Source organism: Primulina tabacum, chromosome 15 (genome assembly GCF_025594145.1).
Source record: "Primulina tabacum isolate GXHZ01 chromosome 15, ASM2559414v2, whole genome shotgun sequence".
NCBI classification, from domain to species: domain Eukaryota; kingdom Viridiplantae; phylum Streptophyta; class Magnoliopsida; order Lamiales; family Gesneriaceae; genus Primulina; species Primulina tabacum.
The window spans coordinates 434620-506708 of record NC_134564.1 but is presented as its reverse complement, the minus strand read 5'-3'; the positions used below and the strand labels follow the sequence as shown (position 1 = coordinate 506708).

At 35.1% G+C, this 72089-nt stretch overlaps 2 protein-coding genes across 6 annotated transcripts; one reads left to right on the top strand and one right to left on the bottom strand.

The window, feature by feature from the left end:
- Positions 1 to 16766: 16766 nt before the first annotated feature.
- LOC142527111 (protein BIG GRAIN 1-like B) lies at positions 16767 to 18102 on the bottom strand. Its single transcript, XM_075631826.1, has one exon. It carries the CDS (start codon positions 18026 to 18028, stop codon positions 16949 to 16951), a length of 1080 nt encoding a protein of 359 aa, XP_075487941.1. The 5' UTR covers positions 18029 to 18102; the 3' UTR covers positions 16767 to 16948.
- A 22878-nt stretch (positions 18103 to 40980) lies between these two features.
- LOC142527741 (mitochondrial carrier protein CoAc1) lies at positions 40981 to 66731 on the top strand. Of its 5 annotated transcripts, none has more exons than XM_075632655.1 (9): positions 40981 to 41175; positions 41274 to 41660; positions 42573 to 42658; positions 42751 to 42958; positions 44276 to 44408; positions 44611 to 44795; positions 44979 to 45107; positions 45266 to 45356; positions 66514 to 66731. In XM_075632655.1, the coding sequence occupies exons 2-8, from the start codon at positions 41478 to 41480 to the stop codon at positions 45353 to 45355; spliced, it is 1014 nt and encodes a 337-aa protein (XP_075488770.1). In that variant the 5' UTR covers positions 40981 to 41175; positions 41274 to 41477; the 3' UTR covers position 45356; positions 66514 to 66731. The 5 variants fall into 5 exon arrangements, with proteins under 5 accessions (XP_075488770.1, XP_075488769.1, XP_075488768.1 ...); XM_075632654.1 differs by having other exon boundaries at positions 66449 to 66731; XM_075632653.1 differs by lacking the exon at positions 66514 to 66731 and adding an exon at positions 45902 to 46180.
- The last annotated feature ends 5358 nt before the right edge of the window (positions 66732 to 72089 follow it).

Here is a 72089-nt window from a genome sequence, read left to right as displayed (position 1 = left end):
CAGATGCTTCAATGTCAAAGTTAAGCTTTTTCACGGCCCAAAAAGCTCTGTGTTCCAATTCCAGTGGTAATTGACAAGCCTTACCAAAGACCAACCTATAGGGTGACATCCCAATAGGTGTCTTGTATGCAGTTCTGTACGCCCATAAAGCATCATCCAACTTCAGTGCCCAATCCTTACGGTTTGTCTTCACCGTTTTCTCTAATATCTGCTTAATCTCCCGGTTGGATACTTCAGCTTGTCCATTTGCTTGTGGGTGGTATGCCAGGGTCACCTTATGCTTTACATCATATTTAGTCAAAAGTGAGTTAAATATTTTATTACAAAAATGTGTACCTTCATCACTAATTATGGCTCTTGGTGTCCCAAATCTTGTGAATATGTTCCTGTGAACAAACTTAGCAACCACTCGAGCATCATTAGTATTGGTGGCAATTGCTTCCACCCATTTTGACACGTAATCCACAGCAAGCAAAATATAAGATTGACCAAAGGAAGATAGGAATGGTCCCATGAAGTCAATACCCCAAACATCAAAAAGTTCCACTTCCAAAATATTGGTCAATGGGAACTCATGGCGTCTAGAAATATTTCCAACCCTTTGGCATCTATCACATGACTTTGCTAAGGTATAACTATCTTTGAACAAAGTAGGTCAATAAAAACCAGACTGTAATACCTTTGCTGTTGTTCTTGATGCTCCAAAGTGTCCACCATATGGCGAAGAGTGGTATTGTTCAAGAATAACTTTCGCTTCTTCCTCCGCTACGCATCTTCTAATCATCTGATCGGCACATCTCTTGAAGACATATGGATCATCCCATAGGTAAAACTTTGCATCGTGAAAGAATTTCTTCTTTTGATAATAAGTTAAATATGGAGGAAGAGCACCACAAGATAAGAAATTAGCTATATCAGCAAACCAAGGGAGTATAGAATTTACCTCAAACAACTGTTCATCTGGAAATGCTTCTTTGATGATTCCTTCCTCTTTTTTCTCTTCAAGTTCGAACCATGGCAAGTGGTCGGCTACTTGATTTTCACACCCCTTCCTATCCTTAATTTCAAAATCAAACTCTTGGAGGAATAAAATCCACCTTATCAAGCGTGATTTTGCATCCTTCTTGGTAAAAAGGTATCGAATAGCTGCATGGTCAATGAAAACAATTACCTTTGTGCCGACCAAGTAGGGTCTAAACTTGTCAAATGCAAATACTACTGCAAGCATCTCCTTTTCAGTAGTTGTTTAATTTTGTTGTGCAGCATCCATGGTTCGACTTGCATAGTAGATTGATCTAAAATATTTATCACGCCTTTGGCCCAACACCACACCTACTGCATAATCACTAGCATCGCACATCAATTCGAAGGGCTCCTTCCAATCTGGTACTATCATGATTGGTGCTGTCACCAATGCCTTCTTGATCTTCTCAAATTCCTGCAGACAATCATCATCAAAAATAAAAGTAGATTCTTTTTCAAGCAAATTACACAAAGGTTTAGTAATCTTAGAAAAATCTTTGATAAATTTACGATAAAACCCGGCGTGTCCTAAGAAACTTCTTATCCCTTTGATGTTCTTCGGTGGTGGAAGCTTTTCAATTGCAACCACTTTGCCTCTGTCTACCTCTAATCCCTTAGAAGACACTTTATGTCCAAGAACAATACCCTCTTGGACCATTAAAATGACATTTTTCCCAATTAAGAACTAAGTTCTTTTCTTGACATCTCTGCAAAACAAGGGAAAGGTTATGTAAACAGTGATCAAATGAAGAGCCAAATACCGAGAAATCATCCATGAAAACTTCCATGATGTCTTCCACCATGTCTGCAAATATGGCCATCATACACCTCTGAAAAGTAGCAGGTGCATTACATAACCCAAAAGGCATCCTCCTAAAAGCAAACGTGCCATAGGGGCACGTGAAAGTTATCTTCTCTTGATCCTCCGGTGCTATAGCAATCTGGTTATAACCTGAATAACCATCTAAAAAAAGTAGTGACAATAACCAGCAAGTCTATCAAGCATTTGATCAATAAAAGGTAATGGAAAATGATCTTTCCATGTGGCGTTGTTCAACTTCCTATAATCAATACATACACGCCATCCAGTTACAGTACGAGTAGATATTAGTTCATCATTTTCATTCTTTACCACAGTCATTCCACCATTTTTAGGCACTACTTGCACAGGAGACACCCAACTGCTGTCAGAAATAGCATATATAACTCCAACATTTAACAATTTCAACACTTCATTTTTACTACCTCTTTCATGGCTGGATTTAACCTTCTCTGATGATCCACATAAGGAGCGTATGACTCCTCCATTAAAATCCTATGCATGCATATGGTGGGACTAATCCCCTTGATATCAGAAATCGACCACCCAAATGCAGTTTTAAATTTCCTCGACACTCCCAACAATTTCTCTTTTTCATCTAAAGTAAGAAAGGAAGAGATAATTACCGGATATGTCGACTTCTCACCCAAGAAAGCATAGCAAAGATGACTTGGGAATTCCTTCAAAACAGGGGATGAATGTATAATCTCTGAACATTTTTCTTCATCCAACTTCTCCTTTGCGGCTTCCTTCACCTTTGGCAACTCCTCAAGAGCCAAAAGTTGCTCTCTCAATTCTCAATCATCATCATCAACTCTACCAACAGTACTAGAAAGGCATCTTTCTAATGGATCTTTTACTGTATGACTTATACCAATCTCAGCAACACAAGAGTCAATTATATCAATGCTTTTACAAGTACTCACCTCGTCATTACCTTTAATAGCCTTATAGATGTTGAATATCACAACTTCCCCACCAACTCTCAAGATGATTTCTCCTTTGTGTACATCTATCAATGCTTTCCCAGTGGCTAAGAAGGGTCGCCCAAAAATCAATGGAGCATCTTGATCTTCCTCCATGTCAAGTATTACAAAATCAGTAGGGAAGATAAACTTGTCAACTTTTACCAAAACATCTTCAACAATTCCAGGAGGATAGGTGAGTGACCTATCTGCAAGTTGCAAAGTTATAGTGGTTGGTTTTACCTCCCCAAGCTTCAAGTCCCTATAAGTAGAAAATGGCATAAGATTAATACTTGTTCCAAGATCACATAAAGCTTTATTAATATTAGTACCACCAATAATGCAAGGAATAGTAAAAATCCCTGGATCTTTCAGTTTTTGTGGTAACTTCTTTTGGAGAATGGCGCTACACTCTTCGGTCAATTTCACTGTCTCGAATTCTTGCAACTTCCTCTTCTTTGACATCACATTTTTGATGAACTTTGCATAGTTTGGCATTTGCTCTAAAGTATCAGCAAATGGAATGTTGATGTGAATCTTCTTGAAAATTTCCAAAAATTTTGCAAATTGATCATCAATAATCTTCTTCCTAAATCTCTGTGGGTATGGAAGAGTCGGCTTAAATACTGGAGGTTGTTCAACTTCAACTTCAGCTTTGGATCCCTCGGTTTCAACTTCTTCAACTGTCTTCTCGCTTTCCTCATTCTCTTTGGATTTTTAAACCTCAAGTTCTCTTCCACTTCTCAAAGTTACAGCTTTGCATTGCTCCTTTGGATTCACTTCAGTATTACTTGAGAATTGACCTCTATTTTGATCTCTCAATGCATTAGCCAACTGTCCAATCTGTGTCTCCAATGATTTCATTGTGGCACCCATATTTCCCATGTGAGTTTCCATGCCATCAAGATGAGATTCAGTCCTAGCCATCCTTTTACTAGATTCAGCAACAAATTTCCCAACTAGATCCTCAAGTGAAGGTTTTCCTTCCCCCTTTGATGTATTGAACCCCGGTGGAGGATTCAACACATTCTTATTATTAGCATATGAAAAATTCTCATGATTTCTCAAACCAGGATGATAAGTGTTAGGGGGAGGGTTACCTCGATATCCTCCGTAGCCACCGAAATTCCTATTGTTGATATAATGAGCCTCATCAGGAATATGTGGTTCTTCAGTAACAACCGATGCATTTTCAACCTCTGTTGTACTAGCTTTATTCATAGCTGCAATTTGAGTTGTTAAAGCTGAAACTTGTGCGGTGAGTGATGTAATAGGATCTATGGCATAAATCTCAGCTGGCTTCTTTACTCCTGACCTCTCAGATGGCCACTGATAACTGTTAATGGTCATCTGTTCAAGCAAATCATATGCTTGATCAGGTGATTTTGCAAACTTCGTGCCACCAGCTGCTGCATCTACAGTGCCTCTTGTTTGTCCATTCAAATCATTGTAAAACAATTCAACCTATACCCAATCTTCAAAACCATGGTTTGGACACCTCCTCAACAACTCCTTATACCGTTCCCATGCCTCATATAATTGCTCAAAGTCAGTCTGCCTAAAAGTACTTATCTCAATTTTCAACTGTGCAGACTTCGCAGGTGAAAAATATTTAGCAAGGAACTTGGTTGCTAACTCCTGCCAAGTAGTGATACTCCCCAAAGGAAGCGATTGGAGCCATCCTCTTGCTTGGTCCCTAAGAGAAAAGGAAAACAAGCACAATCGAATTATATTATCAGGAACACCATTTATTTTTACCGTGTCAGTGATTTCAAGGAATGTTCTGAGATGTAGATGAGGATCTGCGGTAGCTGCTCCCCCAAACTGATTCTGTTGAACCATGTTTATTAATGCAGGCTTGAGTTCAAAGTTGTTTGCATTAATAGTCCCTCGTGCTATTCCTGAATAATGAGCATTTAGTACTGGCCTAAAATGATCTCTGATGGGTATTGCAGGGGGTGGATTTTTATTATCTCTGTTGTCAGCCATTGCTTGAATCTCTTCTCTTCTTGCCTTTCTTAATCTTCTTGCGGTTCTTTCGATCTCAGGATCAAAGATAAACAAGTCAAGATTTTGCGATCTTCGCATGCACTGTCAAACAAGGATAAGAAACAAATCAATGTTTAATGTAATACAATAAAAACAACTCTAAATAAAATCAAGACTAATTGGTAACAATACTAATATAAATTTAAAATAAACACTCCCCGGCAACGGCACCAAAAACTTGTTGCGTGTTTTCTTGATTGCTCGCAAGCGCATGACGTCAAGTTATAGTAAAATATATTATTGAGTACAAGTGTCGATTCCACGAGGAGTGTGTATATAAACGTATATTAATGCTTGTGATTAAAATAGTCTTGACTTTATTTAGAAAAATCAATTTAAGGATTTGATTTCATGAATGACTAAATTGAAAATGGATTTAAAAATAAATAAATATAGATATATATAACACCAAATTTTAGCAAATAACAATGAGATAAAAGATCTAGAGGTCCGATTTCACGCAACTATCCACCATGTGTAATTCTTATTAGCTTTCTTATAAAAGTCATTTTTATTCATTAGCAAAAAATCCTATTATTATCTACTCCCTCTTCCAAGTAATAAGTAGATATTTTTTATCTAAAAATGAATTGTGACATTCCCATCAACAATTTACAATTAAATAACACAACAAACACTAGATTCTCTATAGGCTTCGATAGCATTATAGGCCTTCCGAACTCTATAAATACCATTGATGTATTTGATCTTTTTCTTGTTTATAATTTTCTCTTTCGAGTGATAAATTGTAAACATATAAATCATTCAAAATATGGCCAATAAATTGAAAGCATTAAGATTAGAACAATACAAATTAACAATATGAAGAATTTAAATAACTTAATTTATAACTTCTAACACATGGTTTCTAGTTTTGTTCCATCATTCCTCTAGAATTAAAACTTAGTTCATAATAACAAAATCAAAACAACAAAACATGGTTTTAAAATAAGACATAACAAATGAAAAACAAAGGAAAGAAGAACTTAGAACAAGAGTTTGAAGAGTTGATTCCGTTCCCGGAGTTGTACAAAAGATTTCTTCCAAACTTGATGAATTTGATCTTCAATCTAGTAGTAGCCTCCTTCACTCTTTCCTTGGCTCCCCAATACCCTAGATAGTAGCAAATGATGTCTTATTATAGTCCAGACAAGATAGAAGTCGTAGCACACAAAATTCTCAAACTTCCACGTGCAGCACACAAAGTTACAGAATTTCCGGATTCTGCTTTTCGAAGACCGCGGGTGCGGTGAAGAACAGACCGCGGGTGCGGTCCTCTTTCTGGTGTATGAGCGCAGGTGCGCTGCCTATTTTAGTGCGGGTGCACTAGCTTATCGCAGGTGTGGTACATGAATAAGCGCGGGTGCGCTGCAGCTACTGTATTTTTTTATCTTTTTGCACTTTCCAATTCAACACTTTTAATACTTCACACTCTTATTCTATACTTCCAAACTATAACAACAAAAACAACAATAAATCAAATAAACTGCTCAAGAATCACATAATTCTAAGTTAAAAACAAGTAATAAAAGTGAAATAAATTACACTTATCAATTACATTACAAATCCACTCTCCTCAATTGGTATTTAGTATCTTAATTCTAGTACTCATGACCGGGACGAGGTCTTGAGTTTGTGACTTAAACAGACATATATATACTCCATTGCTAGGAGTGGGAAATTCTGTCCATAAATTACCAAAATTAATTACAACCATTAGATATAATATAGGCATAGCTAAAAAGATTCCTTTCTCTACCGATGCTTGGCATGCTCCTCACGTCGTAGACAATTAACACACTGAGAATAAACGAATTAATTAATTAAAATTTATTATTTTACTTGGTTTTAAAATTATTATAAAGTCACATAATATTCCATTCTCTAAACTTTTTTAACGAGATGATCGATCGATATGCATGCATATTCATTAATGTGTGTAGGCCTCAATTAATAGCTAGTGTTCATAGCCCCCAACCACATGAATTTCCTTTTTACAATTTAATATTAATATATGTCTGTTTAATATTTTAAATTTGTCATGTTAAATTCCTTGTACGTAGTTTTAATTAATGAGTATAAATTCACTTGAATGCAATTTATATATGTTGTGCAAAAATTGGTTTCATGCATTATTACCTGCACATGCACCGCTACGTGCTTTTGCCCTATCGTGCGATTCCACCAACGCTACACTAAACTACATTTAATGTTACCCATATTCATTAAATATATTAACTATTTTCAACAAATTTTTTATATATATTATAAAACACTAGGGAAAAATAGAAAATTTCTTTATAATTTTTTGTTCAGACAAATATATGTATGAGTATAAATTAGTAGCAGAAGTCAATTAATGGTTGTTAGGGTTTGATTATAATAGTATTGATTTGGGAGTAATAAAATTGTCCTTTAGTTTAAAGAGTTTCTTGGAAAGAGATGTACAACTCTACTCTACTTAATCAATAATCATTAATTAAGGTGGCTCGCTCCATTATATATATATGTTAAGTACTTGCTCAATATTCGACTCCGAACTAACACCAACGCACATTATTACAGTATTGCATGAAAGTTGTAAGGGTTGTTTAACATAATTAAAAGTGCAAAAACAAATAAATTGTGTATGTCAGATTTTGGTGTTGTGTGTCGGTGTTATCAACACATATTCACAACATGCGGCAAAATGTATTATTTATCAAACACATAAATTTTAATAATCAGAATATGACTGATTAAATTATGTACAAGTATAGTATAAATATTTGTACAATGTCTTAGGAAAAAATAATTTCTAGAAAAATTGTAAATAGTTTACAAAACTTAATACTAGTGACACGTATAAAAATTTATATTCTTTAACAATCCAAGGAAATAAATTGCTTCTAAAACAACTCAAATCAAATCACAGATGCAACTATTTTGTTGCTTCAAACAATAATCACAAAAGAACTCTTTAATCAACACTTCACACGAGTGTTTTCTTCGAGTGTCTTCAATATAAATCAGCAACACAACAAAACGTTGAATCAATTACGCAAATAATTCTAATCAAATATGTTCAGTACTGTGTTTTCTTTCTTCTCTCTAAAAACCACACCGCGGTACTAGCTCTCTGGTTTTATATCCTTTATTTGACAAAGTTTATTCCATAAAAGAATACTGTAATATATGGAAACAAGAGTTTCATTAGGAATAAAACTTTTTTAAGAAAAACAACAGTATCTAGGGATAAATACTAATTAAAAACAAATCTTGTTAGCCCAGAAATACACAACTCTATAGATAATATTTCCATATTATAAACCTAATTAAGGAATATCTCATTCTGTAATATCCCAACCTTTTATCTTTTTATTGTCAATGATGTTATTTTATAGTTTGGTGTTATGGATATATGGTTAAGTTATTATTGATCATGGTTATTGTTATGGTTTATGAGTATAGTTGATGGAAGGGTTGATATTTCATGTTATAGCATCAATATGGTTATTGCATTGTGTTCATGGTTAATTATTGTATGGTTTTGATATGGTTAAGTAGATTGTTGTGTATGGCGTAGAAAACAAGACCGCAAGAATTTGGGTCCATGTCTATGGCGTAGAAAACATATTTTTAAGAGTTTCTAAGCCAATAAGTTAGTCATTTCCCTTATTCCTCTTGCATTCATCGACTTGGGGAGCTAGGGTTCTTCATTTCTTTTCTTAATTCCTTTCTTCCAAGGTTTGTATCTTCAAGTTGGAGGTGTGATCTTCATATCCTCAAGAGCAAGTAACTAAGGTAAGGAAAATTATATTTTGGGTATTTGGTTGAAGTGAAGGGAATGGTGGTTTAGGCTTGAATGATAATTTATAGGTTAAAGATGTGAAATTAATGGTATAATTTTGATCTTTTATTGTAGGATCAACTACCAAGAAGCTATCACAACAAGTTTTATTGGTTGTAAGTGGGCTTTTTCCTTGAATGCATCTCATGGCCTATATGTATGATGAATGATGTTGTTATTGTTCCTAGCTCCTTTAATCCATTGATTATATACTTGTTATGTAATGGTTCATTGATTGAAAGAAAAAGAAAGGAATTTTGATGTCAATTGCTAAGAAAAGAGTTAGTTCTAATTACATGCACTCCACATGTTTGATAAAATGATTCAATGGTTCTTTTTATGGCTTGATAGTTATATGGTAGTGGTGGTGCTTCTAGCACTTCTAAAACCACATAACGTAAGTTGATCAACATTTAACATGTACAGTGACTGATTTTGACTGAAACGTACATGTATACCATCGACGGATGACTTATCAATGCCATACAAGGGAAATGAGGGAAATGGTTGATAGAATGCCATTTTATAATTGTTATCTATATATTCCATTGAACGATGACATTTCCTATAGTTCAGTTGTAATGATTCTTTTCTTTACACTATTGTATATGTAATTGTTATTGAAAGTTCCACTTACTGAGTTTTGTAAACTCATTCCAGTTACGTCATGTGATGCAGATAAAAAAGAATAGCGATAGAAGCGTCGAGGCATGGAAGGTGCGTGTGCCAAAGCTTGGATAATGATGTTTTGATAAAATGTGGCAATTATAAAATGGTTTTGAGTATTGTACCTTGGTTCATGTTTGAACAAGAAATTATGTCTTAACTTTTGTCAAACACTTGATAATTATGGAGATGAGATCTATGTGTTTAGTGGAGGTTTTGAAAATATATGTGTATTTTGGAAAGATTAATTATGGTAATGTTTACTTTGTTTGCTTGGGAATATTTGGTAAATCTATATTTATGGGCAAACTTTGCCAAAATTTTATTAATTATTATATTCTCCAAATCTTTTATAAGGCTTCCGCATTATAGAATTTATAGTTTAATTTCATGTGGTAATGGTGTTACATTTAGCGGTATCAGAGCAACGTTTTTCGGACCAATGATTTGGCACATGTCTTCCTATGCTTGTGACACTTCGATATGTATCTTTCTGCACCTCATTGATGTATTGGTATAATGATAAGCTTTACATGTAATATGTTTTGAAAATTATTTTAAATTGAGATGCAATATAGGAAAATGCCACCCAAGAGAAAAGCTCCTGAAGTACCTCCTAGAAGGAGAGCCGGAGAAGACCGAGATACTACTTCATCTAATGTAGTTGATGAGTTTAGTAGGCTACTTTATGAGCAAGCTAAAGTGCATGGGGAACAAATCCAGCAAGTTCTCCGATTACAAACACCAGTTCAAGGTTGAGGCCAAGGGCGTGATCAACGAGTTCAAGAGCGAGTTGTTGAGGGAGCTTATGATAAATTCAAGAAGATGAATCCACCCGAATTTGTAGGGAGTCCGGACCCTTTGATTGCAATGGAGTGGATGAGGGCGGTCGAGGCGATCTTTGTTTACCTTAACTTTGATGATAAAGATCGAGTGAGTTGTGCTGTGTTACTCTTAACCAAGACCGCAAGAATTTGGAGGAAGCAACCAAGGTAACGATTAATGTTCAAACATTGAAATGGAATGAGTTTAAAGATTTGTTCTATGACAAGTACTTTCCTAGCGATGTTAAAGCCCGCAAGGTGAAAGAATTCTTGGAGCTAAAGCAAGGGACAATGAGCATGAATGATTCCTTTCATTGCTAGCAATGACAAAGATAGAACCGAGCATTTTATGCGGGGGTTGAGGGCGAAGATTCGAAGAGATGTTCGAATGTCGAAGGCTAATTCTTACAAGGAAATTGTTGAGAAAGCATTGATGGCCGAATATGATGAGAAAGAGATTGATAAAGAAAAACAATTCAGGAGGCAACAATTTGTCCAAAAGGGTCAAGCTTCAGTTCAAGGAGGAAAAGGAGGACACAAGCGGAAAGAAAAGGAAGAATATCGCGGTAAAACGCCTGCGGTGCCATCTGAATCAGATAAGCCTTTATGCCCTAAATGCCATAAACCACATAAAGGAGAGTGCCTAGTTGGAAGCAACAAATGTTATAGATGTGGAGGTGTTGGGCACATTGCGATCAATTGCACTCAATCATCGGGCAAGGGCCGAGTTCAGGAGTGTATTTTCTCTTTGACCAAGGAAGGAGTTAATCCTGATCCGTCAATCATTTCAGGTGCCATTCTTATTTCAGGCAAGGTAGCTACTACTCTTATTGATACTGGTGACACACATTCTTTTATATCTGAGCAATTTATGCATTCTTTTGGTCTTGCTCCTATTGGTGAAATTGTCCACTTTTCTATTGTGCTTCTTTCGGGAGATTATATTCATTCTTCAAGTGTGATTTGAGCGCGGCCTGTTCAAGTAGATGAGGAATTTTTGAATGCCGATTTGATTGTCATTCCCATGATTGAGTTTGATGTTATTTTGGGAATGTATTGGTTATCTACTTATCGAGCTGTGATAGATTGTGTAGCCAAGACATTGTGTTTTCCTTCAGGGCATGGTGATAGCAGGATCTTCACGGGGTCAGGTACTTCGCTTGGCCTTTCTTTTATTTTTTGCTTGCAAATGCAACGGATGTTGGTTAAGGGTTGTCATGGGTTTCTAGCATCGGTGGTGGATATAAATAGAGAAGGGAGTGGGAATGCGAGTGACATTAATATTGTGAGGGATTATCTTGATTTCTTTGCGGATGATGTGCCGGGATTGCCACCGGATAGAGAGGTGGAATTTGTTATTGATATTGTACCAGGTACCGCACCGATTTCTAAAGCCCATTATCGAATGGCCCCAACTGAAATGAAAGAATTGAAGAGTCAATTGTAAGAGTTATTAGATAAGGGCTTTATTAGACCAAGTTCATCTCCATGAGGGGCACCGGTATTATTTGTGAAGAAGAAAGATGGGTCCTTGAGACTATGTATTGTTTATCGAGAGATCAACAAAGTAACGATCAAGAACAAATATCCTCTGCCCAGAATTGATGATCTTAATTATCAGTTGCAAGGTGCTACTGTATTTTCTAAGATTGATTTGCGGTCAGGGTACCATCAATTGAAAGTAAAGGAGTGTGACATACCTAAGACGGCTTTTCGAACCAGGTATGGTCACTAAAAGTTTTTGGTTATGTCGTTTGGATTAACTAATGCTCCTTCTGTATTTATGGATCTTATGAATCGGGTTTTCAAGCCATATTTGGACAATTTCGTTATTGTCTTCATTGATGATATTTTAATCTATTCAAAGACTCGAGATTTACATAGGGAGCATTTGAGGATCATGTTACAGCAGTTGAGGGACAACCAGTTATATGCTAAATTCAAGAAGTGTGAATTTTGGCTGGAGCAAGTTGCATTTTTAGGTCATATCGTTTCCAAGGAAGGAATTGCTGTGGATCCGGCTAAGATTTTAGCAGTTAAGAAGTGGCCTATTCCTTTGACAGTTGCTGAGGTACGAAGTTTCCTTGGGTTGGCAGGGTACTATCGTCGTTTTATTGCCGATTTCTCTAAAATAGCCTTGCCACTTACTACTCTGACTAGAAAGACAGTTAAGTTTGAATGGATTAATAAATGTCAGCAAGCATTTCAAGTATTGAAGGAAAAATTGACTTCAGCTCCAGTGTTAGCACTTCCTCAAGGTGTTGAAGACTTTGTGGTGTATACAGATGCTTCCAAGAAAGGTCTCGGTGCTGTGTTGATGCAGCGAGGTAAAGTTATTGCTTATGCATCTCGTCAATTGAAGGATTATAAAAAAAACTATCCGACTCATGATTTTGAGTTGGCAGCCGTGGTATTTGCTTTGAAGATCTGAAGACATTATTTATATGGCGTGAAATGTGAGATTTTCTCAGATCATAAAAGTCTTAAGTATCTTTTTACTCAGAAAGAAATGAACATGCGTCAGAGAAGGTGGTAAGAACTTGTGAAGGATTATGATTGAACTATCAGTTACCACCCAGGAGAAGCGAATGTGGTTGCTGATGCATTGAGCCGAAAGTCGGGTCTTCAATTAGGTTCTATGATTCAAAAGCCTCTGTTGTTGGATTTGCAGAGAAGTGAGATCGCATTGGTTGAGGAAGGTACGATCGCTCGACTTCCAGCCTTAGTTATTCGACCGACTTTGATTGACAGAATTAAGCATGAGCAACAGTTCGATACTCTTTTGTTGGACTTGAGAGCAAAGGCAGAGAAGAAGGGGAATTCTGAGTTTGGATTGAACAGTGATGGCCTGATTACATTTCAAGGCCGTATTTTTGTTCCTGTTGGTGATGCTATTCGTCGTGATGTTTTGACGGAAGCTCATACTACACCTTATTCAGTACATCCTGGTGGCACCAAGATGTATCAAGATCTTCGTCGATTATATTGGTGGCCATGTATGAAGAAAGATATAACAGTATTTATTTCTGAATGCTTGACTTGTCAGAAGGTAAAGATTGAGAACCAACAACCGGCAGGCTTATTGCAATCCTTACCTATACAGCAATGGAAGTGGGAACACATCACTCTGGATTTTGTTGTTGGGTTGCCAAGAACTCAGAAGGACTATAATTCTATTTGGATGATCGTGGATCGATTGACAAAGTCATCACATTTTCTCCCTGTCAAGACGACATATTCTATGACTCAATATCGGAGATGTATGTCCAAGAGATTGTAAGACTTCATGGAATAACCGTGTCGATTGTTTCAGATCGTGATACAAGGTTTACATCTGAGTTTTGGAAGAGTCTTCATAGAGCTTTGGGTACAAAGTTGGCCTTTAGCACAACTTATCATCCTCAGAGTGATGGGCAATCAGAGAGAGTTATACAAATTTTGGAGGATATGTTGAGGACCCTGTACTATTGACTTTCCTGGTAGTTGGGATTCGAAGTTATCTCTTGTCGAGTTCACATATAATAATAGCTACTAGTCATCGATTGGCATGGCACCATATGAAGCATTATATGGTAGGAAGTGTAGATCACCTTTATATTGGGACGAAGTAGAAGAAAGGAAGATGTTGGGACCCGAGTTGGTTCAACAAATGGTTGATGTGGTCGCACTGATCAGACAGAGAATGAAGACGGCTCAATCTCGACAGACAAGTTATGAAATGTTCGAAGAAGGCCTTTGGAGTTCAATGTAGGTGACCAAGTGTTCGTTAAGATAGCTCCCCTCAAGGGAGTTATGAGGTTTGGAAAGAAAGGTAAGTTGAGTCCTCGCTATATTGGACCTTTCGAGATTCTGGATAGGATTGGTGAAAGAGCATATCGATTGGCTTTGCCTCCGGATTTGGATCGAGTTCACAATGTCTTCCATGTTTCAATGTTACGGAAGTATTTGTCCCATCCATCCCATGTTCTTCGACACGAATCATTTAATAGCTTCAATGGTTACGAAAGGAGCTAGTTCTAATTACATGCACTCCACATGTTTGATAAAATGATTCAATGGTTCTTTTTATGGCTTGATAGTTATATGGTAGTGGTGGTGCTTCTAGCACTTCTAAACCCACATAACGGAAGTTGATCAACATTTAACATGTACAGTGACTGATTTTGACTGAAACGTACATGTATACCATCGACAGATGACTTATCAATTCCATACAAGGGAAATGAGGGAAATGGTTGATAGAATGCCATCTTATAATTGTTATCTATAGCGAGGTAAAGTTATTGCTTATGCTTCTCGTCAATTGAAGGATTATGAAAAGAACTATCCGACTCATGATCTTGAGTTGGCAGCCGTGGTATTTACTTTGAAGATCTGGAGACATTATTTATACGGCCTTGAAATGTAATCAGGCCATCACTGTTCAATCCAAACTCAGAATTCCCCTTCATCTCTGCTTTTGCTCTCAAGTCCAACAAAAGAGTATCGAACTGTTGCTCGTGCTTAATTCTGTCAATCAAAGTCGGTCGAATAACTAAGGCTGAAAGTCGAGCGATCGTACCTTCCTCAACCAATGCGATCTCACTTCTCTGCAAATCCAACAACTAGAGGCTTTTGAATCATAGAACCTAATTGAAGACCTGACTTTCGGGTCAATGCATCAGCAACCACATTCGCTTTTTCCTGGGTGGTAACTGATAGTTCAATCATAATCCTTCACAAGTTCTAACCACCTTCTCTGACGCATGTTCAGTTCTTTCTGAGTAAAGAGATAGTTAAGACTTTTATGATTTGAGAAAATCTCACATTTCACGCCATATAAATAATGTCTCCAGATCTTCAAAGCAAATACCACGGCTGCCAACTCAAGATCATGAGTTGGATACTTCTTTTCATAATCCTTCAATTGACGAGAGGAATTTTGATGTCAATTGATAAGAAAGAAGCTAGTTCTAATTACATGCACTCCACATGTTTGATAAAATGATTCAATGGTTCTTTTTATGGCTTGATAGTTATATGGTAGTGGTGGTGCTTCTAGCACTTCTAAACCCACATAACGGAAGTTGATCAACATTTAACATGTACATTGACTGATTTTGACTGAAACGTACATGTATACTATCGACGGATGACTTATCAGTGCCATACAAGGGAAATGAGGGAAATAGTTGATAAAATGCCATATAATTGTTATCTATATATTCCATTGAACGATGACATTTCCTATGGTTCAATTGTAATGATTTCTTTCTTTACACTATTGTATATGTAATTGTTATTGAAAGTTCCACTTACTGAGTTTTGTAAACTCATTTCAGTTATGTCATGTGATGCAGATAAAAGAGAATAGCGATAGAAGCGTCGAGGCATGGAATGTGCATTTCCCAAAGCTTGGAGAATGATGTTTTGATAAAATGTGACAATTATAAAATGGTTTTGAGTATTGTACATTGATTCATGTTTTGGACAAGAAATTATGTCTTAACTTTTGTCAAACACTTGGTAATTATGGAGATGAGATCTATGTGTTTAGTCGGGGTTTTGAGAATATATGTGTATTTTGAAAAGATTGATTGTGGTAATGTTTGATTTGTTTGCTTGGAAATATTTGGTAAATCTATATTTATGGGCAAACTTTGCCAAAATTTATTAATTATTATATTCTCCAAATCTTTTATAAGGCTTCCGCATTATAGCATTTATAGTTTAATGTCATGGGGTAAAGGTGTTACACGTTCCTTTCAAAAGTAGCTAGCTAGCTTTTTTCCTTGACATTGGATACACAACTTGGATGTTGGTTTTGTTTAATATTAGTGTTTGGTATAGTGTTAACTAACTAATTGTGAAATACATATAGGCGTTTGTAACAGTAGAGATAAATTGTGTGAGAACCAAAATAGATTTTTAAGACATAAAATTATTCTCTTGGAGATATCATGTAGGTCACAATTTAGACTCCAAATGTTTTTGCCTTTTGTTAAATCGCAAATTCGCGCATTTTTTTTATTTTATTTAAAAAAGGTGGTGTGAACATGTGGACTAGTTTGAATAAAGAAACGCACAAAACGAGACAAAGACAAGTGGCCCTTTTCTTGGAGTTATGGTACTATTTTTTCAAACAACAAAAATTCTCCCATATATCTCCATAAAAAGCAAGAAAAAGACACCAAAATATCTTCGCTTTCCCTATTCCCCATCGGAAACATTTGCTTTTCCCTTTAGTATTAGCATCTCATTTTTGCTTCCAGTGACGGGATAAATATTGAAATATTATAAACATTAACTGAAATAAAATCATATGCTTCTTTTTTTAAAAAAAAACTATATATGATGCAACAAATTCAATTCTCCAAAGAGTTTACTTACCAAATAATAAAAATTAAAGCTTAAACATTGATATTTGTGTCATAGAAATTAATATGTCACAAAGCAGGAGACTTCATTAATCCATTTGATCAATTGTAGCTTTCGTAAATAAAAACTAATTTGAACGCACATAAAATATTTTCACCCAAATTAAGCATTCACTTTATCCCTTGGGATCAAATCTGTCGCTTCTTTTCAGTGTTTGTCTCACTCCAAATCTTACTTTGTCCACATTTATTTCACATCATCATCATCGAATTCCAAAACTTGGAAAGAAACCAAAGTATATTTTGATTTGATCGAAAGTACAAGTAAAAAGAAAGCACTCTATATTGGAGGAGACAATTCAAGTTAAAAGTAACAAAACCAAATTATTATGATTCAAGCAATTAGTCTCACGTGATTATCGAATCAAACGAGTAACACTAGCACGTTTTGTGGAGTCGAAACGAGTAGTCTCATAGACGGGGAGCTCTTCACAAAATCTTTCGTTTCCAAACACGTTCAAATTATCGAGCTCGAATAAGTCCGAACTCGAGTCGCTGAGGGATCCGTCCTCATCTTCATCGCAATCGATCCCTTCTTCTTCTCGGCGGGTTTTTGTAAATACGGAAGATTGATCCTTTCTTTGACTGTTAAATCCCCTCAAACTCAAAGCATCGCGTGCTTTTCCCTGATCTATATGTTTGATATCCCTTACGCTCGATTTTGACTCTGGTAGTGGCAATGGAGGCCTTCTACATTTATCAGAAATTTCACGACACACACTTTTATGTCCACGGGCTCGTGAGTCTTCATCAACAACGACACTCAACGGATTAAATCTCACCGTTCTTCCATTCCCATTTCTCGGTTTGTCAAGCGGGCATTTGCTTAAACACGATCTTGAAAAGGAAGTAACCGATGAACAATCTGCAGGATCAAGATTTTTACCCTTCTTCCCATTTGTGCTGTGGAAAAGAGAGTTGAGAAAGCTGGTGAGCCGCCCTCCCGGGGAAATAGGCTGCTTCACTTTCCTGAAATTAGCATATATTTTCGAGGCCCTTGATTTCAACTTGATGGTGTCATCTTCGCATTTTTTAGCCTGGTTCTCAAGCAAGCCAGTTCGAATTGGTTTAGGCCTTGTTTGGCTGGATAAACATGAAACTCTACCGAAGAATTCTGTGTCGGATGATGAAAGTGCACCAGAACTGTCGGAAGAAGCCGAAGTAGTTGAAGAAAAGAACAAGAAATCGTTGTCTTCTGGGAACAACGTGGGCCTTCTCTTAGCTGTGAATTTATCATGATCTTCATCATCTGTGCTGCAGGTCGTCTTAACAAACCTGCTGAAACCATTTTGCGCTTCTTTCTTGGGATTAAAATCGTCGGCATTGGCGTCGATGGAGCGGTAGATTTTGTCGAGAAGGGTGGAGGAGAAAGATGGCTTGTTCTTGGAATGTCTCCTTGGCTTGTAGTTATATTCCCGACTATTATTATTGTACATTTTTGTGAGTTTTGTTTCCAAGAAGGAGAAATGAAAGACAAGGTTGGCTTGAAATGAAGAGAGGGTGAACAGAAAATGAATAATATATAGTAAGTAACTAGTGAACCGAGCTTCTAATTCTAGTTTAGGCCTTAGGGTTTGTTCGAGCCTACTCACATGTAGGGATGGCAATTTTGCCCATGGGTTTGGGGCTCCGCCGGAAAAACCCGAAATGGGGATGGAGATCCCCGATTTTTTCGGGTTTGAGTTCGGATTCGGAGAATTTTTTAAATCTCCGATGTAGTTCGGGTCGCGTATGGGATTACTATCTTCATCCCCGAACCCGTCCCGAAAATAATATAAATAATAAATAATTGTATTATTAGTAATAATAATATAATAATATTATTATTTTTTAAAATATTAATAATAATATTAATATTAATATTAATATTAATATTATTTTTAATAATAATAGATAATAATAAGTTTTAGTTTGAGAAAATTTTCGAATCCGTTATCATCTTATCATATTTATAATTTTGAAACGATGATGGGGGCGGAGATGGGAAATTAATCCTCGAAATTTCGAATTTGGGGATTCAACGAACCCGAAAAAGCGGAGTCGGGATGGGTATGGGGATGGAGATAGAATTCGGGGACGGAGATGGGGATGGCAAACCCACCCCCGTCCCGTCACATTACCATCCCTACTCACATGCAACACGGAAGTGTCTCAAACCATTGAAAAATTTATATGTATCAAATTTATGCAATGAAAAATTGACACGTGTCAAAATTAAAAGGCAATTAAATCATACAAGACTACCAAAATTTCATTAACTTGGCACTCTAGATCGATATTAATAAATCAGTTTTCCTTTTTCACCAATTTCTCGAAAATATAAATCCAATGGATCGATAATGTTATTATAATCAACAAATTAATTTAAATGATTAGGTGAAATGGTAATAATGAAGGGCGGTTGGCTTAGAATATGTCGTGGATATATTAGGTAATAAATTTTTAACTCAAGTTTCCAAACTGAAATATTACTTTATCCTTAATAATAATTTTTAATTTAAAATTTTACTCACTTATTATTTTTATCATTATTTAATTTTTGAGTTTTATATATATAAAAAAAAGGATATATTAGAATTTATTAATGATTATACCGATGGTTTTCTTGTCCAAATTTAGGGATTGCTGACCTTTCGCAAAAATATTTGCTTAGTTTCTAATTTGTGTGCTTTCTAAGGAAATGATTCCATGGAGTAAATGAAGGGATTGGATAATAATCAAATGAAAAAATTCAAGATGGATCAATGCAAGCACAAGTAAAGATGGGTTTTAATTTCGTCTTAACTTATATTGAAAAAGAAACTGAAATTTCATCTTAATCGGTCTCTATGTCATAACAAAGACTGATTAGAGACCCATTTTTCTCTCTCTCTCTCTCTCTCTTTTATCTAAATTGTGGTTCTTTTTTCTGTTTCACATATTAAAATTACCATTAACAATAAGCATTGCTTTATCAAATTTCTGGGGTCAAACGTTGTTGGATAATTTTCTTTTATTCTTTTAGGTTCTAGACTTTGTTAAATCATAAATGAGACATCTTTTTAAATGTAGTAAATGTTATTAAAAAAAGAAAAGAAAAGCAACATTTAATGTTCATATATATATATATATATATAATAATATATATACTATTATTTGTTAGGTTGAATTATTGCATTTGCATAGCAACAAACTTCAAATTAGGATGCGCGCACATGCACGTACCAACTCTTGTATAATTAGTCATCGATCACGATCCTTCAATACTCCAACAAACAAAATAAAAAATTGGAAATTTAAGGTAATTGGTGCTAATATTAATTACCACCATGTGAAGATTATCAATTGCGATATTACCATATTATGTAGTGATCTAATTAAGAACACAAACAAACACGTTAGAGAGTGCTAATGCTCAAATTTTTGTACCTGATCAATCACTAGTCTTCAATACCTCGAACGTTGCAGCTGTAAGAGGTGCTCCTAACATTAAGGGAACCAAGTTTGATAGGCATGTTTGTTCACATTGCCACTTTCCCAATCACACTGTTGACAAATGTTACAAATTGCATTGATATCCTCCGATTCATCCAAGGTATAAGCATAAACTGAGTGAAGGAAAAGTTCGTGTTAATCATGCTCGCAGCTATTCTGATGTGCCACTGTCAACTACTGGTGAAGAGAGTGAAGGAAGAGTCCATGTTAATCATGCTCGCAGCTACTCTGATGTGCCACTGCTAACTACTGGTGAAACTCTGAATCCAGATCATTGCCGATAGCTTATTGCATTCTTAAGCTCGCAACTTCAGCTTGGTGACAGCAATACTTTGGTTTCACAGCGTCAACCTGATACTGCACTTTGTTTCACCGGTACATCCTCATTATTCATTAATTCTACTTCTGCTCTTACCTTATCTTGGATCATAGACACAGGTGCCACACACCATACTTGTTGTTCTTTGAAGTCTTTCCATGCTTTCAAACCGTTTCACTCTAGTGTCACATTGCCTAACAATTCAATTGCATCGGTTGCCATAGGGACAGTTAAATTGTCCCAAGAACTAATCCTGAAATATGTTCTTTATGTCCCTCATTTAAAATTTAACTTGTTGTCCATCAATTCCTTAACCAAACAAATTCCTTGCTAAGTCTCTTTTCTTCCTGATTCTTGTCAAATCCAGGTTCTCAACCAGGACAAGATGATTGGGATGGGTAGAAGAGTGGGCGACCTGTACATTTTGTTGATCTCGGTTTTCTACGCGCCCAAACGCAGCGGAAGTTTAAAATTTTTTAATTTATTTTGACAAGCAAAATATGTTTATGTTTGGGCACTTGTATGGTTTAATGAATCAACATTCAAAGGGCGTTAGAATTTTATACTTTTGGTGATTAAATCACTAGGCTCCAACTAATCCGGTATGACGGATCTAGCTCTTGATGAATCCCTACGAACGATCTTCAAAAGCTCCTTTGTTTATTCTTCTAATTAGGTCCACGACTAGATGGTTTGATCCTCTTCTAAATTGAACTAGAAAATTTAAAAGAAGTTTTGCGTTGGAGACCAAATATCGAGAGATGGCTCAACCTTAGAATTTCTTCAAAGTGGCCGAAAATATTTAGGAGAGGAGGAGAGCCTTTTTCGAAAATTACAAGGGGTGGAGGCTAGGGTTATGGCCTGATTAATCCTCTTTATAATTAAGCCATGCCCTAATATTTTATAATTAACATTAATGAGCTTGATTAATTAATTAGGCTAGTTCAACTAGTTTTATTTAATTAATCAAAGCCATTAAGAACTTTAATTATTTAGTATGTTGAACTTGTACCCCTACAAGCCCATTAAACATATTTCTCACTATATTTAATTTAATATTTAATAAACTCAACCTTTGAGCTTAATAAATTAAATACATTATAAATTCAACATTTGAATTTATTATTTAAATTATAAATTCAACTCCTTGAATTTTATCACCTCCAAAATTTAATATTTAATAAACCCAACTTTTGAGTTTAATAAATTAAATTCTCAAATTTTATAAATTCAACTCCTTGAATTTATTCTCTCAAATTTCATAAATTCAACTTCTTGAATTTACTATCTCATAAATTCAACTCATTGAATTTATTTTCTCAAATTTTAATTATAATAAATTCAACTCCTTAAATTTACTATATCATAATATAAATTCAACTCCTTGAATTTATTCTCTCAACAGGAACAAATGATCCAGTGGTTGTGTGTTACTCAATGGTTCAGGGATACAGCTAGCCGTGGGTTCATAACTCTTTGTGATTCAGAATAACATTTATTCTTATTCGGGCTTACCCTAATTAGCCCCATTTCTTTTCATCAACACTTTGATCAAGAATGTCAGAACTCATTTCTGATTGCATCCATCGGATCATGGTAAGAGCGTCTAGTAGCATCACCCCATGATCCTCTAGGTATCACTGATAGTGCCTGCAAGAACCAGTCGATTATGATTAACGTACAGTACGGTCCCTTCATCTCATATATCCCGATCGAATCTGCAACCATTGGTTTATCGAGGATTGCATAATAATTCGATAACTATGTGATAACTATAATAGTGGCATCGCGTTTACTATTAGAGAACTCCTTCTCCAACGTACATCTCATACTCTGACCAGAGATTACATGCACTATTATTACATCAGATCACATAGGATATCCATACCCGTAGGTGAGCGGTGAATCCCCGACTACAATTCACAGGCTCCTATATGTGTCGCAACTATACCCAACCTCGCCACCTGATGACTCTCCAGGAGCCGGTAGACGATTCAAAGCACAGCCCTAGCATATAGAGCCTCAGTGTTGTCCCGGATCGTAAGGACTAATGATGTACATTCATAACCACAGACTTATCCTCTCGATGAATGATAACCACTTGGAAAGTCCGAGGGAGGATTGTTCGGTATAATCATCATATGACTACCCATCTGCATGTTTGGACATCTCTATGCCCTTACCAAGAAACGTAGTACACAACATCATAGATGCTAGTCTCGAGCTCAAGCGACCTTTATCCATGTTTTAGGCAGCAGAATCGACTAGGAACGAATTTAGATCATACAGTGTTTACAAACGAGTTTCAACATCGAATTACGATTCATTTTTATTAAAGTATAATCAAGGTCTTTATCTATGTTTGATAACATGGATATACAGATAAAGAAATAACAAACCATGAAATAATGAATTATATTAAAATAAAAATTGTTAATTACAACTGAGTCAATAAAATCTCTAGCCAACAGATGGCTTACATGGCATCTACTCTAACAATCTCTCACTTGCCCTAGAGCCAACTACCCATAAACTTTAATCCTATTGCTTCGCGATGCTTTTCAAACAATGGTCCTGGCAAGGGCTTTGTAATTGGATCAGCAACATTATCTGCAGAGGGGACTCTTTTGACTGATATGTCTCCTCTTCCCACTATCTCCCGTATGATGTGGAACTTCCTCAGTACATGTTTGGATCGCTGATGAGACCTTGGTTCCTTTGCTTACACAACAGCACCAGTGTTGTCCCAGTACAACGGGACTTGATCAACTCCATTGGGAATAGCGCCCAACTCTTGGACAAAATTCCTCATCCAAACTGCCTCTTTTGTTGCAGCAGATGCAACAATGTATTCAACTTCAGTGGTGTCTTGCTTGGAACTTTTCCAAGAGACAGTCACACCATTTAGCATGAATACAAAACCAGAGGTCGATTTCGAATCATCTACGTCACATTGGAGGCTAGAATCAGTGTAGCCTTCCAATTTCAATTCTCTACCCCCATATATCATGAACAAGTTCTTAGTTCTTCTCAAGTACTTAAGAATATCTTTCACGGCCTTTCAATACATTGGACCATGGTTTGCCTGATATCTGCTTGTAACACCCAGAGATTAAGCAATATTAGGACATGTCTATATCATACCATACATGATACTACCAATGACTGACGCATATGAAATACGTGTCATCATCTCTATCTCTTCATCAGTTTTGGGACACAAAGATTTAAATAGAGCAAAACCATGACATATTGGCAAGTATCCTCTCTTGGACTCTTCCATAGAGAATCGTTTCAAAATGGTATCGATATAAGTGGCTTGGGTGAGTCCTAGCATCCTCTTTGATCTATCTCTATAGATTTGCATTCCCAATACATATGATGCTTCACCTATGTCTTTCATAGAGAATTTACTTGCTAACCATACTTTAGTTGATTGCAATAATCCTACATCATTCCCAATGAGCAGGATATCATCAACATAAAGTATCAGGAATGTCACTGCACACCCACTAACTTTCTTGTACATGCACGGTTCCTCAGGATTCTTAGCAAAAACCAAACTCTTTGATAGTGCTATCAAATCTGAGATTCCAACTCCTTGACTCCTGCTTGAGACCATATATTGAGCTCTGAAGTTTGCATACCTTATGCTCACTTCCTACTGATGTGTATCTCTCAGGTTGAGACATATAAATTTCTTCTTTGATGTCTCTATTGAGGAATACAGTCTTTACATCCATTTGTCATATCTCATAGTCATATCATGATGCTATGGCTAGTAGTATTCTAATAGATTTAAACATAGCAACTGGCGAAAAATTTTTCTCATAGGCAACTCCTTGCTTTTGAGTATAACCTTTTTCAACCAGTCTTGCTTTGAAGGTCACTAACTTCCCATCCGCCCCAAGCTTTCTTTTGTAGATTCATTTGCATCCAATGGGAATGATTCTCTCAGGTGGATCCACCAATGTCTAGACTTAGTTTGAATACATAGAGTCCATTTCAGACTGTATGGCTACAAGCCATTTGGTTGAATAAGTATCAGATATTGCTTCTTTGAAATTCATTGGATCACATCCAACACAATGCTCATCACGGCTTTGTTCATGAAGAAGCGTATATCTTGCAGGTGGTCTAATAACCCTATCAGACCTTCTAGGAGCTTGTACTTCGACTACTGGTTCTTGGGAAATGGGTTCAACTTCTATAGTTGATGGAGTATCTTGAATTTCTTCAAGTTCTATCATCTTGTCTTTTCTATCTAATAGAAATTCTTTTTCCAAAAAGGTGGCATTTCTTGAAACAAACACTTTTTTTTTCATTGGGATGATAGAAATAATATCCAACAGAATTCTTTGGATATCCTACAAAGTAACACAAAGTGGATCTACTATCCAATTTGTCTCTCACTGTCTGCTTCACGTAAACATGACATCCCCATATTCTCTTGTAAGAATATTTGGGAGTTTTTCCCATCCATATCTATGGTGTTTTATCAACTGCTTTAGTATGGATATTATTCAACAATATTGCCGCAGTTTCAAGCGCAAAGCCCCAAAACGATGTAGGCAATTCAGTGAATCCCATCATGGATCGAACCATGTCCATCAAGGTTCGATTTCGACGTTCAGAAACACCATTCAATTGTGGTATTGCTGGTGGAGTCCACTGTGAGAGAATCTCATTCTCTTTTAGATAACCTAAAAATTCAGCACTCAAGTATTCTCCATCTCGATCAGATCAAAGTGTCTTAATACTCCTTTCTAGTTGTTTTCCTACTTCAGATCTGAATTCTTTGAACCTTTCAAATGCTTCAGATTTGTGTTTCATAAACATACCCATACCTCGAATGGTCATCAATAAAGGTAATGAAGTAGGATAGCCCATATTCTGTGATAACACTTAGCGGGCCACAAATGTCTATGTGGATCAAATCCAATAGACCATGCGCACGTTCCACGTTTCTATTGAATGGAGTCTTTGTCATTTTTCTTTTTAGACAGGATTTCCAAGTAGGTAGAGAATTTATGTCTGACAAGTCAAACATACCTTCTCCCACTAGTTTGTGCATCTTTCTTTGGGAAATGTGACATAGTCTAGCGCGCCATATTTGTGTGGGATTTGGATCATCTAACTTTCTTTTGTTTGTTGTTGAAATCATGTTTACTTGGACATTCACTTATCATTTTCAGAACATTTCTGGCGCATATAATTTCTTATGTCTGGACTTTTTGTAGTGAAATAAATATGTTCTGACTTAGCGGGCTTTGTAAGCCTTTTAAGTGTCCTTCAGAGTTTGCCTCTTATTGGGTTTGTTTTACTTGTGAGGGGCAGAACATTTCTTTCCCTTACCTTGTGGGCCATTTTTCGTCTGCCGAGAGGCCCATTAGAGAAAACAACAATTCCATGTTTTTTGGTGATCTCATAAGTTATAAGCGTATTGACTAGCTCTTCAAAGCTATCATCTATCTTATTCAAATTGAAGTTCACCATAACCCTGTCAAATGAAGAAGAGAAAGACAACAAATTTATGTTTTTTAGTAACTTGTGAGGAATCACATATTCCAGGCCCACCACATTCTCAATAAGCCCAGTCATACGTACACCACGTTCATGGGTCAAAGCCCTGTCTTGCATGTGTGTAGTCATGAGTTCCTTGAAAGTGCTGTGCATAGTTTCATGCATCATGCAACTCTTGCACGTGCATTCGAATGCCAGCAGCATTCAAAATTTCCTCAAACTGTCCCTACAGTTCATTTGACATAGAAGCGAGCATGTTACACTTTAGCATGTATACTATGGTCCTACTATCTTGCAAGCTTTGTCAGTTCAGCAGGACTGAAAATAGTGTGTATGTCATTTTCTTCGAATTCAGAACAATTTTTCCAACCAGTCTTGAAAATTAGATTCGATTAGCTTGTTGATAATAAAAATAGATTACGTGACGAAATCGAAAATATAATGATAGGGGAACAGAATAATGACTGCTGATAATTTTAAAATAATTCTAAGATATAAAGTATGGATTTCATTTTATAAATTATCCTCCCACAATTTTGACATTTTCACCACCCTCTGATGAAAAAGGAAAGCGTATTTCCTTAGTGGGCACGCAGAGTCCAATTAGCAAATTATAATCCCGAATAATATTAGCCAATTATAATTTCTAAAAGATAGAATCCAATTGCATCTCTATGCAATCTCCGCGTGTTTTGCCTCATGTTTAATAAGGATCCAATAATATGACGCCTGTTTATTTTTGCGTGTCAAACCGACCCATCAAAGTTGAATTATAGTAGACGGTCGCCATGAGTTCCCCCAATAATATGAGCCGAAGTCATGGGAGTTCCACTCAATTCACATCATATGTCCGGTGGAAATCACAGCTTTCCAGTGTCAAGGCCTCCCCAATAATATGAGTCAGACACTGTCCGCGGGTAGCGATCAACATGCAACCACGGTTGATGGAAGACAAGGAAAAATTAAACTGTTTTAATTTTTACTTTTACGGTTTGATATAAATTTTGAATCATATTCAAAATGAGGGATTTCAATTTTAAAATTGTCTCATCATTTTAATTTAAAAATCGCGTGCCAATGTTTGTATGTTTGCCGGATTCATGCAACTATATTATTTAATAATATACATACATGCATACTACTATATATCGCATATATCATACTATGACATTCAATAATAAATAAGGATGATCGATCGCCAACACTATTAGATCCATGTGAGCCATACATGGATCCAGGTCCAAAACCTAGGTAAATGCAGGGATGCAAATACAACTATTACAAGAGCTTCCTATATTTTACAGGTCTTCATCTCGTTCATCGGGCACACCATCATCCAGTCTTGATCTCCCACTATTTCTAATAATTACATTTAAATAGCCATGACACATAAGAGATACATCTCATGGGGTGGGAACGAGCCATAAACCTGGCCCACTTTAATAATATCAAATATTAACAAAACGAATAAAACAGTAAAATATCCTAACATACACCTAACACATTGGTCAAGGCTCTCGATCATCCTTCATACATTTAATATCAAATATTAACATCAATTTAATTAAACAATTTAATTAATTGATAAATCATATATATAATAATTTTATCACTAGCCACCACAATTATTATAGAATTTAATTTTCAATTAAATCAATAATAATTGATTTCTCGTAAAACTCATTTTACCATAAATAATTAAAATCATATTCTAATTATTTATTTTACAAGAAAATTATTAATTTTCAAAAAGAAAAATTGAACCAATTTTCAAAAATATCAATTTTACCCAAAAATTTGAAAAATCAGAAAATTGCACCATAGACCCAAACAATTCAAGCCCATCATCCAAAACGGTTCCCGAGACACTCCCGGGTAGCCTGCTCGCACTACCTGCCCGCTGCCCGAATGTTTCTGGCAGTGGCAGCACTCCTGTGCACGCAGGGCGCGCATAGGCGCGTGCGGCGCCGCACGCTGTGTGCGGACGTTTCACACGCTGCATGCGGATGCTCCGCACACTGCGCCGAGCTGCGCGCGGTCTGCCCGGAACAGTTCCGGGCAGATGCGAAAAAATAATTTTTTTTTGGAAAAACTAAATTTGATGGTGCATCAATTTTCTGAAAAAATTTCTTGTGTGGTTAGAAATAAATTATTTCAATATCAAAACCATACGATCTAGAAAAACCTTGGCTCTGATACCACTGTTGGATCTCGGTTTTCTACGCGCCCAAACGTAACGGAAGTTTAAAAATTTTTAATTTATTTTGAAAATCAAAATATGTTTATGTTTGGGCACTTGTATGGTTTAATGAATCAACATTCAAAGGACGTTAGAATTTTATGCCTTTGGTGATTAAATCACTAGGCTCCAACTAATCTGGTATGACGGATCTAGCTCTTGATGAATCCCTACGAACGATCTTCAAAAGCTCCTTTGTTTATTCTTCTAATTAGATCCACGACTAGATGGTTTGATCCTCTTATAAATTGCACTAGAAAATTTAGAAGAAGTTTTGCGTTGGAGATCAAATATCGAGAGACGGCTCAACCTTAGAATTTCTTCAAAGTGGCCGAAAATATTTATGAGAGGAGGAGAGCCTTTTTCGAAAATTGCAAGGGGTGGAGGCTAGGGTTATGGCTTGATTAATCCTCTTTATAATTAAGCCATGTCCTAATATTTAATAATTAACATTAATGAGCTTGATTAATTAATTGGACTAGTCCAAATAGTTTTATTTAATTAATCAAAGTCTATTAAGAACTTTAATTATTTAGTATGTTGGACTTTGTACTCCTACAAGTCCATTAAACATACTTCCCACTATATTTAATTTAATATTTAATAAACTCAACATTTGAGCTTAATAAATTAAATACATTAGAAATTCAACATTTGAATTTATTATTTAAATTATAAATTCAACTCCTTGAATTTTATCACCTCCAAAATTTAATATTTAATAAACCCAACTTTTGAGTTTAATAAATTAAATTCTCAAATTCATAAATTCAACTTCTTGAATTTACTATCTCATAAATTCAACTCCTTGAATTTATTTTCTCAAATTTTAATTATAATAAATTTAACTCCTTAAATTTACTATATCATAATATAAATTCAACTCCTTGAATTTATTCTCTCAACGAGATCAAACGATCCAGTGCTTGTGTGACCCTCAATGGTTCAGGGATACAGCTAGCCGTGGGTTCACAAATCTTTGTGATTCAGAATAACATTTATTCTTATTCGGGCTTACCCTAGTTAGCCCCATTCTTTTCATCAACACCTTGATCAAGAATGTCAGAACTCATTTCTGATTTCATCCATCAAATCATGGTAAAAACTTCTAGTAGCATCGCCCCATGATCCCCTAGGTATCACTGATAGTGCTTGCAAGAACCAATCGATTATGATTAACGTACAGTACGGTCCATTCATTTCATATATCCCGATCGAATCTGCAACCATTGGTTCATCGAGGGTTGCATAATAATTCGATAACTATGTGATAACTATAATAGTGGCATCGCGTGTACTATTGGATAACTCATTCTCCAACGTACATCTTATACTCTGGCCAAAGATTCCATGCACTATTATTACATCAGATCACATATGATATCCACACCCGTAGGTGAGCGGTGAATCCCCGACTACAATGCACTGGCTCTTATATGTGTCGCAACTATACCCAACCTCGCCACCTGATGACTCTCCTGGAGCCGGTAAACGAGTCAAAGCACAGCCCTAGCATATAGAGCCTCAGTGTTGTCCCGGGTCGTAAGGACTAATGATGTACAATCATAACCACGGACTTATCCTCTCGATGAATGATAACCACTTGGAAAGTCCGAGGGAGGGTTGTTCGGTATAATCATCATATGACTACCCATCTGCATGTTTGGACATCTCTATGCCCTTACCAAGAAACGTAGTACACAACATCACAGATGCTAGTCTCGAGCTCAAGCGACCTTTATCCATGTTTTAGGCTGCTAAATCGACTAGGAACGAATTTAGATAATACAGTGTTTACAAACGAGTTTCAACATCGAATTACTATTCATTTGTATTAATGTATAATCAAGGTCTTTATCTATGTTTGATAATATGGATATACAGATAAAGAAATAACAAATTATGAAATAATGAATTATATTAAAATGAAGATTATTAATTACAACTGAGTCAATAAAATCCCTAGCCAACAGTTGGCTTGCAGGGCATCTACTCTAACATATTTTATGTCATTTTCCAGCTTCTACTACAATTTGTAATGTTTCCCTTTCCAAGTCTCAACTATGGCATTATAGATTCGGACATGCTTTTTTTCCCAAGTTATCTGTTTTGGGAAAAGCTTTGAACACTAATCCCATCAATAACAATGTTGTATTAAACTGTGAAATATGCCCTTTGTCAAAACAAAGACGATTGTCATTTATTTTCAATATTTCATTGTCCAATAGTCCTTTTGATTTGATTCATATTGATGTTTGGGGTGCATTTAATTGTTGATGGTTGCAAATATTTTCTCACAATTGTTGATGATCAATCTCGATACACATGGATTTATTTTCTTAAGTCTAAATCCGATGTGCTACATATATTTTCCTCTTACTGTCGGATGATTCATACACATTTTGACAAGCAAATAAAATCTGTTCGATCCGAAAATGCTCCCGAACTTCGGTTCTCTGAATTTTTCAAGTCGAAGGAATTATTCCATTTCATTCTTGTGTGAAACGACCACAACAAAATTCTGTTGTAGAAAGAAAACACCAACACATCTTGAATGTGGCCCGAGCTTTATTTTTTCAATCTCATATCCCTTTAACATACTGGAGTGATTGCATTCCCACATCTGTATATCTTATTAATCGTACACCTACATCCCTTTTATCAAATAAATCTCCTTTTGATCTACTTTTTCATAAAAGTCCTTCATACTCTCATTTAAATGTGTTTGGTTGCTTGTGCTATGGTTCAACTCTCCTTAGCCATCGTACCAAATTCACCCCCCGAGCAATCAAATATGTTTTACTCGGTTATCCTCTTTGTTACAAAGCATATAAATTGCTTAATCTTCTCACTAATGAAATTTATATATATCGAGATGTAACATTTCACGAGAATGTTTTCCCTTTCCAATGTGAATCTTCTCCTTCGGTGGACTCTACTTTCTTCTCTGATTCTGTTTTACCAACCCAGGCCCTTTTTTCTTCGCAACCTTTAAATGCTCCGGCTGCAAGCTCCAATAATGATGTTGTTGCCCATCCACATCGAGTTCCAAATAAGACATCATGGTTGACTGATTATCAATTTTATGCCACTGCATCTTCCTCTCCTGCCTCCACAACTCGCCCTTTGTCTTCTGTTCTTAGCAACCATAAACTTTCCATTCCTTACCAAATTCTTGTTCACAACATATCTTCTATAACCAAATACTTTCTCCCAAGCTGTTGTGAAACCAGAGTGCCGCGAAGCCATGGATGCTGAATTGCAAGCTCTGGAAAGCAATCGAACTTGGTCTATTGTTTCTTTACCACATGAGAAGAGTGTTGTGGGGTGTCCCTGGGTTTATAAAGCTAAATTTCAAGCCGATGGCACACTAGAAAGGTATAAAGTACGGTTGGTTGGTAAGGGATACACACAACAGGAGGGGATGGACTATTTTGAAACATTCTCACCTGTGGCCAAGATTGTCATGGTCAGAACATTACTGGCGTTGGCTGTAATCCGTGGTTGGTCTCTTACCCAACTCGATGTCAACAATGCTTTCCTACATAGTGATTTAGATGAGGAGGTATACATGTCATTGCCTCCGGGATATAAAAAAGAAGGGGTAGATCTTCCCATGAATCCAGTTTGTAAGCTCCACAAATCTTTGTATGGCCTCAAACAGGCTTCACGTCAATGGTTTTCCAAATTTTCATCTACATTGCTCACCATTGGTTTTAATCAGTCACATGCTAATAGCACTTTGTTTACTCGATCACGGGGTGATGTTTTCTTGGCATTATTGGTTTATGTGGACGACATTGTTATTGCCACGAATAATGAGAAGGACGCCTTAGACTTGAAGATGTTCTTGAATAGTCATTTTAAACTAAAAAATTTGGGCAGCTTGAAGTACTTTCTAGGGATATAAGTTGCAAGATCTTCTCATGGCATCTCCATTTGTCAACGACACTATGCACTTCAACTACTTACTGAGGCAGGTCTTTTAGGATGCAAGCCTCGCACAACACCCTTGGATGTCAATTCAAAGCTAAACAATGAAGATGGTGACTTATTGAGTGATCCTTCTCTCTATCGAAGGCTAATTGGGAAGCTATTGTATTTAACCATCACAAGACCTGACCTTGCCTATTTAGTTAACAAGCTAAGTCAGTTTGTATCTAAGCCTCGAACTCCACACCTACAAGCTATGTATTCAGTGCTTAAGTATGTGAAATGCACGGTTGGTCAAGGTCTCCTTTATGGACAATCAACCCCACTCAAACTTAGTTTTTTCTCCGACTCGGATTGGGCAGCTTGTCAAGACACTCGACGATAAGTTTCTGGATATTGTGTTCTTCTTGGTGAGTCCTTAATATCATGGAAGTCCAAGAAACAACAAACCGTTTCAGGTCATCCGCTGAAGTAGAATACAGGTCGATGGCCAATGCTACTTGTGAGGTGATTTGGCTGTTATCATTATTGAAGGACCTCTGCATATCTTGTGATGAACCTGTTGTGATGTTTTGTGACAGTCAATCGGCCATTCATATTGCATCCAATCTTGTGTTTTATGAGAGAACGAATCACATTGAGATTGATTGTCATATTGTGCGAGAAAAACTTCACAGTGGACTCATCAAGATATTGCATCTTTCAACACATTTGCAGCTTGCTGATTTGTTTACCAAGTCGATATTACCGACTCGCTTCCGCATTTTATTGTCCAAGATGGGGATTCACAACATCCATGCTCCATCTTGAGGGGGCGTATTAACAAGCAAAACACGTTTTTTCTTGTCCTTGTCAATCTTTTCTTATTTCTCCCATTTAGAGGCATAAGCGTGTTTTTCATATTTCTTTGTATTAATATAAAAGAGGCACATGACGGTTACTGTATTCACATCTTCAAGACTTCCTTTTGGGTATTGAATGAAGTCCCATTCTTTCTTTAGCTTCTGCTATTCTTTCTTAACTTCTGATACTTCCTTAGATAGTTTGTTCCAAATTACATGTCATGATATGCAAAACAAAAATGTAGCAATGCGTGTATGTTTGATTTTCATTAAAGAATAAAATCGAGGCGTTTGGAGGGAGATTGCTAATTATATCTTGTTATATAAAATTTGGGGTCTAAGATCAGCCTATTTCTCCACAATTCTAGAAACTTCTTCCTTCTTGCTCACACCGCACCGCGCGCCTTATATATATACCAGCACACGATCCATCGACTTATATAGGAATCGCCTCCACCTGAGCCGAAGAAGGTGAAAATAGCTTGAACAAGAGTTGGTAACATAATGAGTACTGCTTCTATGCTTTTAGAATGAATCTTTAGGTCTCCAATCCAAAGGCATTGGACATGGATGAAATATATAACCCAAGGTCTCTGCAATATATCCACACTAGTTTATGTGAATGGAGCATGTGTTGCTTGTTTACATGTAATTTGCACAAAACTAAAACAAATCACTATTAAAATATTTAGTAACTACTTATCCGTTATTATTTATTAAAAAAGTTCTAATAAAGAATTGATTAGCTAAGTAAAAATATTTAAACTTATGAAATATTAATTGAATTTTCAACACAATTAATCACAATCCTCCAAAAGAATTTTACAAAGTGACGGGGAAGGAAAGGATTTTGGTTGCAAATTAAGCAATACCAAGATTCTTTACTTGGGACGACCAGAGACCCAAAAGTGTCAAGAAAAGCATATCCAAAACAACACGCATAAAAGAGAGAAATAAACGCATTAACTACTATCATTGATGATCATTTCAACATCAATATTCCAATTTAATCACAAATAATATCAATTTTAATTTGAACTTGTGATCTAGCATCTAATTAAGCTAGCATATCAGAAACAAACTTCAAGTAGAATGCATGCATGCTTTAATTTTAGATTCTAATATACGCATTGGCTTCTATAAATTCATACCACTAAACAAAATACCTGCTTTAATTAAGTTCCAAATGAGAAACCACTGCAATATTAATGCTGCATTCTTGGCAGTAAAATGCTTTGTTTTTCTCTTCATGAGCCAAGCAACAGCAACAGGATACCCACCATCTAGTTTGTTATGCATCAGCCACTGTGAGACTTGCCCTGTCATATGCTCATCGCCACCAGTTACTCCAAAGCCACCGTCTCCTCCTCCTCCTCCTCCTCCTCCTCCTCCATCAGTGCACCACAGCCACCCGCCCCCTCAACCTTACTACTTGAATTTACCTCCTCCAACTCCACCATCTTGGGTCGTCGGTGTCATTCCTCCACCTTCGGTTTATGTTTACAATCCAGGCAGCCAGATGCCGCCGCAACGGAACGTTACACTCCCATACTACTATTTCTACGCGTCCAAAGCTTCTTCATCGTCTCATCCTCTTCATCAGGGTTTCATATTTTTTGTAGGCTGCTTCTATATAGGGTTTGTTGATGAATTAATAATTAATATTCTTTCCACTGTAAAATAAGGGTTAGTCCCCAAGAGAACGTAACGTAGTGAATTTTGTATATATGTTTATAATTGCCAGAACAATACAATCTTAGATTCTTTTCCAGACGGCGATCTGTTACTAACATAATAACAATTTAAATATTATGTTTGCAAATAGCTAGCTAGGTCTTGATAAATTAAGCTGATCACTTTCGCCAATTTGGTTCAATTTGTATTGAAAGTTTACCCGTTTCAGTTTCCAACCGAACTAAAAATGTTTATTTAATTCCCATCAGTATTGGAATAAAAAAAAGGGAGAATTGATTTTTCCCTCCCCTCCCCTCCCCTCCCCTCCCGCCAAATTAAACTTTGAATAATTATATAACAATCAGTTCAACAGCTTGATTCCAATTCCAAACCCTTTTCCCACCAGATGATATTACATGTGAGCAAGGATAAATAAATCCACATATCAAAGGTCGGGTATAGTCCAATCAATGTATGGAGCAATCTCATCAATGAACTGTTAAATCCTGTCCAATATTCAACATGCATGCCAAAGAAATTAAATGTGCAAGCAAAATCATAGTTCAACATATATATCTAGAACCAAGAAACAAAAACATGATAGATCAACAAAATTAGCAATCCATCCATATCTTTGTAAGGAGACAAAACTCAATATACATACATGTTTCTTCAATCTTTTTTGTGGGAAATCATAATCACAAAAACAAACAAAAATATGAATCAATGAACACGGTGATAGCTAGCAATGACCCTATTTTATTTTATGCATCATTCTCTCTCTAACAATAAATGCTAACAGGACGGTGAGTGAGTTCAAATGTTATGACATTATAAATGAACTTACCAAAAGAACCAACATATATGTAATATATAAAAAAAGAAAACAATAAAAAATAACTTTCCTCTACCAACTTAATAATATAGTAAAAGATACCGCACTTGAGATGTGAAATATGTGTCTACAGCTAGCTTTTAGGACTCTGTTGCCTTGAAAACAAAGCATATATAGCCAAAAGAAGGTCCTCAATATTCTCATCAAGTAATTCACGAGTTTATATGATTTTCAATGATAAAATAACTTTCCTCTTCCAAAAGAAACATCATGAGAATAATTAATTGATAGCTGGATTGAATGACTTGATTGAAGATAATGTCATGAAATTTGATGATAACCAAAGTTGGTTTTTGTAAGATAGTACAAATTTAATCAAAACACGCCATAACTAACAAAATACAGTACTGTACAATCAAAATTCAAATTGCAAGACTGGATTAGAATATGAAACTCAATTCAAATCCATCACAATAGAGATAAAATGAAGATAATTAAATAGAAAATGGAGCTTGAACGAAAAGTGGAATTTACATGAGAAATGCGCAAATATTTCACCAAATACTACGCACAAACTTTGTAATCAAAGAGGAAACTTATAGACTTCAAGATTAAAATTTAGCACATTCTTATTTAAATTTTAGTCTAATTACATCGTTGAACAGCTAGGGAAAAAAACCAAATCTAGACAGTCTAATAGTTGAACGGAAAAAAAAAAAAACAAATGGGGAAAACCAATATTTCACGATTATATTTGCACCTCAATAATCAAAACTCCAATTTCATTCGTTTATTCAGAAAAAAAAAATCCATACTTCCAAAATTAAATAAATTCATGAAAGTAAATTGGCATTAATAGCCAAATACAAATATAAAGTCATGTTAAAAAAAGCTACAAATATAAAGCCAAAAAAAAAAAAAGAGGATGGGGTCATGGGGCTGTTAATGTGCACAACATTGTAGGAAGACAATCAATTTTAAAGTGAAGAAGATGAAAATTTTACTTTACACTTTGAAATTCACGTGGATGTTGTTATCTCTCTTGATCTGTAGTGGTTGTATAACTGCAAATTAAACATTTATTGGATTATGAACGCATAATTTATTGTATTATATTGCAAAAAAAGAGGTATTATAGCATGAATTTTGTTTATTACCACTCCTAATATCATGAACATGGCGTCTTATTTTTTTATATCACCATAAGAGACATACAAATGAAATTATGCTAGTACATAATGTATTAAGAATATAATTTTAGTTCTTATTAAGTAATATGTGTACCTAAATAATGCATTTTCTTCCATATTTCTTCTGTCCGATATGCCTTACTGCACCATTACCAAGTAAGTAATTAATAAAAATTCAAGTAAATTTGGCAAAGAGTTCACACTGAAAATAACAATAAATATTTGATATCATACATGTGAGGCCCGAGGCCGAAGAGGACGGGGTGATCGCCGGTGTCAAGAGGTTGGACGGACAATGACCGACTTCTAGCAGGCTTCTAGGCGAAGGGAACATGAATGAACCGATCTTACACCGGGAGAAGAGTTATTTCAAAAACTGTTCAGTTATGAGACTGTGTAGTTGAGAAACGCTTAAAAGATTTGATATCTATTATTCATATAAAAAAGGTACATCTTCTTTTCGGGAGCACATCACATAAGATCTCCAAAGTTAAACATGCTTGACTTGGAGCAATTATGGAATGAGTGACCCACTAGGAAATTTCTTAGGGTGCATGTGAATGAGGACATAAGCACGCTGAAAAGACCCGTCTTGGTACAGTGGGAACAATCGTCGAATCTAGGACGTTACAATACCTCAAATAAAACTCATCCTTTTATCCAATCAATTCGCTTGTTGCTGCAAAAAATGAACATGTTAGTTTGATAAATACACTAAGTTTTGGTAATGATAAAAACAACATCGAGTTGTATCCCAGGTGTCATTCTTATGTATTTACTTGTTTCTAGCCGTTGGACAAGTCAAATCGCTCAAGCTGGAGACATCATATCAAAATCATCACCTAGATTTGCTTTTGACCGCTTTATCAAATAAATGTTCAGAGTTAAACCATTCAACTCTAACCATAATCTAACCAATCATTCAACAAATTGAATCGAAAGAGAATTAGATCACTTCATCACATCCTCAACAGAAGAAAGTAACAACACAACAGATTGTTACATCTCCTCTGCCACTACATTTCTTTGATGATATCATCTATAATATGTTTCAAGCTTCTCTGCCTGTGACTCAGCAGTTACCAACACAAGAAGGAAAACCACAAATCATACCCCAAATTCGAGAAATTCCTACTGAAGAAATTTATGAGGACCCTAAACCACAAATAGGTCTTCTGTGAGAACCCGAAATTTCAGCAGTTAGCATTTTGCAGCAGCTAGCAATATTCAGCAGCAATGCAAGAATTTCAGCAGAAGCTAACAAAATTCCAGCAGCTATTAATACTTCAGAAGCTGGTATTTTTCCAGCAGACATGCATTTTTCAGCAGACAGAATCCAGCAGCAGAAGAGTTCAGTAGCGAGATTCCAGCAGATAACTACTGATTTTGCTTATGAGTTGTAACTGAAGCATTTATCATGGATTAAAGGCTGTAATGGCATATAATGACAGATTATGGCCATTTATTTGGAAGGCCTAACAGTCAGAAATTTGCCTATAAATAATACCCTCAAATCTCTGAATTGGTGTTACACAAATCTTGAGTATCACTTTAAAAAATTCGAGTTAAGAGAGCACCTTTGTTCAAGCAGAAAAATCCAGTAGCGAGAACAACAGATTTCAGACTTCAACCGAAACTCCTAGCAAAATTACGGTAAGTGGGCTTATGTATAAATATCTTGAATCTAGTTTGATGATTTATGTTTTAAAGCAAAGTTTCTGTATGTTCGATTTCTGATATCTGATTTTTGAAGCAGTGAAACTTAGTGAACTAATGGTAGGAATATATATTCTGAACATTACTGATTACTGATTACTGGCCTCACCCCTTAGAGGAGAGAACATATAGGGGACTGATATCAGTTTAGCCATGAAATTCACGAACGTGCTCAGTGCTTACTTGATAAATTTCTGATTACTGATTACTGAATACTGATTTCTGATTACTGATTTCTGAATACTGATTTCTGTTCTTAAAATAAGAATTTCTGTATATCATTCGTATTACTGTTTCTGTTTAAAAATTGTTTTGAAAACTGAGAGTTATTCTCGCCCCCGCTTATTGAGTGACAACCATATCACTCACCTATCAAACCCATCTCAGATAAGAACGAGGAAGAATTGTTAGAAAAAGAAGATCAGACTCAATTCTGGGGCTGGTGAAGAAGACTGTTCTAAATTATGTTTCTGCTGTATCTGTTAAAATGATGTTATGTTTGGTTTTACATTTCCGCTGTAAAACATTTGTTCTTCGAGTTGTATCAGACAATGAATATTATGAATAAAAGACTGGTTTCTGAATTTTGTACTTCTGAGGCTTGTTGTTTTCGAATGTAAATTTGAGAGCTACGCCGGTGTCAACCAACCCCGTCCCGGGGCGTGACATCTTCAACTTGGTTCAAAACATAATTTGTTAGAAATTGAGATGCCGCAGAAATCTCCATCAATTTCACCTCCAAAAGTTAAAGAAATAGATCAAGGAGTTGAATCAGAATTTCCAAAATTTGATGACGTGAACATAGTTCACCAGTTCTTGTCTCAACTAAAGAATGAAATCAACAGTCTCAGAGCAGATCAGATGGCGTCTTCACTTGATCTAGAACTATTCAAAACAAATTTCAGTGACCAAATTTCTGAAGTGCTCCGAGTGTTGAACATGCAATCAGTCAGCTATCTGAGCTCATGCACGTTTTTCCAAGATCCGATGCTGATTTGGTCTACCAGATTGACAAGCAAGAGCAGGTGCTCACAAATCATATTGAGACATTGTGTAAACATATTTATGAGGTGGTTATTTTTATTCAAGAAGAAAAGGCTGATGTCAAAAAGGGAGAAAATCACAAATAACAGTTTAAGCCCTCTTATTCCTCGTCTCAGTACAAGAAACCACCTGGTGGAAGTTCTGATGTTGTAGTCATCATAGCAGCTCAAGTGATGGACATAGACTCAACTACTCTTCACACCAACCTTTCAGAAAATGATAGAACAAGAGATATAATTCTATTTACCTCTTGTTATTATTTTTCTTAAATTATCTCCACATCTTTTCAAGTCAATTGATAACAAGTTCATATTCTATTTAGTTTTTATTACTTGCACAAATAGCTAAGTTTTGATATCACTAGAAAATAAGAAATTGTTAATATAAAATTTGAATCTAAGTTTTGGTGATCACAACTTAAATTGATACTAATTTAAGCTAAATTACTAAATACATGAATCACTGAACTAAACTGACAAGACTATTAATGAAAGAACATCATTTGTATTGATCAACTATGCTGACACAAGATGAGACGAAAAAACTCATATAGACAAATCAAGTCGTCTAACTTAACTGATCTAATAAGCATCTACAACAGCTCGAGTGGAACCAAGATGTCCCCATTTGTTCTATGAGCAGAACAGATCAAATTTTAGATTAATCTGACAACATTCTCTTAAGACAACAGACTATCTCCGAGTTTATTCCAAGAGTTGTTAGCAAAGACACAATAAATGATATGTTGGTTACCCTTTTCAGCTAGTGTCCAAGGAATTTGAATTAACTGATACTATTTTTGGAAACACGACAATAACACGTGTAATTCTCTACATAATTATCGGCTACCCAATGCATATGTGTCTACCATATCTATTTATTAACATTATGAACCAACATTTATAAATGGAAAATGCATCAGGAATGAAAAACTATTGTTACATTGATCTTTATCAAGTATACTCAAATCGCACAATATCTCTTAAAAGTTTTATTTTAAGTTGTTCTTGCACACACAAAAATGTTCTATCAGATCGATTAAAGATCATATTATTCACTTTGTATTCTCACTTATCCTTTGATTACACGAGTTACTTTGATTACACGAGTTACATAGTATAGTGAGAATTATTGTAATTGTCGGAAGCCTGTTTCTGAACAGACCGAATTAAGAAAAGAGTGTGCTAGTAGTTTCGATTATGCTAGAGATAAATCCTTAGTCGAAGTGGTTTGTACAAATGATTGTACTGATCAAATCTTCTAGTAAATTCTCCTGGAAACAGAAGAAGAGGAGACATAAAAGCTTATTTTTCGAACTTCCATAAACAAACTTATGTCCTCCCCACTTTCAGTCATTTTACTTATCTTATTTTATTATCTGTGATGTCGACTTTCTAAGTTGAACTGATTTGTTGCACTGACATATATCGTATTCACTGAGTAATTTGAGTTGTTTTCGCACTTAAGTATTTCAGTAGTTTATTTAACTCAATCTGGTTGAAATATTAATTTAAGCCGTTAACATAACTTGAGTTTCACATTATTTGACATAATTTTATATCAGTTAATTCCTCCTCTCTAAACGATTATATTTGATCTTAACATGAAATTCTACCGTGCAAAACACATGCACACATATATTTAATTATTAAAATAAAATGCAAGTATTTATTTATATGTAGGTGGTGACGCTGCGATTCCGGAAAATTGATGAAAGGAGCGATTGTTAGGTTTCAGATTCAGACGAAAGATTCAATTTCATATCCTCTCCCTTTCCCTCTCAAGGCAGAGGAGGTAATCAATTGATTCTTCAGGCCAATATCTATAATACTTTGAAAGATTTAATTTGGGTTTCTGATTCGTGGGCTTGGCTTTTTTTTGGTTTGTTTCAGAAACAATCCGATGACGCTCGAATTGTGAAAATTGCTGCTTTCGAGATATTTGATGTGTCTTCATTCAATCGGAGAGGAGTGTGGGCTTGGGTGTGTTCTCAGGCCATTGCCTTTACCTATTGAGAGCAATTCGTTTTCTTTCCATAGATGGGATAAGGACTTTTATCAATTACAGAGTGGATAATCAATTTTTTAAACAACAATATGGTTTCCTCACAAGGCTCTACTCTATCTCCAAGATTTGCTGATGGATCTTCCGCGCCTGCTACGCTCAAGTATATTGACAGTGTTCCCGTCTATGTCAAAGAGTTAATTGCAGGAGGTTCTGCGGGTGCATTTGCAAAGACTGCGGTTGCTCCGTTGGAGCGCACTAAAATACTTTTGCAGGTGAAACTATGTTTTGGTGTCTTGTAAGTTTCGTGTATAGCTTTTTCTTTTACTGTCAACTGAGATTGGTCAAGCGCTTTCTATTGTATATGTCTCTCTAATGAAAGTATGTTACTAGATTAATTTTATTCTTAAATTTGGTGTGGTGTCCGCTATGATATTATATGGTATTACCGAGGATTAGGAGTTAAAATGACTATTATCTGAAGAGCATTCGACACTTGATAAACGCAAGGCACCGAAGGTTCTGGTTGCTAATCTCTTTATCCAAGAATCTGATTGTTGAGAAGACTCCAAATTGCCGAAAATCACCATTTTACATAGAGTTTGCATGAAAAACCTTTTGTTTGCGCTTGGATTGATGAATTTCAAATGTATTTTTGTTGTTTAGAGAAGTAACACCCATTAAACTCAAATTCATGTAAATAATAAGGATAGATTTCAAGTACTCCCAGTAATGGTGAAATTCATTTTTTTATTATTATTAATGCGTAAATAAGTTTCGTATTGCTAAAGTGTAAATAAGTACGATGTGAATTTAAGATTTAATATATTTTTCATTGTAAACAATAAAACTAATCGAAATCCATGAGTTTCAAATTTATCTCCCCAAGTGCTCCTTTTTAGGAATTTCGTGGCGATAATGATGCATAAAATATCATGATAGTGAGACGGACTGATTTCGTTTGCATAAATATGACACTTGTGTCTTGTTAATTATTCCCGTGCATTTGTTGAAAAATGGTTCCATAATCTGGACTCTGCAGTTTGGTTACCAAATGAAGTATTTTGGGCATTATATTCCTCACGGTGAGGATCTGATTTTCTCTTATGTGTCCACCGAGTATCTTTGGCTAAATGTGTGGTAACTGATTGATTTTTTATTTCTTTTTATTTTACTTGTGTTTCCAGACTAGAACCGAAGGTTTTCGTTGTCTTGGGGTCTATCAATCTCTTAAAAAGCTATTAAAACATGAAGGGATTGCTGGATTTTATAAGTAAGTTTAGAAGCACCAGTTTTGTGTCATGGCTTTTCTTATGGGATCTACAGAATACTAATATGTAATATGTATTACCTTCGATGATCCAGGGGGAATGGAGCTAGTGTATTTCGAATTGTTCCCTATGCTGCACTACATTTCATGACTTATGAGCAGTATCGGTCTTGGATTTTGGATAACTACTCTGCCTTGGGAACAGGGTCTATTGTGGATCTTTTAGCTGGTTCAGCTGCTGGAGGAACTGCAGTTCTATGTACTTATCCTTTGGATTTGGCTCGAACCAAACTAGCTTACCAGGTTCTTAGGCATTTTAATTTTTTTCGATTTCTAACTGTTTCTTTCTTCTCTTATTTGCATATTCTGAAGGCATCTAGTGGTGAAGTCAATTTTTATCACCTTTTTTCCTTAATTGCCACATTTCAATAAAGTAGAACTGGTTAAAACACGTCTTGAGCAATTTTGATATCTTTAATATTATTCTGAAATAGAAATCCATCTGGTACCTACCTATTTTGGGCATTGTGTGCAATACATAGTTATTTAGGGCGTGACACACTAAAGCGCTAGAGTACCCTGGAGCTTGAGGCGCAAGACGAAATGCACGCTTTATTGAAATAAAGCGCATTTGGATAATTTTTAAAATAAAATATATATAAAGTAATTTATACTATAATATTACATAAATTAAATATTTTTCACAAAGATAGCAAACAATATATATAAAGATTCATTAATAGATAATATGGCGTAAATCATAAACAGAAAAAACTTTAATAAAATTCATTAGTAAGTCATAAATTCATAGTATATTAAGGAAAAAACTTCAAATATCTAAATCATCAAATCTCTCTTCATCCTCCTTAATTATATCACCATCTTCCGAAACAATGGTGAGTCATAAGTGTAGAAGAAAAATTAATCATTGAATGACAAGAACTTACATATTTGTGTCACAATGACCACCCGTATTATTGGTTTCTCTTTTTTCAAATATATCTTCTTGTTTTTTTTGTTTTAGTTTTTATTTTCTTTTTTTACTTAACTAAAAAACACGATTTGATTTGTAATGGTGATACTGTAAGGAGTTGAAACATTGTAGATAATCATATTCAATAAAATGAGTGACAATAGGGGGAAAATTATAACAAAAGTATGCATAAAGGACTTCTGAACTATCTGATAAAAAATTCTTGCATAAATGAGTGACAATAGGGTTTTTTTAATCATAAAATAAAATAGCCACAAGCTTTGTTAGTTCGGCTTCAAAATTAGTTGGACTCGAGTTAATTTTATTTAACTAAAAAATATCAACATACTTTTTTAAAGAGCATGCTTCTGCGCCTCTCTCCGATGCCTCGTGCCTAGGCAGAGGCGCATGCTTTAAGTGTGCTTGTTTCAAGGCAACAGGCGCAGCCAGGCGCACCTTTTTAATAACTATAGTGTGATACAAAGAGTTGCATCATTGGCGTGTTGGTGAGACAGTGAAATATGACATCTTGGCCAACTTTTTATTATTATTATTATTCAAATCTTTAGATGGTAATTATTCAATTATCTAGTCATTTTGTTGCTGACTCATATTGGATGTTCATTGCAACTTGTACATGTTTTTAGGTTGCAGATGCAAGAGGAGCTATTCATAATGGTACAAGACAACTTCATACTCACCCTGCTTATAGTGGAATAAGGAATGTGATCCATAGAGTGTACAAAGAAGCAGGAGTACGGGGACTATATCGAGGCATAGGTACATTTGCATGGTGCATACTTTATATGATACGTATTTTTTAACAACCTCATGTTGACTCGTGTACTCTTATGACATTCCCCTCCACTTTAAGCTTAATTACGATATGAAGCTAACAGTTAGCCGTTGCTGTTACGGTGGGAGTTAAACTCTTGTATAAGTATCATGTACTGACCAATTTTCAATATCACGTTTCGAGTAGGTCCTACGCTCATTGGAATTCTTCCATACGCTGGCTTGAAGTTTTACGTCTATGAGGAACTGAAAAGGCGCGTTCCCGAGGAATACCGCTCTTCCATTTTAATGCGCTTATCATGTGGAGCTCTAGCCGGTTTATTTGGACAAACTTTCACTTATCCATTGGATGTTGTCCGAAGGCAGATGCAGGTACTGCAGTGTGGACGTCCTGCGTTATTATTTAATCAGACATTTAACGATGAACATCTATATTGAGAAACCGTGCGGAAACACGATTCACTTGATTTATCCTACCAATAACAGTTTTGTGGTCGAGTCATTAGATGTTTTACTTAGGCAGAGTATTTATCAAGAATTTAACAATTGTTACAGGTTGAACACCTGCAAATTTCAACACAAGGTGTCACCAGATACAAAAGCACCTGGGATGGGCTTGCTACCATTGCTCGTGATCAAGGTTGGAGGCAATTTTTTGCTGGCCTTAGCATTAATTATATCAAGGTACTGACTATTTGGTCATCGTCAGACTAGAATCTCATTTTGATAAACTAAACTCTAAGAACAGCCCCGTCAAGATACAAGAACTCATGTCAAAAAATGTGGATGGATACATTTCTGGTTTCTGAAATACTAACAGAGTTGTTGGATGTTGCTTGCAGATAGTTCCCTCGGTCGCCATTGGTTTCACGGCATATGACACTATGAAGACCTGGCTTCATATACCTCCTAGACAAAAATCGAAAGCTTAAAGTAAGACGGTTTAAACGTTTTAAAGTTTATTTACCAAAAGAGAACATAGGTTGTAATGGTTTAATAATAGTTAAGAAGTATGACGCCAAATGTGTTTTACATGGCAAATATGGCATCCCGTTTAGGGTAAGAAAAAATACCGAATTTTCGGTATACCGAAGTTACCGTACCGAAAAATATCGAATTTATCGAAATTTTTGATAAACCGAAATTTTCGGTACGATATGGTACCAATACCGAAATATTCGGTACGATAACGGTATGAAATTTGAATTTTTCGGTATGTATCGGAATACCGAAATAATATATATAAATTTAAAAATAAATAATATTTTTAAATAATAAAGTTAAATTTTTGAAAAATATAAGGTAATTTTTTTGGTATAAAACGATATATATCGATACCGTACCAAAATAAAGAATTTAACTTTTGTTTGGACTCATCATGTTGGAATAGTCCAAATCAAAGTTCAGTTAAGCAACTCGGCTCATAGTTGAGAATTTAAACTGTTGAGAAGTCTTATATCTGTCGTCTAACCTTACAGCTAGCTAGAGGACTTGATGTTGGACCTCGACTTGTTAAAAAGCTAACGGACTTTAGAAATAACAGGACCTCAGACATTGTTGCAAAGATAGCGAACGAAGAAGTCGAACGTGTTGCGGTTGAAGTTTATTGGCCTTCATTTATGTGTTGGATCTCCAGACACATGTTGCGGTTGGTGTTTATTGTCTTGATGGATGTGTTTTGTATATATCTTTCTTGATTTCTTTGACTGTCTTGAGGGATTTGTTTGTATTGGTTATCAGTGGCTTTGAAATTACAAGAGATTGAATTTTTTACATATATTTTCGGTATGACGGTATTTTACTGATACTGTGAGGCCCGGGGCCGAAGAGGGCGGGGGTGATCGTCGGTGCAATGAGGTTGCACGGACAATGAGCGGCTCCTGGCAGGCTTCTAGATGGAGAGAACATGAATGAACCGATCCCACACCAAATTGAGAGGGATTCCGAGACTGTTTAATGTAATGGACTGTACAGTTGAAGAGGGCTTAAAAGATTTGATATGTACTACTCATATCATGAAGGTGTATCTTCTTTTCGGTAGCTCATTACATAAGAACTCCAAAGTTAAGTGTGCTTGACTTGGGGCAATTTTGGATGGGTGATCTTCTTGGAAGTTTCCCAGGGTGCGTGTGAGTGATGACATAAGCACGCTGGAAAGATCCGTCTTGATACAGTGAGGACAGTCGTCGAATCTGGGCGTTACAGATACCATACCGAAATTTCAGCATATCGACTTTTCGGTATGGTAACTGTATAATTTTTCTCATACCAATATTTTCGGTACGGTATCTAAAATTTCGATATGGTATATCGTACCGACCACCTCTAGTTGTCATAATAGAAAATGTGTTTTTAAATATAAATGTTAAATAAATTAAATAAAACAGAGTTAAATGTCAAATACATAAAGTACAAGATAGATAATGCAAAAATCTCAAGTTTCTTATATTATTTATCTAAAATTAACACAATATAATTTTCATAAATTGAGATTTTAGAGCCGCTTGTCTAGAATGCATCATCGATGTTACTCAATTTTCCACTTTGCATTTTGTTACAATCTCAGGGAAATAAAAAACATTGTCCTAATTGTAAGGGAAAATAATTTTTTTGATCTCTTGACATTTATTATTTTTGGTCTATTAACTTGTCAAAAATTGGTTTTGGTGTACTAAATGTTTTTTTAATGCTTTTAGTCATATTTCGATAGATTGCTAATATGACATCGAAAATTACTGATATGATATCGAAAATTGCTAACTTATCCGATTTCAAGTTACGTTTTCAACAATTAAAACAACATAGCCGAAAATTAAAAGTTAGTGCATTAAAACCAAAATTTGAAACTTTAATGGACCAAAACTCAAAATTGGACAACTTATGTACTAAAAAAATTATTTTATCCAATTATAACAATAACTCAAAATCATATTAAACTTCCAAACTTTAGGTTAGGCTATATATATATTATTGAGCTTAGTTTTAATGGTCATATAATTACCTATAGCTAATATACATCATTTATTGACAATATTAAATTATGTTAGTGAAATCAAAGTGTTCGTTTATAAAAAACTGAGCGTCTTTCAAAAAAAAAAAAAAAAAAACTGATGGCGAAGTACATTAACCTCAACATAAAGATAGTAAATATATAAGAGTAAATAGCATAATACAGGTATATATATAAATGTAAGTATAATAATAATAAAAATATATCTCTTAATTGTTTTTAATAATTTTTAAACACATTAATTATGAGTAGGTCTCCTATTCATAGGGGCGAGCAAGATTTCGGTTAAACCGAATTAACCGACCGAATCGAGCCAATTCGGAAATTCGGTTCGGTTATTTCGGAAATTCGGTTTTCAAATTAAAAAAATTCGGTTATATCGGTTAATTCGGTTCGGTTACGGTTTTCAAAATTTTTAAATTGGTTAACCGAATTAACCGATATAAAAAATATTATTATTTAATAAATTTTTTTATTTATCAATTTTTTTTAATTTTAAAATCGATATAATATGTATTAATTGTGTTCAAATAAAACTTATAAATTTGTGATGTGTGTGATTTTATGTTTTTATGCATTTGTGTAAACTATAGTGTTAAAAAAATTACATATATAATTAAAGTTAAATCACAAATTTTTTTAAACTAATCGGTTAATTCGGTCACCGACCGAATTAACCGATTTTAATTCGGTTCGGTTTTCATCGGTTATGAAAATTAATTCGATCGGTTCGGTTATGGATAAATATTTCGGTTCGGTTCGGTTATGGCTAATTCGGTTTGGTCGGTAACCGAATTAACCGAATGCTCACCCCTACTTTTGACATGAAAAATAATACTTTTAACTTAAATCATCGTATATCACACAATTTTCTCATAACATAACTAACGAAAAATGACATTTTTCAGTAAAAAATAATACTTTATACATAAAAGTAATAATTTAATGGATTGGATCATATCAAAAATTCGTATTACAAAGTTAACTCATCAGAAGATCTCACATTAGTTTTTTTTGCCTATTTTAATATCCATAGCATAAAACAAGTTTCTTACTCATGCACGCGTAACCCTACATCTCCGAATAAGTATAGAAATATGTTTCTAGGGAGACTTGAACCTATGATCTCGCTCTGATACCATGTGTTAGGATAAAAAAATGTATATAGAGGGATGTAAATAAACACTTTGAATTGAAAATAGACTGTTTTTATAATCTCAAGCGGTGTGAGCAGCTAGAGTGAATTTTCCAATCAGACTGAGTACTTCGAACTACTAAAATAAATGGCAAAAACTTGTGTAAGATAGTCTCATGGGTCGTATTTTGTGAGACAGATATCTTATTTGGGTCATCCATGAAAAAATATTACTTTTTATGCTAAGAGTATTACTTTTTATTGTGAATATTGGTAGGGTTGACCTGTCTCACAGATAAAGATTCGTGAGACCGTCTCACAAGAGACCTACTCAAAATAGATAAATGCAAAATCGGCTCGATATGCTTGGTGAATATTATAAACTTAATATCAGCTTAGATGAAAAAAAAACAGTAAATAAGTAAGACAAGTATTTGTTTCTGGAAATTCGACGACTGTGTTTTTACGTCTCTCATTCTTATGTTTTTAGAAGGATTTTATTAGAAGATTTGATCGGTACAAATCTTGTACAAACCTATTTCTGCTCCGTTCAACAACCCCATTGAACTGAAACTCATAGCAGCTAACTGTTTAACTTAATCTGCAAAGAAACAACTTTCTGACAGTGAAACGTCTCTTACCTCTCACTTTAAATAAATAATACTAGAAATTTTTTTTTTCCACAAAGACCGAACCATACCAAAACATGAATCCATATTTTTAAAAAAATCGGAATTTGTGTTAAAAATCCATAAATCGTCAATCATAAAAACATACGTCAATCATAGAAATCTAACGTCTATCCTTTTTTAAAAAAAACGAAATAGAAATATCTTTAAAATAATCCTCAAATCTATATCAAAACTTTCATTATCATAATATTGCGGAAAACGTAAGGTCTTCGGGAGTATACTGTCATGTCCAATCCACTCAAGCGCCCGAGTCTTCCTCAACATCATATAAGTAACGAGTAATACATATATAGAAACATGCATTTAAAATAATATTTTTAATAAAATAAGCTGACACAAAAAAACTCGTAAACATATAAATATTTTCGTAAATCATTTAAGCAGATAATATCGTAAAACATTTCCTCTTAATAAATTATTTTATTGAAGTTTGATCCTTGAAAGTGACTATCATTTATCATTTATCCTCTGTTCGATTGATCAATCTATATACCAAGTATCTGGAGGCGGGGGGCGTCAGCAACTCTCGTCACTGGGCCGTGGCCAAAAAATAAGTTCACGGCCAAAAAATAAGTTCACCGCCCTTTCTTAAGATGAATCACCCAAAAATCCTCTGTGTCACTATAAATTATTTATTTATAATTCCAAAGTAGGGAAAAAAATAAAATAAATAATGAAAACAAGTGCTAGGATGACCTTATATCAATACTTGAGTGCATGAAATTTACAGAGAGGACAAACATTCCACTGTTGCAGCCAATTTTCCATGCAATACACATGATGTTCATGCCCGCAATCTAGAATAGCAATCTTCTCCTTATGCTCATCCTTTTCACATACCACACATGTCTTGTCGACGCTTTTCGCATGGTTATATGTATCCCCGTCAACTCTAGAGAACAAATACCCATTCACAAACTGATCTTTTGGATTTGCAAGTAGCTGATTAATCTTGAAGTTTTCACTTGCGGCACGACCAAACAGACTGAAGTAAGTATATTCTTGATTAATATTCCACAAATGTCTGGGACAAGACCAATCAATTTCATCAGATTGTTCGTAATAGAAAGGAACTTGATCATTAGAGGCAGCAAAGTTTGGCAAAGGGTTCGGAAAAGAATCAGAAACCTACGGTGGTCGGAAGTTGAAAGCCATTTGCACCAGTTGAGATACGTATTTGAAGCAAAGTTTTTTTTTTTTTTTGATGGAAGAAATTGAGAATGTTTGGACGATGAGAAGTATTTATAGAACCATAATTAGGAAAATTGATAGGGATCGGAATGGGATTCTATTCCTAATTTTATTGTAATAAGGTAATATTAATGAGATATTTCTAATAATAACTTTTTAAAGTATTTTTAACTAATAATTCAAAGTAAAAATATGGATATAAAGAAGATAATTACTTTATTAAAAGTATCTTGAAACAATAAAGTTTTATATGGGAGTTTTAAAAATATAAAATTATATAAGCATGACCATTGAAAAACAATATATATACATCAATCTGTTAAATCCACGGGAAAATAATTAATTTACAAGATAATATGTAGTTATTTTAGAATACATATTCCTATTTTTATTTTACATAAATGCATAATTTTATATTTATATTTATAATAATATTTCTGAGCTACCAATTACTGATATTGTCCAAGCTAATTCATCACATATTCTCGAATCTAATATAAAAATCGAACTAAACAACAAAATCGAGCTATATATTTTCCAAAAATCAAGGAAATATTCATTACCAGGTGAAACCTAGAATTTTAAATTTCTAACAATTTATGTAACCATGCCAAGATGCACATCAGTCTTGAGGCAGCGCCGCGGCGTTACAGAGAGGGCAAACATTCTTCTATTGCAGCCAACGTTTGATGCAATGTATGTGATATTCATGGCCGCAATTCTGAATGCTTTGATATAACCTTTGAGCCTCTTTAATCTTTACAAACAACTCTGCCTCTGCCTGAATCATAAATACTCTTACAGGTTGAGTATCTACTACAAAATCCAAACCAGAAAGACAACATTTTTCTATTAAGTCAGATACACTGCTATTGATCAAGGACATATTGCATACTTTTCTGCTCAAAGCATCGGCTGCTGCATTAGACTTTCCTGGATAATATTTTATTTCGCAATCATAGTCTTTCAACAAATCTAACCAACGCCTCTGTCTCATGTTCAGCTCCGCTTGTCAAAAGAGGTATTTCAAACTCTTATGATCAGTGAATATCTCAAATGTCTCCCCATACAAGTAGTGACGCCAAATCTTTAGCGCAAAAACCACTGCTGCTAGTTCCAAGTCATGCACTGGGTATTTAGACTCATGTGGCTTCAACTGTCGTGAAGCATAGGCAACAACACGGTCATGCTGCATTAATACACAACCCAGTCCTTGATGTGAAGCATCAGTGTGCACTGTAAATCCTCCAACACCTGATGGGATAGTCAGAACTGGAGCACTAGTCAATCTCTGCTTAAGTTCAACAAAACTAGCCTCACATGCCGGTGACCAAATAAATGGTACATTTTTTGTGTCAGCTGGGTAATTGGCCTCGCAATCTGTGAGAATCCTTCAATAAATCTTCGATAATATCCTGCCAAACCCATAAAACTACGCACCTCAGGAACTGATGTCGGTCTACACCAATTGATGACTGCCTCAACTTTACTCGGATCAACTGATATACCAGCACTCAAAATCACATGTCCAAGGAATACCACTCTATCCAACCAAAACTCGCATTTGGATAATTTAGCATACAACTTTTCAGTTCTCAAAATCTGCAGTACAACTCTCAAGTGTTCGACATGCTCAATTTCAGATTTTGAATAAATAAGAATATCATCAATGAAGATCACAACAAATTGATAGATATACCGTTGAAACACACGGTTCATCAAATCCATAAATACCGCAGGTGCATTGGTCAACCCAAAAGGCATAACCAAAAATTCAAAATGCCCATACCTGGTACGAAAAGCAGTCTTAGGTACATCTGTCTCTCTAACTCTTAACTGATGATATCCGGATCTTAAATCAATCTTAGAATATACTGAAGAACCCTGCAACTGGTCAAAGATATCATCAATCCTTGGCAAAGGATACTTATTCTTTACTGTGGCTTTATTCAACTGTCTATAATCGACATAAAGCCTCATAGACCCATCTTTCTTCTTCACGAATAAAACCGGAGCACCCCAAGGTGAAACACTTGGTCTTATATATCCTTTAGCCAATATATCCTCAAGTTGTTCCTTTAGTTCCTTCAGTTCAATTGGCGCCATCCTATAAGGAGCTCTACAAATAGGCTGTGTACCTGGCATCAACTCAATGTTGAACTCAATCTCTCGGACTGGAGAAAATCCTGGAATTTCATCTGGAAATACATCTGAAAATTCACTAACAATTGGAATATCTGCCAATTTAGGTACTGACCTTGAAATATCAATTGCATAAACCAAGAAACATTCTGCTCCTTTCTGCAACAAACGAGTCATGGACAAAACAGATATCACAGGAATCTTAGCTCGAGAACCCTTACCATAAAACGTCCAGTGATCTGTCATATGAGGCCTAAACTTAACAATCTTCTGAAAACAATCTACAGTAGCCCTGTATCTTGTCAACGTGTCAATACCAACTATGCAGTCAAAATCAGACATCTCCAGCACAATGCAATCAAGCTCAATGACATTATTCTCATAACGAAATTCACAACCACTTAACATTTTAGCAGACCTCATCACTTTGCCCAGTGGAGTAGAAATAGATAAGGTAGATGATAATGGTATAGAATGCAACGAATGCAATGTGACAAAGTGTTCAGCTATGAAAGTATGTGATGCACCAGTATCCATCAAAACATAAGCAAGATAACCTGAGAGAAAACAATTACCTGAAATAACATTATCTGGAGCATTATGTGCCTCATCCTCAGTGAGTGCAAAAACTCGGGCCTGCTGTCTAGGTGGCTGTCCTGCCCTGTGACTACCACTCTGTTTGTTCTGATCTGACCGATTTGATTGCTGATAGGAATGAACTGTAGGAGTCTGGTGATTCTGGTGAGGTGTCTGTCTCGATGATCCCACACTGAGATATATCACTGCCACGATTAGGACACACTCGAGCATAGTGTCCCACTTGGTTACACAAGTGGCAAGCTCCTGAGACTCCTCTACACTGATCGGTATAATGTCTACCACCACACTGACCACAAGTCGGGCCTGAATAACCAGTGCTCTGAACTGAATCAGACTGTCTCGATCCACTAGAACTCAAAAAATTACTTTCATGTCTCTTGAATTGCTTGCTTCTAGCCCTAAATTGTTCTCTTGTTTTGCCACTGTTTCCGCCACTATTACCCTGTCTGAACTGTTGTTGGAACTGTGGCTGTTGGGGTCGTTGTGAATATTGAGAACCTCTCTGCCTAATGATTCCAGTTTCAGCTCCCTTGGCTCGATCAAGAGCCTCAGCAAAAGGGTTAGGCCTTCCGGTATTAACAAGGTAAGGATATCAGGGTTAAGACCATTTATGAAATGATCGGCCTTAGCTTCTTCATCGGATGCTACATGAGGACCAAATCTCAGTAAATTCGAGAACTTGGCAACATAGTCCTCAATATTCAGATTTCTCTGCTTTAAATTTGCAAACTCGGCTCCCCTATCTTTCCTGTAAGAGGTAGGAAAGAAACGCTGATAAAATTAAGATTTAAAAATATCCCAGGTAACAATCGTACCTCGACCCTCTAAAGCTTTCTTTGCCATGATCCACCAACTCTTAGCAACATCTAATAACTGATGAACAACTAATTTGATTCTACGATCATCTGGATACTCAAGAGATTCAAATAATTGATCCATATTCTCCAACCAGTTCTCACACTCTAATGCATTCTCGGTACCCTTCAACATCGGTGGGTGCAAAGACTGAAATCTGGCTAATAGTATCTCCATCGAAGTCGGAGTTATATCCATCTGAGTATGAGTAGCACTGCCCTGATCTTGTGCCAATGGTATATTCTGTCTAGGTCTACCACGACCTCTACCACGAGTAGCCATGTCTGATATACAATATATCAACACATATAAAATCACAATATCATAATCATCTCAATCTTGTATCAATCATCTCTGGCTCTCGAGATTCAACAATCTCAAAAATCTCAAATAAAGCTCAACAATATAATATCTCAATTATAATCATGTATTTCACATTATGGTACAATGATAATGCTAGCAAATATATCTCATGATCAAGCAATTCGAACTGACTCGATCTACCCTGTTCTCAAATATCTTACGCTCTGATACCACCTAAAATGGGGCCCCGGGTCCGACATCTAATATTAATGATTATAATTATAACAGACCAAATGATTGAGTCAAATACATAATGTGTGGTTCACAAATCCACAAAAACATCTTCAAAATAATTTAAATGTCTCAAATGTTTGAAATATATGTTTCAACATGCCAAAATAAACTAGTGGCCAAATTAATCCAAACATCATCAAATAGCTCCTAAGACCCGAGAATCCCACTCTAACTCGTATCTCCTCGCCTGGAGCTGGACTCTGGCATCCCAAGCCTCGCCTCACCTACCGTCAAGCACATGAAAACAAGAGGTAGCCGACGTGCCGGTGAGTATAAACCCAGTATGATACAATCAATAACATATGAGAATTAAAATTTCACATAGTTCATATAAACTCATAAAAGATGCAATATAATGCAATGTATGATCAGAAGCTGTGGGCTATCAATAAATCTCAAGATCAAGTGAATCATCTAGTCATAGGGTACCCAAGGAAAGAGAATCCCCCAGCAACATCCACCGACTCATCCGCTCGGGGTGGTTTGTTGTGTTCTACAATCCCAGGACTATGGTGCGCCTATAGAGAGTGTTCAGGCCATAGCAGCGACCTCCGCATACACTATGCCAACTCAACTATAGCCCCATACGTCCAACAAATCAATAAATCAAGGCGACCTCCGCCATATCAAATTTGAATAGATAAGTGGCTCAATATGCAATGTAATGATGCATTTCAATCTCATCAAGTCAATATCATAATAAGCACATCTCAAAAGATCAATCATCAACAAATCACAAGTAATTCATCAAGCCATCGGATTTTCAATTTAAAATAAAAATGATACTTTTACCTTGTATGTTACTGACCGTAACATACCTTTCAATTATTACCAAAAGAAGATCAAAATATATGGTTGAGAAGTCTTGAACCTCTGAATTCTACTATAACTCAAGAACTTTGATCATCTATTAAAACATATTAGTTTCTGTTCAAAATTCATAAGTAATTCAATATTACTTCAAATCAAGATCCGCAAATTAGATATTCAAGAAAACTCAAATCCTAACAATTGTGTAAAGAATGAATCCGTATCGTTTCTTAACCGTAATATGAAATAAAACATTCATTGAATCATTTTATCAAACATGTGGCGTGCGTGCTAAATAGTTAGCTCCTTTACTTTGCCCTTGTCTTCAATTCCATTTCTTTTCAAAATATCAATACATACAATATACATAATCAATTATTTAAAGGAGCTAAAATCAATTGAATCTTCATTTATCATATACATAGCTCATGAGATGCATTCTAAGGAAGAATCTACTTACAACCAAATAGAGATAGACTAGTCTTGGCACTTGGTGATGATTATACAAGATCAAACCACAATAGAATCCATTAATATCATTTTCTTAAGCTTTCAATCCCCCGTAAGTCGAAAACTTACCAATAAAAACTTACAACTCAAGGAATCCAAGAACAAGACAAAGTAATAACTTACCTTGATCTTTCTATTAGCGTAGATGAAGATACCAATTTGGATTGAAGGAATAAATCAAGAGAAGATAGGAGGGAAAGAAGAAAAATGGAAGTACCCTAGCTTCTAACCGATGGAGAGAAATGAGGATGAGAAGAAATGATACAAAAATCATTCCCCAATCTAATATATAACATCCAAACCTCAAAACACGTTTTTTTTACAAGTGTTGGGCGCCATGGCGCAAGGGCGCGCACCATACTGCCCAACACCCAAAGTTTCAGCACCGGGTGCGCCATCGCGCGGGAGAATTTGCGAAAGTGATCAACGAGAAAGTTGTAGCTCTATGTCTTGGCTTGCATCTCCAATTGACTTCATGTAATTTGGAGGTCTGAGTAAAAAGTTATGCTCAATCTCCCAACATGTGTCAGCGCAGGAACGACGATACAGACGACACACTTCGGGCCACTTTTGTCTCGTCTTCCCTAATGATTTGACCAAAACTCAAAATAAGAAAGTTATAGCCTTATGTCTTATCTTTTAATGAAAGTGGACTCACATCAATTGGATCAATATACAAAATATTATGCTAAAAACCACAACTACTGCCACATTTTTCATACCGTTTCTGCACTTCCATTACCTATTTAGCTCAAATTCAACCTTTGATTCTACCCATCCATTATCTATTTCATTCTATAACATTCATTACCATTCATAACGTAAAGTCATAAACCATCACAACTACTTCCACAATTTTATTTTTTTCAAAATTTGGGCATTACATTAATTATTAAAAAAGGAATCATAATCATCTGATGCATTTCTTGATCCAAATTGCAATATGTTTTTATTTGTGTCTTATTTTGATTCAAGTTGACTCAAACGAGATAACCTGAGGAATGACTCAAATTCATAAATTCATTTATATAAGAGTCTAAAAATTATAAAATCTCGACTGATTTATTTACCCATTCAAAGAGTAAGATGAATTAATCCATATATTCAGTTTTGATATGTTGCACACCTATGTGAGCACCAATTAGTTGTCACTCACCCATTAGATGCGCAATTTTTCTATATTTCATCACATCCAATGGGTGAGTGACATCTCAACGGTGCTCATATAGGTGTGCACGGTAGTTGTACAGCATATAAAAAATGTGTGTGTGTGTGTGTGTGTATATTGTAAGGATTATTTTGTCCGACAGATGCTCAAGATAACAAGAATATAAAAATTATATGTAAAATAGTGAATTTGTGTTTAATCAGAATTAAGTGTTGTGCCAGATGTTACAACATCTCGGACAACATGTAGCGGAATATTATATTTTGCAACACAAATTCACTTTCAATAACTAAATGGACGAGATTAAATATGCACAAGTATAAATACTTGTGCGGTGCCTTATGGCAAAAATTAATCACTAGAAAACATAACCGTTTACAAAAACCTAACACTAGTGATTATGACAAAAATCATTTTTCTCAACAAGTTGAGAAAATAAAGCTTTCTAAAAACAACCAACAATATTAAAACATGAATAAGAAAGCAAAAAAAGAGATCCCTAAAAACACGAGCAGCTAAACACGATCTTCAGCCAACATCGTTACAGATGTTGTCTGTAGATATTGGCAACATTCAGGGCAACACGTAAACCAGCACTCTTCAAAACAGCAACGTCTTTGTAGAATTATTTGTCTCTGAAATCTCGACGTGCAAAAGTGCATCAGTTATGCATTCATGAAAACCTCTAAGCGAATAGTGGAAACCATATAAATCGAAAAAGCTCTCTCTTAAAAGTATGCGTGAATCCTCAATCCAAGAGCTCTCTCCAAAGTACGTGTATCAATAATCGAGAAGGCTTGTGCACAAGAGAGAGAGAAGAGAGAGTGAGAGAGAGAGCTTCAACAATCTCATTGATCTCTTATTTATAGATGTAGACTTTTATTCCTCAAGGAAACCTATTTCACAAGGAAAGTGAGAGTTTAATTAGAAATAAACTCCTTTTAAACATTGATATCATATCTCATTAAATCATTATCATAAATATAATATCTATAAAAGACAAACCCAATATTCCACATAATCTTATCAAGAATGAAATTAGATTTAAGGAAGATATTATATCATAATAAAATCTTAACATAATTATCTAGAAAGGCAAAACCATAATAAAATATTATACTCAATCAAATCAACAAAGAATAGATAATATTAGGGAAATCAATTTAATATGGAAATTATATTTCCCTTCAATCTCCCCATTTTTGCCTTTCTGGACAAAATCAAATCAAACTCAATTTCTCAGTTGAACTCCAGTTAACTCCCCCTTAACATGAGAATTTTTCTCCTCCTGAATAAAATCAAGTTGGTACGGGTGTTGTTCGTTGTGTTGGCAACACTTGAGACAACACCTGCAAAAATTATTAACAGTTCATTAAAACAGAAACACATCAGGGAAGCAGAACCTTAACAAAGCAGACATTAAAAACGAAATCAAGCAAAGGTATCAGATAGATGGTATCATTTGGTACTTTCAATTCGCACTCCCTTGAGTTTGAGTCACGTCTTCTCCCTTTTTTTGTCCAGAATGGACATCTACCTCCATAGCCAGACGATAGTCAGAAACTAAGTTCTCGTAGGAGACCAGATCAGCTTTGGCCCGTACTCACTTACCAAAATTACCGAGATAATTGCGTCCAAAATCATTTCAAAATAATTTCCAGAATTGGAACCCACATCGATTTTAACACCACTGAACCATCAAAAATCACAAATATTGGATTTCTAGCAAAATTCGGATTTTCATCGAATTTTCTCTGTTGAAATACTCATACCTCATGACACAACAATATTCACAATGTTATGTTTGTGCATGACCTATTTATGCCTAATAACAGAATGTAACAGAAATGAAAACATGAGAACAAATATGAGATATGTTCACAAATGAAGTGTTTTCACAAGTGTTGACAACATCTTCTGACAACACGCACAATTCCAGAAAAAACAATTTTGATTTTTCTGCACACTTGAAATTTTTTTTTTTTTTTACCATAGAAGTGGTAGCTCCCACAGTAGAAGAACGATCTTCTTTTGGACTCCTTTAGGTAGCTTTTTCCATTTTCTTCTATTTTCCTTTCTGTATTGAATTCAGAAGAGGTAGCTCCCACACTAAAAGTACAGTCTTCATTGGACTCTTTTAGGTAGCTTTTTCTATCTTTTCTTCTGATACAGAGCATATTCATGATTGATTTTGCTTTTTACTCAATCTTTTCAAGTCACTTTTCGTATGCGACAATGTCATGGAGTACATGATCATTTTTCAACTACTTTGTGATTTAATCAGATTGTTAACCATATCCAAGTGTGTCAATTAAATAGAACAAGAAATTGTAAGTGCACCAGAAGATTGTACATCATTGTGATAACACATCATATAACAGTATGAATGTAATACATAATGCCGAAATCCTAAAAATGCACATGCATGTTAGGTGTTGTCCGAGATGTTGTAACATCTGGGACAACATCTATGAATGATCAGGCAGAACACATGCTGAGAGATTTCCTAAGGTTGGAGAATCTCTCAAAATCTAATGCTTTTGTGAATATGTCAGCCAATTGGTTATTTGTACCAACAAATTCAATCCGAATCAATCCTATTTCTACTAAATTTTGAATAAAGTGATGTCTAATGTCAATGTGTTTTGTTCGAGAGTGTTGTACTGGAATTTTGAAATATTGATTGCACTAGAATTATCACAGTACACAGCTAAAGTTTAACTTTTAAGTCCATAGTCTTCTATCATTTGATTCATCCACAAAAAATTGAGTGCAACCACTTCCTGCTGCCACATATTCGGATTCAGCAGTTGAAAGTGACACAAAAAGATGTCATCATGCATTTGTTTTATTTGTAAACCAAAAAAGAAACTTAATTCACCAACCATTCTCATTTCAAATGTAGATGACATGCACTCAACAAAATTATCAGCATGGCTTTGAGATGAGGAACCAAAGATTATATCATCAACATAGACTTGAAAAATAAGAATCTCACCTTTAGATTTCTGAATAAAAAGAGTTTTGTCTACCTCACCTCGTTTGAAGCCAATTTCCAGTAAATATTCACTCAATCTGTGAGTATAAGGAGCTCATGCAAATAAGTCCAGCCATCTTTCGGTAATCCAATTTTTCTTTCTTTCGAGTTTGGACACCTTCATGCATACTTCCAATTATTTGAGATGATGGATGATTTTTCTGAATTTTACTTGGAATATTCTGTCCATCATCTACTGCGTCATCATCGTTATTCGTTTCGTCCTCAGCTTCAGTGACTTCAGTGTCAGGTGTTGTGCTAGGTGTTGCAACATCTGGAGCAACATCTGCATTTTCCAGTATGATTGAAATTTCCAGTAGGTCTTCCACATCATCTTCAGCTGTTTTCTTTTTCAAATCTGCACAGTCATCAAAAGCAACATTAATGGATTCCATAATAGTCCTAGTTCGTAAATTAAACATGCGGTAAGCTCGACTATTAATTGCATATCCCAAAAACAAACACTTATCACTCTTTGAATCAAATTTTGCAAGTTGATCCCTGTCATTCAAAACATAGCACACACAACCAAAAACATGAAAATATTTAAGGTTAGGCTTCTTTCCCATAATTATCTCATGCGATGTCATAGTCGAACCACTTCTCAAATACACCCTATTTGAAATATGACAAGCGGTGTTAAGGGCTTCTGCCCAAAAACGCTTTGAAATGCACTTTGAAGTCAACATCACCCTTGCCATTTCTTGAAGTGTTCTATTCTTACGTTCGGCTATCCCATTTTCTTGTGGTTTCTTTGGAGCAGAAAATTCATGTGAAATACCTTTCTTGTCACAAAAAGATGAGAATGAGAAGTTTTCAAATTCCTTACCTTGGTCAGTCCTTATCCTTCTCACCTTCAAATTATGAAAGTTTGTAATCCTTGTGACCAATTTTTTAAACACATTGAAAGTGTCTGATTTCTCCCTAATGAAACTTATCCATGAAAACCGTGAGAAATCATCAACACAAACAAATGAATACTTCTTACCTCCAAAACTTTCCACTTCCACAGGACCCATATGATCCATATGTAGCAATTCGAGGCAACGTGATGTCCCAAAGTGGGGCAACATGTGATGTGACACACGAGTTTGCTTACCCTTTTGACAGTCTCCACAAACATATGGTGTACTAGATGATAGGTTAGGCATACCTCGTACATCATCGTACTTACTCAAATTCTTCAGGGTTTTCAAACTAGCATGTCCAAGTTTTTGATACCCTAGGTCGAGTTCACTAACTTCTGCATGTTTGCATGAAAGTCCTTCACCTATTTGGTAGTAATTGTCCGAAGACCTTGTACCTGTCATAATGCACAAGTTAGTTTCATCAAACACTTCACACATATGTTTATCAAACTCGACATGCAAATTATCATCACACAGTTGGCTTATGCTTATCAAATTCGAATTTAATCCTTCAACATGAAGGACATTGTGGAGCTTTGGTAGTCCTTCAACATTTAATGTTCCCTTTCCAACAATTTTTTCTTTAGCTCCCCATCCGTAGGTTTACCCTACCACATTTTTGTTCAACATAATCAATGAGATGTTCTCGTGATCCTGTCATGTGGCGTGAGCTTCCACTATCAAAGTACTAATGACCTGCAGTGTTAGTTTTTAAAGAATTATAGACAACATTACAGTGAGTTTTTACCTTTGGTACCCAAATTTGTCTTACTGTAGGTCGACGGTTGGAGATGTTGCGGGAAGTGTGGTGCAAAATTTGGGGCAACATCCGCCTCGGTTTTTGATTCATGCGATCATCCTTGAGTTTATAACAGTATGGTCTGATATGACCAGGCTTAAAACAGTAGTGGCATACATACCTTCGTTTTCTCTTCTTAGGAACAGGTGGAATGGGTTGTTTTTTCGGTGGAGAGCTTTTGATTGAAGATGTAGGTCGTGTGGATGTAACATCTTTTTCTTTCACAAAGAGAGTCGACTTGGATGATTCACCAATCTCAAACATACTATCTTTGAAGCCTAAGCCCTTTTTATCATCTCTCCCCATCAAAAGTATGGAATCAAGCATGGATGTGCTCGAATTGAACTTGGATAATGTTTCAGTTGTCTTTTGAAGCTCTTCTTTGGTCTTACCCAGTTCTAAGTCCTTTTTGCTCAGAATTAATTCAAGTTTGGCAACCACGGCTTTTAGATTGGTGTTTTCCGTCATAAGAGTTGAGTTAAGCTTATTTCTTTTGGTCCAATCCTCAAACAATTCTTCATACAGTTTTTGAACACTCTCAAGAGTAATCTCTTCATCATCAGCTTCTCATTCATCATCTCCACTCGAATTTCCAGAAGTTGTGGATTTCAAACACACTGATTTTTTGTAGATGTTGCGGCCAGGTGTGGCAACACCTAAAGGATTCACTTGCAACCAGTGTTTTTCTTCATTCCTTGGTCGAAACTGTTGTTGGACAGGAGGTTTAGGAGCTCGTGGTCGAAGTGCTCCGTTTGCAAGTGATGTGTCCATTAAATATTTCTGTCAAAACAAAATAAAAACCAGAATCAGCACTTAGTATATCAAGAGTAGGCTCTGATACCACTTGTAAGGATTATTTTGTCCGACAGATGCTCAAGAATATCAGAATTATATGTAAAATAGTGAATTTCTGTTTAATCAGAATTAAGTGTTGTGCCAGATGTTACAACATCTCGGACAACATGCAGCGGAATATTATATTTTGCAACACAAATTCACTTTCAATAACTAAATGGACGAGATTAAATATGCACTGGTGGTCGAAGTGCTCCGTTTGCAAGTGCGGTGCCTTATGGAAAAAATTAATCACTAGAAAACGTAACCGTTTACAAAAACCTAACACTAGTGATTATGAAAAAAATCAATTTTCTCAACAAGTTGAGAAAATAAAGCTTTCTAAAAACAACCAACAATATTAAAACATGAATAAGAAAGCAAAAAACGAGATCCCTAAAAACACGAGCAGCTAAACACGATCTTCAGCCAACATCGTTACGGATGTTGTCTGTAGATGTTGGCAACATTCAGGGCAACACGTAAACCAGCACTCTTCAAAACAACAACGTCTTTGTAGAATTATTTGTCTCTGAAATCTCGACGTGCAAAAGTGCATCAGTTATGCATTCATGAAAACCTCTAAGCGAATAGTGGAAACCATATAAATCGAAAAAGCTCTCTCTTAAAAGTATGCGTGAATCCTCAATCCAAGAGCTCTCTCCAAAGTACGTGCATCAATAATCGAGAAGGCTTGTGCACAAGAGAGAGAGAAGAGAGAGTGAGAGAGAGAGCTTCAACAATGTCATTGATCTCTTATTTATAGATGTAGACTTTTATTCTTCAAGGAAACCTATTTCACAAGGAAAGTGAGAGTTTAATTAGAAATAAACTCCTTTTAAACATTGATATCATATCTCATTAAATCATTATCATAAATATAATATCTATAAAAGACAAACCCAATATTCCACATAATCTTATCAAGAATGAAATTAGATTTAAGGAAGATATTATATCGCAATAAAATTTTAACATAATTATCTAGAAAGGCAAAACCATAATAAAATATTATACTCAATCAAATCAACAAAGAATAGATAATATCAGGGAAATCAATTTAATATGGAAATTATATTTTCCTTCATATATATATATATATATATATATATATATATATTATGAGCATCATTGAATTTACAAATAAAACTTTGTGAAATGTTGTTTTCCAAAAATATCCCAAAACCAACAGAATTCCATCGTTTGAATCTAACAACCATTCTTCCTCGTACAGGCACAGGTGCCACAAAGAGGGACAAATTTAGAGATCTAGTATGATTCTAATAGATTATGGGAATTTGATTGTTAATATCTTATTGGACCAAAATTCAAATAATCATTTATATATCCCTAACAAAATATTAAATTTAAGATTTAATTTTTTTTAAAAAAAACTATTAAACAATTGTTGGGCTATAACCCGATCGGACTCGTGATCGGTTCTCGCTCAAATCGACTGGTCCGGTACGATTTTGAAAAGACTGATATAGTATGAATGACAAAAGCTTCAAAAAATCTAATAAACTATTTCTAACAATCACTTTTTATTTTTTAACTATCAAATTCAAAGTAAAAATAAAACAAATAATTATTGTATTAAAGGTATCTTGAAAATAATAAATTTTTTATATGGGAGTTTTAAAACCAGAATATATATTTATAAGATATATCTATTTCTATTATTAATAAGTTTCCTCGTAATAAAGCCAAAAAATTTGGTATCATGATCTGTTTTTATTTACTTATATTAAAATGTCAAGATTTTGTTCATTTAGCGCAATTGATATATTGATGCTTTCTAAGCAGAAGATCATATGTTCGACTCTAACTTGGTCCATTTTATTGAACAACTACCATTTTAATTTTTTACTTTTTCTAAATTTATTATTTCAAAATTTCAATTTATTCACTCACTATTTTTCACAATTAATGTATGTTAAAAAATTATTATTAACCCAACCGCTTGGTCGACTGCTTGAACTTTTAACCGGCTGTCCACCTACAACTTAAAGAAGTTTCAACCGTTGGAAGATTTTCAAATAAAACTTTGCGAAATGTTGTTTTCCAAAAATATCTCAAAACCAACCGAATACCATCCTTTGAATCTAACAACCTATTTGCCACTCTTCCTCGTACAGACAAAAGTGACACAAAGAGGGACCCATTTAGAGATCTAGTATGATTCTAATAGATTATGGGAATTTGATTGTTAACAACTGATTGGATTAAATTATATTAACTCATGTAAAAAGATAATAAATAATATGAATCAATGTTTTTATAAAGGACTGGTGATCGATCCGGTCTATCTTAAAAAACGGTCAACCAAGTCAGACCGATTTAATCGGATGGTTGAACATAAATATTGTTAAATTATATAAATATTAATATAAAATAAATAATAATATATTTTATATTTTAAAACCTAAAAGATATATTTAAATGTAGAATTTTTTTAACCAAAATGTAAAAATTAAATAACTATATACATATATTCAAAATACCAATTATTGTTATATATATTTTTTAAAACAAAAATAATAGATTAAATAAACAGAAGTACTACTAAAATAATATTTTAACGAAGTTCAAAATTCAAATAATCATTTATATATCTTTAACAAAATATTAAATTTAAGGTTTATTTTTTTAAAAAAAACTATTAAACAATTTTTGGGCTATGACCGGATCGGACTCGTGATCGATTCTCGGTCAAATCCACTGGTCCGGTACGATTTTGAAAACACTGATATAATATGAATAGCAAAAGCTTCAAAAAATTAAATAAACTATTTTTAACAATCATTTTTTTATTTTTTAACTATCAAATTCAAAGTAAAAATAAAACAAAAATTCAAAGTAAAAATAAAACAAATAATTATTGTATTAAAAGTATCTTGAAAATAATAAATTTTTTATATGGGAGTTTTAAAAACAGAAATTATATATATAAGATATATCTATTACTATTATTAATAAGTTTTCTCGTAATAAAGTCACAAAATTTGACATCATGATCTGTTTTTATTTTACATATATTAAAATATCAAGTTTTTGTTACAAAGTTCATGTAGTGCACTAGATATAGTGATGCTTTCTAAGTAGAAGATCTCAAGTTCAACTATAATTTGGTATATTTTATTGAACAACTCTCATTTTAATTTTTTCCACTTTTTCTAAATTTATTATTTCAAAATTTCAGTTTATTCTCTCACTATTTTTCACGAGTACAGTATGACTTTAATTTAATATAAATCAAATTAATTATAAAACAATTGTACAAACATACAATATGTGTCAATTGTTAATAATAATAGAATGAGAGTAGACGAAGGAGAATCGAGCTCAGCTAGTTGTCATTAAGTGTGGGAAAAAAATACCGAATTTATCGAAATTTTTGGTACACCAAAATTTTCGGTATGGTATGGTACCGATACCGAAATATTCGGTATAGTAACGATATAGAATTTGAATTTTTCAGTATATACCGAAATAATATATATAAATTTTAAAATATATAATATTTTTAAATAATAAAGTTAAATTTTTAAAAAATATAAGGTAATTTTTTTGGTATAAAACGATATATATCGATACCGTACCAAAATAAATAATTTAACTTTTGTTTGCACTCATCATGTTGGAATAGTCCAAATCAAAGTTCAGTTAAGCAACTCGGCTCATAGTTCAGAATTTAAACTGTTGAGAAGTTTTATATCTGTCGTCTAACCTTACAGCTAGCAAGAGGACTTGATGTTGAGCCTCGACTTGTTAAAAAGCTAACAGACTTTAGAAATCACAGGACCTCAGACATTGTTGCAAAGATAACAGATGAAGAAGTCAAACGTGTTGCGGTTGAAGTTTATTGGTGTTCATTGATGTGTTGGATCTCCAGACACATGTTGCGGGTGGTGTTTATTGTCTTGATGGATTTGTTTTGTATATATCTTTCCTGGTCTCTTTGACTGTCTTGAGGGATTTGTTTTTATTGGTTATCACTGGCCTTGAAATTACAAGAGAATGAATTTTTATATATATTTTCGGTATGACGGTATTTTACCTTTATCGTACCGAAATTTCAGCATACCGAATTTTCGGTATAACTGAGAAGTCAGTACGGTAACGGTATCATTTTTCTTACATCGGTATTTTCGATATTGTATACGGTATCCAAAATTTCGATACAGTATACCGTACCGTCCACCTCTACCGTTGTCTACCGGCCAAGAGACTTATCGAATTAATCAGTATTTAGTAACTTTTTTTTATTTGTTAGTTTTTTCAAGCAATTTTCGCTTACAAATATATAAATCTATTTGTATTTCATATCTACTCTTTTGGGAAAAAAACTTAAAAAATGCTGTTAAATTTTAAGTGAATATTGGTGAACTCACTTTTGCAATTTTGTAGTGTTGAAAAGGGATACTCTCTCTCGTAATGCTTCATGTATCGAAGTGATTGTAAAAGGGAGGCGATATTGTATTTATTTAAAATTAATCTTGATATAATTAGTAACATATTTTTGTAGAGATTAGATTGATTACTTTTGGTACAGTGAACACGAATACAAAGAAATTACTGTTATATATATATATATATATATATATATATATATATATATATATTGTTGCACAATATATCAAATGGTACAGTATAGAAAGGTTTTTACCAATAAAACCAGCGAGCAATATAGTGAAGAGAAAACAGTAGAGAAACACTATAAATGAAGTAAACCAAACCGAGGCTTGTAGCGTGTACAATTTCCTTAAAACAGATTCGCACTCTCCGGTATGTGCTTCGAGGTTTCAGCGGACGTCTGTTTCCCAGGATACAACGGAACAACCAGCAGTGATTTAACACGAGACACTACTACGAAGAACTGAAAACGTACCTTTACTTTATCACCGAGATTTAACGGAGGCAAAATGAAAAGCTAACAATATGAAATGCAAGAGAATATTTGAAAGATAAAAGATTTTTATGTGTATGAAATGAGGAAATGAACACAATATTTATAAGCTCCAAAATGCACACCAAGAGTCATGCAAGATTAATAACTCAATTAATCTTCCCATTAACTCAAGAATATGAAGAGTCAAAACTCTTCAACTAACTCAAGAATGTGGAGAGACAAAAGACACTCCCACATTCATGAGATATAATTTTTATTCAACCTCTAAATTTGATTAAAATTTCCAACAATCCCCCACATGAATGAAAATTGATACAAATCTTGGTGACAAAGTTCTACAGTTGAATCCTACATACGATAGGTAGGTGTTACCCTTTGAACATTCTTTCATGAAATATATTTGCTTTACTAGCTGACCAGTAGACATGATATCCCTGAGCTGTTCTACAGTTTATGTAAATTAAGATATACTTCACACAATACTCTCCCTGGTACTATTCAGTTCTCATGATTGTGTTCGTTTTGGCCATGAACACACGTCTGGTTCTGCGAGAGGATCTAGAATTGAGCCTTACAATTCATTCGAAGCTGTCCCACTTCTCTCTCACATAGGTGATTCTATATTCTTCTCATCAGAATCATTAAAAGCTGTAAGCTTATCCTCAACATTCACTGTTTCAAAAGGAATGGACTAGGGATAACCCCACAGTGATATACCAAACTAGTGCGATTAGGTTGTCCTATTGAACCTAGTTCTTGGGATCTACAGTCAGCATAGGTTGGGTTTTTCTTCACATCAATTTATTCTATAGGCTTGAGCCACATTCCTCTTGACATTTTCGTAACTAATTCTCTGTTTAATCCATTGGTTAGCGGATCCGCTATATTATCCTTTGACTTTACATAGTCAACAGAGATAACTCCAGTTGAGAGTAGTTGTCTAATGGTATTATGTCTACGAGGTATATGCCTAGACTTATCATTGTACATTGTATTTTGTGTCCTTCCAATTGCAGATTGGCTATCACAATGTATACATATAGCCGGCACTGGTTTTCCCATCCTGGAACATCTTCTAATAAGTGACGCAGCCATTCAGCCTCTTCAGAACACTTGTCATGAGCTATAAACTCAGATTCCATTGTGGACCTGGCTATTACAGTTTGTTTAGAAGATTTCCACGCAATTGTTGTACCTCCTAAAGTGAATACAAAACCACTTGTAGATTTTGAGTCTTTCATATCATATATCCAATTTGCATCGCTGTATCCTTCAATAACAGCAGGATATCTGGTATAGTGTAGTCCATGATCACGAGTGTACCTTACGTATCTTAGCAATCTGATAATTGCTTTCCAGTGGTCAACTCCTGGATTACTCATGAATCTACTCAATTTACTTACCGCATAAGCTATGTCTGGTCTTGTACAACTCATTAAGTACATCATACTTCCAATGACTCGAGAATATTCTAATTGAGACATACTGTCACCTCGATTCTTTGATAGATGCTGACTGATATCTATTGGGGTTCTAGCCAATGCAGAGTCATCCTTATTGAATTTCTCAAGTATTTTATCAACATAATGTGACTGACTTAGAACTAGCTCTTCTGATGTTCTATGAATTTTAATTCCAAGGATTACATCGGCTAAGCCCAAATCTTTCATGTCAAATATTGAGTTCAATAATTTCTTTGTGTATTTAATCATCTTATCATTACTACCAATGATAAGTATGTCATCTACGTAAAGAAATAAAATTACATATCCAATTTCAGTGTTCTTTATGTATACACATTTTTCACATTCACTGAATTTAAATCAACTTTCTATCATGGCTTTATCAAATTTTTCGTGCCATTGCTTTGGTGCTTGTTTTAAGCCATACAGAGACTTCACCAGTTTACAAACCTTATTTTCTTGCCCAGTTGCAGAAAATCCCTCAGGTTGTTCCATGTAAATTTCTTCTTCTAAATCTCCATTTAGAAAAGCTGTCTTTACGTCCATTTGGTGTACTTCAAGATTCCGCAAGGCAATAATCGCAAGTATCACACGAATAGAGGTTATTCTCGATACAGGAGAATATGTGTCAAAGTAATCAAGCCCTTCACATTGATGGTAATCTTTAATTACCAATCTGACTTTATACTTATCTATGGTTCCATCTGATTTTATTTTCCTTTTGAAAATCCATTTACAGTCTAGTGGTTTGCTTCCCGGAGGAAGATTTACTAATTCTCACGTATGGTTTTGTAAAATGGATTCCATTTCGGAATAGATTGCCTCTTTACATAGAGGTCCCTCAGATGAACTCATTGCTTCCTTCAAGCTTTTAGGTTCACTTTCCATCATGAAAGTGATGAAATTCGGACCAAAGGATTTCTCAGTCCTAGCTCTCTTCTACGTCTAGGTTAAATATCTTGTTCTTTATCAATTTTCTCATACAATCTTTTGTATGAACTTGGTTCTTCCTTAGATTTGTATGGAAACAGCTGTTCAAAGAACGAAGTATTTCTTGATTCCATTATCGTATTCTTGTGAATAACAGGTATTTGAGATTCATGTACAAGAAAACGATACGCGGTACTGTTTTGAGCATATCCAATGAAAATGCAATCAACAGTTTTTGGTCCTATCTTTACTTTCTTTGGAGTGGGCACTGCTACCTTGGCAAGACACCGCCACACTCGCAAGTATTGGTAAGAAGAACTTCTATCTTTCCATAACTCGTATGGACTTTTATCTTGCTTTTTCCGGGGTACCTTATTTAAAAGGTAATTATCTGTTAGAACAGCTTCCCCCCACATATTCTGTGGTAAACCAGAATTTAATAACAATGCCTTCACTATTTCTTTCAAAGTGCGATTCTTTCTCTCTGCAATGCCATTTTGCTGAGGAGAATAATGTGTAGTTCTTTCATGTTTGATACCGTGTTGAGCACAAAACTCAGAAAATGGTGATTCATATTCACCTCCACGATCACTTCTTAGCACCTTAATTTTTTTGCTAAGTTGATTTTCAACTTCACTCTTATATTGGACAAATTTCTCGATAGCTTCATCCTTACTTTTAAGGAGATACATAACAAAATTTTGTGCTATCGTCAACAAAAGTGATGAAGTATTTATTTCCACCACGAGTTTGCACACTTTTTAGATCACATATATCACTGTGAATTAGATCAAGTGGTTCACTATTTCTTTCAATAGTTCGAAAAGATGATCTTGTTAGTTTTACCTCAACACAAGTTTCACATTTGTGTTGTTTATCAATTTGAAATGAAGGAATGCTTTTCATTTAAATTAGTCTACGAATTGTATCGTAATTAACGTGTACAAATCTATCATGCCATAAACAAGAAGACTCAATAAAATAAGCAAAAGTATTAACTTTATTCATCACATAATTAATAGCCATTACATTGAGTTTGAATAAACCATTACAAACATACCCTTTGCCAACAAACATTCCACTTTTCGACAAAACCACCTTATCTGACTCGAAGACAATGCGGAAACCATGCTTGTTAAGAAGCGACCCGGACACCAAGTTCTTACGGATGTCCGGTACATACAGCACATTGTTCAGAGTCAGTTCTTTTCCAGATGTCATCTTTAGGACAACTTTTCCTTGACCCTTGATATCAGAAGTGGCGGAATTTCCTATGAATAGCTTTTCCCCATTCATAGATTCCTCAAGAGTAGCAAACATCTCCTTGTCGGAGCAAAAATGGCGAGTGGCACCAGTGTCGATCCACCACTCCCTTGGGTTTGAACCCACCAGATTAATTTCAGAGATTACAGCACATAGATTCATGTTTGAAACCTCTTGAGATATGTTCTCCATCATATTCACCTTTCAGTTTCTCTTTGGCTTCTTACATTCAGATGCCTTGTGACCCATGCTATCACAGTTATAGCATTTTCCAGAGAACTTTTTCTTCGAAATGCCTCCCTTGGGTCCCATGTTCAACCTTTTGTTGGAGGAGAAGAAATTTTTCTTTTTCGAGCTTTGACCATGCTCGACTACATTTGTCTTAGCGGCAACAGGAGAAAACAATCGTCTTTCCGAACTCTTGTTGTCTTCCTCGATGCGAAGCCGAACAATGAGCTCTTCAACATTCATCTCCTTGCGCTTGTGCTTCAAATAATTTTTGAAATCCTTCCAAATTGGTGGTAGCTTCTCAATCAAATAATTTTGGAAATCCTTCCAAGCTGGTGGTAGCTTCTCAACAATAATAGCCACTTGGAATGATTCGCTCAAAGTCATCCCCTCACTGTGAATCTCGTGAAGAATCACTTGGAGCTCTTGAACTTGGCTGATAACCGGCTTTGAATCCACCATTTTAAAGTCCAGAAAGCGGCCAACAAGAAACTTCTTGGCCCCGACATCCTCGGTTTTGACTTTCTGTCAAGGGATTCCCACAGCTCTTTAGCCGTTTTCTTTTCGCAAAACACGTTGTAG

Excerpts from the sequence above, each read along its gene's own strand:
- LOC142527741 (XM_075632655.1), top strand. The coding sequence starts at position 41,478 with ATGGTTTCCTCACAAGGCTCTACTCTATCTCCAAGATTTGCTGATGGA. Across the intron at positions 42,959-44,275 it reads GAACCAAACTAGCTTACCAG|GTTGCAGATGCAAGAGGAGC; the intron begins GTTCTTAGGCAT and ends ACATGTTTTTAG. Across the intron at positions 44,796-44,978 it reads TTGTCCGAAGGCAGATGCAG|GTTGAACACCTGCAAATTTC; the intron begins GTACTGCAGTGT and ends CAATTGTTACAG.
- LOC142527111 (XM_075631826.1), bottom strand. The coding sequence starts at position 18,028 with ATGTACAATAATAATAGTCGGGAATATAACTACAAGCCAAGGAGACAT.